Below are 72,089 nucleotides of genomic sequence, written 5' to 3'. Positions count from 1 at the left end.
TCTATAAACATGGAAATATCTACACCGCCATCTGTATAAACATGGAAATATCCACACCGCTATCTGAATAAACCTGGAAATATCTGCACCGCTATCTGTATAAACATGGTAATATCTACACCACCATCTAAATAAACATGGAAATATCCACACCGCCATCTGTATAAACATGGAAATATCTACAATGCCATCTGTAGAAAGATGGAAATATCTGCACCGCAATCTGCATAAACATGGAAATATCTACACCGCTATCTGTATAAAGATGGAAATATCTACACCGAGATCTGCATATGCATGGAAATATCTACACCGCGATCTGCATAAACATGGAAATATCTACACCGCTATCTGTAGAAACATGGAAATATCTACACAGCCATCTATATAAACATGGAAATATCTACACCGCCATCTGTATAAACATGGAAATACCTACAAGTCATCTGTATAAACATGGAAATATCTACACAGCCATCTGTATAAACATGGAAATATCTACACAGCCATCTGTATATACATGGAAATATCTACACCGCTATCTGTATAAACATGGAAATAACTACACCGCTATTTGTATAAACAAGGAAATATCTACACCGTGATCTGTATAAACATGGAAATATCTACACTGCTGTTTGTATAAACAAGGAAATATCTACACCGCTATCTGTATAAACATGGAAATAACTACACCGCTATTTGCATAAACAAGGAAATATCTACACCGTGATCTGTATAAACATGGAAATATCTACAACGCCATCTCTGTAAACATGGAAATATCTACACTCCTATGTGTACAAACATGGAAATATCCACACCGCTATCTCTATAAACATGGAAATAACTACACCGCGATCAGTAGAAACGTGGAAATATCTACACCGCTATCTGTATAAACATGGAAATATCTCCACTGCTATCTCTATAAACATCGAAATATCTACACAGCCATCTGTATAAACATGGAAATACTTACAAAGTTATCTGTAGAAACATGGAAATATCTACACAGCTATCTCTATAAACATGGAAATATCTACACCATCATCTGCATAAACATGGAAATACCTACAAGTCATCTGTATAAACATGGAAATATCTACACAGCCATCTGTATAAACATGGAAATATCTAAACAGCCATCTGTATATACATGGAAATATCTACACCGCTATCTGTATTAACATGGAAATAACTACACCGCTATTTTTATAAAAAAGGAATTATCTACACCGTGATCTGTATAAACATGGAAATATCTACACCGCTCTCTATAAACATGGAAATATCTCCACTGCTATGTCTATTAAACATCGAAATGTCTACACCACCATCTGTATAAACATGGAAATATCTACACCGCTATTTGTATAAACCTGGAAATATCTACATCGGTATCTGTATAAACATGGTAATATCTACACCACCATCTATATAAACATGGAAATATCTACACCGCCATCTGTATAAACATGCAAATATCTACAATGCCATCTGTAGAAAGATGGAAATATCTACACCGCAATCTGTGTAAACATGGAAATATCTACACCAATATCTGAAAAAACATGGAAATATCTACACCGCTATCTGTATAAACATGGAAATATCTACACCGCGATCTGCATAAACATGGAAATATCTACACCGTGATCTGTATAAACATGGAAATATCTACACCGCTATCTGTAGAAACATGGAAGTATCTACACCGCGATCTGCATAAACATGGAAATATCTACACCGCGATCAGTATAAACTTGGAAATATCTACACCGCTATCTGTAGAAACACGGAAATAACTACACCGCTATTTGCATAAACAAGGAAATATCTACACCGTGATCTGAATACACATGGAAATATCTACAACGCCATCTCTATAAACATGGAAATATCTACACCCCTATCTGTATAAACATGGAAATATCCACACTGCTATCTCTATAAACATGGAAATAACCACACCGCGATCAGTATAAACGTGGAAACATCTGCACCGCTATCTCTATAAACATGGAAATATCTCCACCGCTATCTCTATAAACATCGAAATATCTACACCGCCATCTGTATAAACATGAAAATTCTTACAAAGTTATCTGTATAAACATGGAAATATGTACACCGCCATCTGTATAAACATGGAAATATCTACACAGCTATCTCTATAAACATGGAAATATCTACACCGCCATCTGTATAAACATGGAAATACCTGCAAGTCATCTGTATAAACATGGAAATATCTACACAGCCATCTGTATAAACATGGAAATATCTACACAGCCATCTGTATATACATGGAAATATCTACACCGCTATCTGTATAAACATGGAAATAACTACACCGCTATTTGTATAAACAAGGAAATATCTACACCGTAATCTGTATAAACATGGAAATATCTACAATGCTATCTCTATAAACATGGAAATATCTACACCGCCATCTGTATAAACCTGGAAATATCTACACCGCTCTCTGTATAAACCTGGAAATATCTACACCGCCATCTGTATAAACACGGAAATATCTACAATGCCATCTGTAGAAAGATGGAAATATCTACACTGCAATCTGTGTAAACATGGAAATACCTACACCAATCTCTGTAAAAACATGGAAATATCTACACCGCTATCTGTATAAAGATGGAAATATCTACACCGCGATCTGCATAAGCATGGAAATATCTACACCGCGATCTGCATAAACATGGAAATATCTGCACCGCTATCTGTAGAAACATGGAAATATCTACACCGCGATCTGCATAAACATGGAAATATCTACACCGCGATCTGTATAAACATGGAAATAAATACACCGCTATCTGTAGAAACATGGAAATATCTACACAGCTATCTCTATAAACATGGAAATATCTACACCGCCATCTGTATAAACATGGAAATAACTACAAGTCATCTGTATAAACATGGAAATATCTACACCGCCATCTGTATAAACATGGAAATATCTACACAGCCATGTGTACATACATGGAAATATCTACACTGCTCTCTATATAAACATGGAAATAACTACACCGCTATCTGTATATACATGGAAATATCTACACCGCCAACTACATATCCATAGAAATATCTGCGCCGCCATCTGTATAAACATGGAAATATCTACACGGTCATCAGTGTATAGATGGAAGTATCAACACCGCCGTCTGTACAAACATGGAAATATCCGCACCGCTATCTGTATAAACATGGAAATATCTACACCGTGGTCTGTATAAACATGGAAATATCTACACCGCTATCTGTATAAACATGGAAATATATACACCGCTATCTCTATAAACATGGAAATATCTACACCGCGATCTGTATAAACATGGAAATATTTACACCGATATGTGTATAAACATGGAAATATCTACACCGCCATCTCTATAAACATGGAGATATCTACACCGCCATCTGTATAAACATGGAAATATCTATACTGCTATCTGTATAAACCTGGAAATATCTGCACCGCTATCTTTATAAACACGGTAATATCTACACCGCCATCTATAAAAACATGGAAATATCTACACCGCCATCTGTATAAGCATGGAAATATCTACAATGCCATCTGTAGAAAGATGGAAATATGTACACTGCAATCTGTGTAAACATGGAAATACCTACACGAATATCTGTAAAAACATGGAAATATCTACACCGCTATCTGTATAAAGATGGAAATATCTACACCGCGATCTGCATAAGCATGGAAATATCTACACTGCGATCTGCATAAACATGGAAATATCTACACCGCTATCTGTAGAAACATGGAAATAACTACACCGTGATCTGCATAAACATGGAAATATCTACACCGCGATCTGTATAAACATGGAAATATCTACACGGTCATCTGTGTATAGATGGAAATATCAACACCGCCATCTGTACAAACATGGAAATATCTGCACCTCTATCTGTATAAACATGGAAATATCTACACCGTGGTCTGTATAAACATAGAAATATTTACACCGCTATCTGTGTAAACATGGAAATATATACACCGCTATCTCTATAAACATGGAAATATCTACACCGTGATCTGTATAAACATGGAAATATTTACACCGATATCTGTATAAACATGGAAATATCTACACCGCCATCTCTATAAACATGGAAATAACTACACCGCCATCTGTATAAACATGGAAATATCTACACAGCCATCTGCATAAACATGGAAATATCTACACAGCCATCTGTATATACATGGAAATATCTACACCGCTATCTGTATAAACATGGAAGTAACTATACCGCTATTTGTATAAACAAGGAAATATCTACACCGTGATCTGTATCAACATGGAAATATCTACACTGCTATTTGTATAAACAAGGAAATATCTACACCGCTATCTGTATAAACATGGAAATAACTACACCGCTATTTGCATAAACAAGGAAATATCTACACCGTGATCTGTATAAACATGGAAATATCTACAACGCCACCTCTATAAACATGGAAATATCTACACCCCTATCTGTATAAACATGGAAATATCCACACCGCTATCTCTATAAACATGGAAATAACTACACCGCGATCAGTATAAACGTGGAAATATCTACACCGCTATCTCTATAAACATGGAAATATCTCCACTGCTATCTCTATAAACATCGAAATATCTACACCGCCATCTGTATAAACATGGAAATACTTACAAAGTTATCTGTATAAACATGGAAATATCTACACCGCCATCTGTATAAACATGGAAATATCTACACAGCCATGTGTACATATATGGAAATATCTACACTGCTCTCTATATAAACATGGAAAGAACTACACCGCTATCTGTATATACATGGAAAAATCTACACCGCCATCTACATATCCATGGAAATATCTGCGCCGCCATCTGTATAAACATGGAAATATCTACACGGTCATCTGTGTATAGATGGATATATCAACACCGCCATCTGTACAAACATGGAAATATCTGCACCGCTATCTGTATAAACATGGAAATACCTACACCGTGGTCTGTATAAACATGGAAATATCTACACCGCTATCTGTATAAACATGGAAAAATATACACCGCTATCTCTATAAACATGGAAATAACTACACCGTGATCTGTATAAACATGGAAATATTTACACCGATATCTGTATAAACATGGAAATATCTACACCGCCATCTCTATAAACATGGAAATATCTACAGCGCCATCTGTATAAACATGGAAATATCTACACCGCTATCTGTATAAACCTGGAAATATCTACACCGCTATCTGTATAAACATGGAAATATCTACACCACCATCTATATTAACATGGAAATATCTACACCGCTATCTGTATAAACATGGAAATATCTACAATGCCATCTGTAGAAAGATGGAAATATCTGCAGCGCAATCTGCGTAAACATGGAAATATCTACACCAATATCTGTAAAAACATGGAAATATCTACACCGCTATCTGTATAAACATGGAAATATCTACACCGCGATCTGCATAAACATGGAAATATCTACACCGCGATCTGTATAAACATGGAAATATGTACACCGCTATCTGTAGAAACATGGAAATATCTACACAGCTATCTCTATAAACATGGAAATATCTACACCGCCATCTGTATAAACATGGAAATACCTACAAGTCATCTGTATAAACATGGAAATATCTACACAGCCATCTGTATAAACATGGAAATATCTACACAGCCATCTGCATATACATGGAAATATCTACACCACTCTCTGTATAAACATGGAAATAACTACACCGCTATTTGTATAAACAAGGAAATATCTACACCATGATCTGTATAAACATGGAAATATCTACACTGCTATTTGTATAAACAAGGAAATATCTACACCGCTATCTGTATAAACATGGAAATAACTACACCGCTATTTGCATAAACAAGGAAATATCTACACCGTGATCTGCATAAACATGGAAATATCTACAACGCCATCTCTATAAACATGGAAATATCTACACCCCTATCTGTATAAACATGGAAATATCCAAACCGCTATCTCTATAAACATGGAAATAACTACACCGCGATCAGTATAAACGTGGAAATATCTACACCGCTATCTCTATAAACATGGAAATATCTCCACAGCTATCTCTATAAACATCGAAATATCTACACCGCCATCTGTATAAACATGGAAATATTTACAAAGATATCTGTATAAACATGGAAATATCTACACCGCCATCTGTATAAACATGGAAATATCTACACAGCCATGTGTACATATATGGAAATATCTACACCGCTCTCTATATAAACATGGAAATAACTACACCGCTATCTGTATATACATGGAAATACCTACACCGCCATGTGTACATATATGGAAATATCTACACAGCTCTCTATATAAACATGGAAATAACTACACCGCCATCTGTATAAACATGGAAATATCTACAGAGCCATGTGTACATATATGGAAATATCTACACAGATCTCTATATAAACATGGAAATAACTACACCGCTATCTGTATATACATGGAAATATCTAAACCGACATCTACATATCCATAGAAATATCTGCGCCGCCATCTGTATAAACATGGAAATATCTACACCGCTATCTGTATAAACCTGGAAATATCTACACCGCAATCTGTATAAACATGGTAATATCTACACCACCATCTAAATAAACATGGAAATATCTACACTGCCATCTGTATAAACATGGAAATATCTACAATGCCATCTGTAGAAAGATGGAAATATCAACACCGTAATCTGTGTAAACATGGAAATATCTACACCAATGTCTGTAAAAACATGGAAATATCTACACCGCTATCTGTATAAACAAGGAAATATCTACACCGCAATCTGCATAAACATGGAAATATCTACTCCGCGATCTGTATAAACATGGAAATATCTACACCGCTATCTGTAGAAACATGGAAATATCTACACCACGATCTGCATAAACATGGAAATATCTACACCGCCATCTGTATAAACATGGAAATACCTACAAGTCATCTGTATAAACATGGAAATATCTACACAGCCATCTGTATAAACATGGAAATATCTACACAGCCATCTGTATATACATATAAATATCTACACCGCTACCTTTATAAACATGGAAATAACTACACCGCTATTTGTATAACCAAGGAAATATCTACACCGTGATCTGTATAAACATGGAAATATCTACACTGCTATTTGTATAAACAAGGAAATATCTACACCGCTATCTGTATAAACATGGAAATAACTACACCGCTATTTTCATAAACAAGGAAATATCTACACCGTGATTTGTATAAACATGGAAATATCTACAACGCCATCTCTATAAACATGGAAATATCTACACCCCTATCTGTATAAACATGGAAATATCCGAACCGCTATCTCTATAAACATGGAAATAACTACACCGCGATCAGAATAAACGTGGAAATATCTACACCGCTATCTCTATAAATATGGAAATATCTCCACTGCTATCTCTATAAACAACGAAATATCTACACCGCCATCTGTATAAACCTGGAAATACTTACAAAGTTATCTGTATAAACATGGAAATATCTACACCGCCATCTGTATAAATATGGAAATATCTACACTGCAATGTGTACATACATGGAAATATCTACACCGCTCTCTATATAAACATGGAAATAACTACACCGCTATCTGTATATACATGGAAATATCTACACCGCCATCTACATATCCATAGAAATATCTGCGCCGCCATCTGTATAAACATGGAAATATCTACACGGTCATCTGTGTATAGATGGAAATATCAACACCGCCATCATAACAAACATGGAAATATCTGCACCGCTATCTGTATAAACATGGAAATATCTACACCGTGGTCTGTATAAACATGGAAATATCTACACCGCTATCTGTATAAACATGGAAATATATACACCGCTATCTCTATAAACATGGAAATATCTACACCGTGATCTGTATAAACATGGAAATATTTACACCGATATCTGTATAAACATGGAAATATCTACACCACCATCTCTATAAATATGGAAATATCTACACCGCCATCTGTATAAACATGGAAATATCTACACCGCTATCTGTATAAACCTGGAAATATCTACACCGCTATCTGTATAAACATGGTAACATCTACACCAACATCTAAATAAACATGGAAATATCTACACCGCCATCTGTATAAACATGGAAATACCTACAATGCCATCTGTAGAAACATGGAAATATCAACACCGCAATCTGTGTAAACATGGAAATATCTACACCAATGTCTGTAAAAACATGGAAATATCTACTCCGCGATCTGTATAAACATGGAAATATCTACATCGCTATCTGTAGAAACATGGAAATATCTACACCGCGATCTGCATAAACATGGAAATATCTACAACGCGATCTGTATAAACATGTAAATATCTACACCGCGATCTGTATAAACATTTAAATATCTACACCGCTATCTGTAGAAACATGGAAATATCTACACAGCTATCTCTATAAACATGGAAATATCTACACCGACATCTCTATAAACATGGAAATACCTACAAGTCATCTGTATAAACATGGAAATATCTACACAGCTATCTGTATAAACATGGAAATATCTACACAGTCATCTGTATATACATGGAAATATCTACACCGCTACCTGTATAAAGATGGAAATATCTACACCGCTATTTGTATAACCAAGGAAATGTCTACACCGTGATCTGTATAAACATGGAAATATCTACACTGCTATTTGTAGAAACAAGGAAATATCTACACCGCTATCTGTATAAACATGGAAATAACTACACCGCTATTTGCATAAACAAGGAAATATCTACACCGTGATCTGTATAAACATGGAAATATCCATAACGCCATCTCTATATACATGGAAATATCTACAACCCTATCTGTATAAACATGGAAATATCCACACCGCTATCTCTATAATCATGGAAATAACTACACCGAGATCAGTATAAACGTGGAAATATCTACACCGCTATCTCTATAAACATGGAAATATCTCCACTGCTATGTCTATAAACATCGAAATATCTACACCGCCATCTGTATAAACATGGAAATATCTACACCGCTATCTGTATAAACCTGGAAATATCTACATCGCTATCTGTATAAACATGGTAATATCTACACCACCATCTATATAAAGATGGAAATATCTACACCGCCATCTGTATAAACATGCAAATATCTACAATGCCATCTGTAGAAAGATGGAAATATCTACACCGCAATCTGTGTAAACATGGAAATATCTACACCAATATCTGTAAAAACATGGAAATATCTACACCGCTATCTGTATAAACATGGAAATATCTACACCGCGATCTGTATAAACATGGAAATATCTACACCGCTATCTGTAGAAACATGGAAATATCTACACCGCGATCTGCATAAACATGGAAATATCTACACCGCCATCTCTATAAACATGGAAATACCTACAAGTCATCTGTATAAACATGGAAATATCTACACAGCCATCTGTATAAACATGGAAATATCTACACAGCCATCTGTATATACATGGAAATATCTACACCGCTGTCTGTATAAACGTGGAAATAACTACACCGCTAGTTGTATAAACAAGGAAATATCTACACCGTGATTTGTATAAACATGGAAATATCTACACTGCTATTTGTATGAACAAGGAAATATCTACACCGCTATCCGTATAAACATGAAAATAACTACACCACTATTTGCATAAACAAGGAAATATCTACACCGTGATCTGTATAAACATGGAAATATCTACAACGCCATCTCTATAAACATGGAAATATCTACACCCCTATGTGTATAAAAATGGAAATATCCACACCGCTATCTCTATAAACATGGAAATAACCACACCGCGATCAGTATAAACGTGGAAATATCTACACCGCTATCTCTATAAACATGGAAATATCTCCACTGCTATCTGTACAAATATCGAAATATCTACACCCCCATCTGTATAAACATGGAAATACTTACAAAGTTATCTGTATAAACATGGAAATATCTACACCGCCATCTGTATAAACATTTAAATATCTACACAGCCATGTGTACATACTTGGAAATATCTACACCGCTCTCTATATAAACATGGAAATAACTACACCGCTATCTGTATATACATGGAAATATCTACACCGCCATCTACGTATCCATAGAAATATCTGCGCCGCCATCTGTATAAACATGGAAATATCTACACGGTCATCTGTGTATAGATGGAAATATCAACATCGCCATCTGTACAAACATGGAAATATCTGCACCGCTATCTGTATAAACATGGAAATATCTACACCGTGGTCTGTATAAACATGGAAATACCTACACCGCTATCTGTATAAACATGGAAATATATACACCGCTATCTCTATAAACATGGAAATATCTACACCGTGATCTGTGTAAACATGGAAATATTTACACCGATATCTGTATAAACATGGAAATATCTACACCGCCATCTCTATAAACATGGAAATATCTACACCGCTATCTATATAAACATGGAAATATCTACAAGGCTATCTGTATAAACCTGGAAATATCTACACTGCTATCTGTATAAACATGGTAATATCTACACCACCATCTATAGAAACGTGGAAATATCTACACCGCCATCTGTATAAACATGGAAATATCTACAATGCCATCTGTAGAAAGATGGAAATAGCTACACCGCGATCTGCAGAAACATGGAAATATCTACACCGCTATCTGTAGAAACATGGAAATATCTACACAGCTATCTCTATAAACATGGAAATATTTACACTGCCATCTGTATAAACATGGAAATACCTACAAGTCATCTGTATAAACATGGAAATATCTACACAGCCATCTGTATATACATGGAAATATCTACACCGCTATCTGTATAAACATGGAAATAACTACACGGCTATTTGTATAAAGAAGGAAATATCTACACTGATATCTGTATAAACATGGTAATATCTACACCACCATCTATATGAACATGGAAATATCTACAACGCCATCTGTATAAACATGGAAATATCTACAATGCCATCTGTAGAAAGATGGAAATATCTACACCGCGATCTGCATAAACATGGAAATATCTACACCGCTATCTGTATAAAGATGGAAATATCTACACCGAGATCTGCATATGCATGGAAATATCTACACCGCGATCTGCATAAACATGGAAATATCTACACCGCTATCTGTAGAAACATGGAAATATCTACACAGCCATCTCTATAAACATGGAAATATCTACACCGCCATCTGTATAAACATGGAAATACCTACAAGTCATCTGTATAAACATGGAAATATCTACACCGCCATCTGTATAAACATGGAAATAACTACAAGTCATCTGTATAAACATGGAAATATCTACACCGCCATCTGTATAAACATGGAAATATCTACACAGCTATGTGTACATACATGGAAATATCTACACTGCTCTCTATATAAACATGGAAATAACTACACCGCTATCTGTATATACATGGAAATATCTACACCGCCAACTACATATCCATAGAAATATCTGCGCCGCCATCTGTATAAACATGGAAATATCTACACGGTCATCAGTGTATAGATGGAAGTATCAACACCGCCGTCTGTACAAACATGGAAATATCCGCACCGCTATCTGTATAAACATGGAAATATCTACACCGTGGTCTGTATAAACATGGAAATATCTACACCGCTATCTGTATAAACATGGAAATATATACACCGCTATCTCTATAAACATGGAAATATCTACACCGCGATCTGTATAAACATGGAAATATTTACACCGATATGTGTATAAACATGGAAATATCTACACCGCCATCTCTATAAACATGGAGATATCTACACCGCCATCTGTATAAACATGGAAATATCTATACTGCTATCTGTATAAACCTGGAAATATCTGCACCGCTATCTTTATAAACACGGTAATATCTACACCGCCATCTATAAAAACATGGAAATATCTACACTGCCATCTGTATAAGCATGGAAATATCTAAAATGCCATCTGTAGAAAGATGGAAATATGTACACTGCAATCTGTGTAAACATGGAAATACCTACACGAATATCTGTAAAAACATGGAAATATCTACACCGCTATCTGTATAAAGATGGAAATATCTACACCGCGATCTGCATAAGCATGGAAATATCTACACTGCGATCTGCATAAACATGGAAATATCTACACCGCTATCTGTAGAAACATGGAAGTATCTACACCGTGATCTGCATAAACATGGAAATATCTACACCGCGATCTGTATAAACATGGAAATATCTACACGGTCATCTGTGTATAGATGGAAATATCAACACCGCCATCTGTACAAACATGGAAATATCTGCACCTCTATCTGTATAAACATGGAAATATCTACACCGTGGTCTATATAAACATAGAAATATTTACACCGCTATCTGTGTAAACATGGAAATATATACACCGCTATCTCTATAAACATGGAAATATCTACACCCTGATCTGTATAAACATGGAAATATTTACACCGATATCTGTATAAACATGGAAATATCTACACCGCCATCTCTATAAACATGGAAATAACTACACCGCCATCTGTATAAACATGGAAATATCTACACCGCTATCTGTATAAACCTGGAAATATGTACACCGCTATCTGTATAAACATGGTAATATCTACACCACCATCTAAATAAACATGGAAATATCTACACCGCCATCTGTATAAACATGGAAATACCTACAATGCCATCTGTAGAAACATGGAAATATCAACACCGCAATCTGTGTAAACATGGAAATATCTACACCAATGTCTGTAAAAACATGGAAATATCTATACCGCTATATGTATAAACATGTAAATATCTACACCGCAATCTGCATAAACATGGAAATATCTACTCCGAGATCTGTATAAACATTGAAATATCTACATCGCTATCTGTAGAAACATGGAAATATGTACACCGCGATCTGCATAAACATGGAAATATCTACACCGCGATCTGTATAAACATGTAAATATCTACACCGCGATCTGTATAAACATGTAAATATCTACACCGCTATCTGTAGAAACATGGAAATATCTACAAAGCTATCTCTATAAACATGGAAATATCTACACCGCCATCTCTATAAACATGGAAATACCTACAAGTCATCTGTATAAACATGGAAATATCTACACAGCCATCTGTATAAACATGGAAATATCTACACAGTCATCTGTATATACATGGAAATATCTACACCGCTACCTGTATAAACATGGAAATAACTACACCGCTATTTGTATAACCAAGGAAATATCTACACCGTGATCTGTATAAACATGGAAATATCTACACTGCTATTTGTATAAACAAGGAAATATCTACACCGCTATCTGTATAAACATGGAAATAACTACACCGCTATTTGCATAAACAAGGAAATATCTACACCGTGATCTGTATAAACATGGAAATATCTATAACGCCATCTCTATAAACATGGAAATATCTACAACCCTATCTGTATAAACATGGAAATATCCACACCGCTATCTCTATAAACATGGAAATAACTACACCGAGATCAGTATAAACGTGGAAATATCTACACCGCTATCTCTATAAACATGGAAATATCTCCACTGCTATCTCTATAAACATCGAAATATCTACACCGCCATCTGTATAAACATGGAAATACTTACAAAGTTATCAGTATAAACATGGAAATATCTACACCGCCATCTGTATAAACATGGAAATATCTAGACAGCCATTTGTACATACATGGAAATATCTACACCGCTCTCTATATAAACATGGAAATAACTACCCCGCTATCTGTATATACATGGAAATATCTACACCGCCATCTACATATCCATAGAAATATCTGCGCCGCCATCTGTATAAACATGGAAATACCTACACGGTCATCTCTGTATAGATGGAAATATCAACACCGCCATCTGTACAAACATGGAAATATCTGCACCGCTATCTGTATAAACATGGAAATATCTACACCGTGGTCTGTATAAACATGGAAATATCTACACCGCTATCTGTATAAACATGGAAATATATACACCGCTATCTCTATAAACATGGAAATATCTACACCGTGATCTGTATAAACATGGAAATATTTACACCGATATCTTTATAAACATGGAAATATCTACACCGCCATCTCTATAAACATGGAAATATCTACACCGCCATCTGTATAAACATGGAAATACCTACACCGCTATCTGTATAAACCTGGAAATATCTACACCGCTGTCTGTATAAACATGGTAATATCTACACCACCATCTAAATAAACATGGAAATATCTACACCGCCATCTGTATAAACATGAAAATATCAACAATGCCATCTGTAGAAAGATGGAAATATCTACACCGCAATCTGTGTAAACATGGAAATATCTACACCAATGTCTGTAAAAACATGGAAATATCTACACCGCTATCTGTATAAACATGGAAATATCTACACCGCAATCTGCATAAACATGGAAATATCTACTCCGCGATCTCTATAAACATGGAAATATCTACACCGCTCTCTGTAGAAACATGGAAATATCTACACCGTGATCTGCATAAACATGGAAATATCTACACCGCGATCTGTATAAACATGTAAATATCTACACCGCGATCTGTATAAACATGTAGATACCTACACCGCTATCTGTAGAAAGATGGAAATATCTACACAGCTATCTCTATAAACATGGAAATATCTGCACCGCCATCTCTATAAACATGGAAATACCTACAAGTCATCTGTATAAACATGGAAATATCTACACAGCCTTCTGCATAAACATGGAAATATCTACACAGCCATCTGTATATACATGGAAATATCTACACCGCTATCTGTATAAACATGGAAATAACTACACCGCTATTTGTATAAACAAGGAAATATCTACACCGTGATCTGTATCAACATGGAAATATCTACACTGCTATTTGTATAAACAAGGAAATATCTACACCGCTATCTGTATAAACATGGAAATAACTACACCGCTATTTGCATAAACAAGGAAATATCTACACCGTGATCTGTATAAACATGGAAATATCTACACCGCAATCTGCATAAACATGGAAATATCTACTCCGCGATCTGTATAAACATGGAAATATCTACACCGCTATCGGTAGAAACATGGAAATATCTACACCCCGATCTGCATAAACATGGAAATATCTACACCGCGATCTGTATAAACATGTAAATATCTACACCGCGATCTGTATAAACATGGAGATATCTACACCGCTATCTGTAGAAACATGGAAATATCTACACAGCTATCTCTATAAACATGGAAATATCTACACCGCCATCTCCTTAAACATGGAAATACCTACAAGTCATCTGTATAAACATGGAAATATCTACACAGCCATCTGTATAAACATGGAAATATCTACACAGCCATCTGTATATACATATAAATATCTACACCGCTACCTTTATAAACATGGAAATAACTACACCGCTATTTGTATAACCAAGGAAATATCTACACCGTGATCTGTATAAACATGGAAATATCTACACTGCTATTTGTATAAACAAGGAAATATCTACACCGCTATCTGTATAAACATGGAAATAACTACACCGCTATTTTCATAAACAAGGAAATATCTACACCGTGATTTGTATAAACATGGAAATATCTACACCGCCATCTGTATAAACATGGAAATATCTACACCGCTATCTGTATAAACCTGGAAATATCTACAATGCCATCTGTAGAAAGATGGAAATATCTACACCGCAATCTGTGTAAACATGGAAATACCTACACCAATATCTGTAAAAACATGGAAAAATCTACACTGTGGTCTGTATAAACATGGAGATACTGACACCGATATCTGTATAAACATGGAAATATCTACAACGCCATCTCTATAAACATGGAAATATCTACACCGCCATCTGTATAAACCTGGAAATATCAACACCGCTATCTGTATAAACCTGGAAATATCTACACCGCTATCTGTATAAACATGGTAATATCTACTCCACCATCTACATAAACATGGAAATATCTACACCGCCATCTGTATAAACATGGAAATATCTACAATGCCATCTGTAGAAAGATGGAAATATCTACACTGCAATCTGTGTAAACATGGAAATACCTACACCAATATCTGTAAAAACATGGAAATATCTACACCGCTATCTGTATAAAGATGGAAATATCTACACCGCGATCTGCATAAACATGGAAATATCTACACCGCGATCTGCATAAACTTGGAAATATCTACACCGCTATCTGTAGAAACATGGAAATATCTACACAGCTATCTCTGCAAACATGGAAATATCTACACCGCCATCTGTATAAACATGGAAATACCTGCAAGTCATCTGTATAAACATGGAAATATCTACACAGCCATCTGTATAAACATGGAAATATCTACACAGCCATCTGTATATACATGGGAATATCTACACCACTATCTGTATAAACATGGAAATAACTACACAGGTATTTGTATAAACAAGGAAATATCTACACCATGATCTGTATAAACATGGAAATATCTACACTGCTATTTGTATAAACAAGGAAATATCTACACCGCTATCAGTATAAACATGGAAATAACTACACCGCTATTTGCATAAACAAGGAAATATCTACACCGTGATCTGTATAAACATGGAAATATCTACAACGCCATCTATATAAACATGGAAATATCCACCCCTATCTGTGTAAACATGGAAATATCCACACCGCTATCTCTATAAACATGGAAATAACTACACCGCGATCAGTATAAACGTGGAAATATCTACACCGCTATCTCTATAAACATGGAAATATCTCCACTGCTATCTCTATAAACATCGAAATATCTACACCGCCATCTGTATAAACATGGAAATACTTACAAAGTTATCAGTATAAACATGGAAATGTCTACACCGCCATCTGTATAAACATGGAAATATCTACACAGTCATCTGTGTAGATGGAAATATCAACACCGCCATCTGTACAAATATGAAAATATCTGCACCGCTATCTGTATAAAGATGGAAATATCTACACCGTGGTCTGTATAAACATGGAAATATCTACACCGCTATCTGTATAAACATGGAAATATATACACCGCTATCTCTATAAACATGGGAATATCTACACCGTGATCTGTACAAACATGGAAATATTTACACCGATATCTGTATAAACATGGAAATATCTACACAGCCATTTGTATAAACATGGAAATATCTACACAGCCATCTGCATATACATGGAAATATCTACACCGCTATCTGTATAAACATGGAAATATCTACACCGCTATCTGTATAAACATGGTAATATCTACACCACCATCTAAATAAACATGGAAATATCTACACCGCCATCTGTATAAACATGGAAATATCTACAATGCCATCTGTAGAAAGATGGAAATATCTACACCGCAATCTGTGTAAACAGGGAAATATCTACACCAATGTCTGTAAAAACATGGAAATATCTTCACCGCCATCTGTATAAACATGGAGATATCTACACCGCCATCTGTATAAACATGGAAATATCTACACCGCTATCTGTATAAACCTGGAAATATCTGCACCGCTATCTGTATAAACACGGTAATATCTACACCACCATCTATATAAACATGGAAATATCTACACCGCCATCTGTATAAACATGGAAATATCTACAATGCCATCTGTAGAAAGATGGAAATATGTACACTGCAATCTGTGTATACATGGAAATACCTACACCAATATCTGTAAAAACATGGAAATATCTACACCGCTATCTGTATAAAGATGGAAATATCTACACCGCGATCTGCATAAGCATGGAAATATCTACACCGCGATCTGCATAAACATGGAAATATCTACACCGCTATCTGTAGAAACATGGAAATATCTACACCGTGATCTGCATAAACATGGAAATATCTACACCGCGATCTGCATAAACATGGGCATATCTACACCGCTATCTGTAGAAACATGGAAATATCTACACAGCTATCTCTATAAACATGGATATATCTACACCGCCATCTGTATAAACATGGAAATACTTACAAAGCTATCTGTATAAACATGGAAATATCTACACCGCCATCTGTATAAACATGGAAATATCTACACAGCCATGTGTACATACATGGAAATACCTACACTGCTCTCTATATAAACATGGAAATAACTACACCGCTATCTGTATATACATGGAACTATCTACACCGCCAACTACATATCCATAGAAATATCTGCGCCGCCATCTGTATAAACATGGAAATATCTACACGGTCATCTGTGTATAGATGGAAGTATCAACACCGCCATCTGTACAAACATGGAAATATCTACAATGCCATCCGTAGAAAGATGGAAATATCTACACTGCAATCTGTGTAAACATGGAAATACCTACACCAATGTCTGTAAAAACATGGAAATATCTACACCGCTATCTGTATAAACATGGAAATATATACACCGCTATCTCTATAAACATGGAAATATCTACACCGTGATCTGTATAAACATGGAAATACTTACACCGATATCTGTATAAACATGGAAATATCTACAACGCCATCTCTATAAACATGGAAATATCTACACCGCCATCTGTATAAACCTGGAAATATCGACACTGCTATCTGTATAAATCTGGAAATATCTACAACGCTATCTGTATAAACATGGTAATATCTACTCCACCATCTGTATAAACATGGAAATATCTACATCGCCATCTGTATAAACATGGAAATATCTACAACGCCATCTGTAGAAAGATGGAAATATCTACACTGCAATCTGTGTAAACATGGAAATACCTACACCAATGTCTGTAAAAACATGGAAATATCTACACCGCTATCTGTATAAAGATGGAAATATCTACACCGCGATCTGCATAAACTTGGAAATATCTACACCGCTATCTGTAGAAACATGGAAATATCTACACAGCTATCTCTGTAAACATGGAAATATCTACACCGCCATCTGTAGAAACATGGAAATACCAACAAGTCATCTGTACAGACATGGAAATATCTACACAGCCATCTGTATAAACATGGAAATATCTACACAGCCATCTGTATATACATGGAAATATCTACACCGCTGTCTGTATAAACATGGAAATAACTACACCGCTATTTGCATAAACAAGGAAATATCTACACCGTGATCTGTATAAACATGGAAATATCTACAACGCCATCTCTATAAACATGGAAATATCTACCCCCCTATCTGTATAAACATGGAAATATCCACACCGCTATCTCTATAAACATGGAAATAACTACACCGCGATCAGTATAAACGTGGAAATATCTACACCGCTATCTCTATAAACATGGAAATATCTCCACTGCTATCTCTATAAACATCGAAATATCTCCACCGCCATCTGTATAAACATGGAAATACTTACAAAGTTATCAGTATAAACATGTAAATATCTACACCGCCATCTGTATAAACATGTAAATATCTACACCGCTATCTGTAGAAACATGGAAATATCTACAAAGCTATCTCTATAAACATGGAAATATCTACACCGCCATCTCTATAAACATGGAAATACCTACAAGTCATCTGTATAAACATGGAAATATCTACACAGCCATCTGTATAAACATGGAAATATCTACACAGTCATCTGTATATACATGGAAATATCTACACCGCTACCTGTATAAACATGGAAATAACTACACCGCTATTTGTATAACCAAGGAAATATCTACACCGTGATCTGTATAAACATGGAAATATCTACACTGCTATTTGTATAAACAAGGAAATATCTACACCGCTATCTGTATAAACATGGAAATAACTACACCGCTATTTGCATAAACAAGGAAATATCTACACCGTGATCTGTATAAACATGGAAATATCTATAACGCCATCTCTATAAACATGGAAATATCTACAACCCTATCTGTATAAACATGGAAATATCCACACCGCTATCTCTATAAACATGGAAATAACTACACCGAGATCAGTATAAACGTGGAAATATCTACACCGCTATCTCTATAAACATGGAAATATCTCCACTGCTATCTCTATAAACATCGAAATATCTACACCGCCATCTGTATAAACATGGAAATACTTACAAAGTTATCAGTATAAACATGGAAATATCTACACCGCCATCTGTATAAACATGGAAATATCTAGACAGCCATTTGTACATACATGGAAATATCTACACCGCTCTCTATATAAACATGGAAATAACTACCCCGCTATCTGTATATACATGGAAATATCTACACCGCCATCTACATATCCATAGAAATATCTGCGCCGCCATCTGTATAAACATGGAAATACCTACACGGTCATCTCTGTATAGATGGAAATATCAACACCGCCATCTGTACAAACATGGAAATATCTGCACCGCTATCTGTATAAACATGGAAATATCTACACCGTGGTCTGTATAAACATGGAAATATCTACACCGCTATCTGTATAAACATGGAAATATATACACCGCTATCTCTATAAACATGGAAATATCTACACCGTGATCTGTATAAACATGGAAATATTTACACCGATATCTTTATAAACATGGAAATATCTACACCGCCATCTCTATAAACATGGAAATATCTACACCGCCATCTGTATAAACATGGAAATATCTACACCGCTATCTGTATAAACCTGGAAATATCTACACCGCTGTCTGTATAAACATGGTAATATCTACACCACCATCTAAATAAACATGGAAATATCTACACCGCCATCTGTATAAACATGAAAATATCAACAATGCCATCTGTAGAAAGATGGAAATATCTACACCGCAATCTGTGTAAACATGGAAATATCTACACCAATGTCTGTAAAAACATGGAAATATCTACACCGCTATCTGTATAAACATGGAAATATCTACACCGCAATCTGCATAAACATGGAAATATCTACTCCGCGATCTCTATAAACATGGAAATATCTACACCGCTCTCTGTAGAAACATGGAAATATCTACACCGTGATCTGCATAAACATGGAAATATCTACACCGCGATCTGTATAAACATGTAAATATCTACACCGCGATCTGTATAAACATGTAGATACCTACACCGCTATCTGTAGAAAGATGGAAATATCTACACAGCTATCTCTATAAACATGGAAATATCTGCACCGCCATCTCTATAAACATGGAAATACCTACAAGTCATCTGTATAAACATGGAAATATCTACACAGCCTTCTGCATAAACATGGAAATATCTACACAGCCATCTGTATATACATGGAAATATCTACACCGCTATCTGTATAAACATGGAAATAACTACACCGCTATTTGTATAAACAAGGAAATATCTACACCGTGATCTGTATCAACATGGAAATATCTACACTGCTATTTGTATAAACAAGGAAATATCTACACCGCTATCTGTATAAACATGGAAATAACTACACCGCTATTTGCATAAACAAGGAAATATCTACACCGTGATCTGTATAAACATGGAAATATCTACACCGCAATCTGCATAAACATGGAAATATCTACTCCGCGATCTGTATAAACATGGAAATATCTACACCGCTATCTGTAGAAACATGGAAATATCTACACCCCTATCTGCATAAACATGGAAATATCTACACCGCGATCTGTATAAACATGTAAATATCTACACCGCGATCTGTATAAACATGGAGATATCTACACCGCTATCTGTAGAAACATGGAAATATCTACACAGCTATCTCTATAAACATGGAAATATCTACACCGCCATCTCCTTAAACATGGAAATACCTACAAGTCATCTGTATAAACATGGAAATATCTACACAGCCATCTGTATAAACATGGAAATATCTACACAGCCATCTGTATATACATATAAATATCTACACCGCTACCTTTATAAACATGGAAATAACTACACCGCTATTTGTATAACCAAGGAAATATCTCCACCGTGATCTGTATAAACATGGAAATATCTACACTGCTATTTGTATAAACAAGGAAATATCTACACCGCTATCTGTATAAACATGGAAATAACTACACCGCTATTTTCATAAACAAGGAAATATCTACACCGTGATTTGTATAAACATGGAAATATCTACACCGCCATCTGTATAAACATGGAAATATCTACACCGCTATCTGTATAAACCTGGAAATATCTACAATGCCATCTGTAGAAAGATGGAAATATCTACACCGCAATCTGTGTAAACATGGAAATACCTACACCAATATCTGTAAAAACATGGAAAAATCTACACTGTGGTCTGTATAAACATGGAGATACTGACACCGATATCTGTATAAACATGGAAATATCTACAACGCCATCTCTATAAACATGGAAATATCTACACCGCCATCTGTATAAACCTGGAAATATCAACACCGCTATCTGTATAAACCTGGAAATATCTACACCGCTATCTGTATAAACATGGTAATATCTACTCCACCATCTACATAAACATGGAAATATCTACACCGCCATCTGTATAAACATGGAAATATCTACAATGCCATCTGTAGAAAGATGGAAATATCTACACTGCAATCTGTGTAAACATGGAAATACCTACACCAATATCTGTAAAAACATGGAAATATCTACACCGCTATCTGTATAAAGATGGAAATATCTACACCGCGATCTGCATAAACATGGAAATATCTACACCGCGATCTGCATAAACTTGGAAATATCTACACCGCTATCTGTAGAAACATGGAAATATCTACACAGCTATCTCTGCAAACATGGAAATATCTACACCGCCATCTGTATAAACATGGAAATACCTGCAAGTCATCTGTATAAACATGGAAATATCTACACAGCCATCTGTATAAACATGGAAATATCTACACAGCCATCTGTATATACATGGGAATATCTACACCACTATCTGTATAAACATGGAAATAACTACACAGGTATTTGTATAAACAAGGAAATATCTACACCATGATCTGTATAAACATGGAAATATCTACACTGCTATTTGTATAAACAAGGAAATATCTACACCGCTATCAGTATAAACATGGAAATAACTACACCGCTATTTGCATAAACAAGGAAATATCTACACCGTGATCTGTATAAACATGGAAATATCTACAACGCCATCTATATAAACATGGAAATATCCACCCCTATCTGTGTAAACATGGAAATATCCACACCGCTATCTCTATAAACATGGAAATAACTACACCGCGATCAGTATAAACGTGGAAATATCTACACCGCTATCTCTATAAACATGGAAATATCTCCACTGCTATCTCTATAAACTTCGAAATATCTACACCGCCATCTGTATAAACATGGAAATACTTACAAAGTTATCAGTATAAACATGGAAATGTCTACACCGCCATCTGTATAAACATGGAAATATCTACACAGTCATCTGTGTAGATGGAAATATCAACACCGCCATCTGTACAAATATGAAAATATCTGCACCGCTATCTGTATAAAGATGGAAATATCTACACCGTGGTCTGTATAAACATGGAAATATCTACACCGCTATCTGTATAAACATGGAAATATATACACCGCTATCTCTATAAACATGGGAATATCTACACCGTGATCTGTACAAACATGGAAATATTTACACCGATATCTGTATAAACAAGGAAATATCTACACAGCCATTTGTATAAACATGGAAATATCTACACAGCCATCTGCATATACATGGAAATATCTACACCGCTATCTGTATAAACATGGAAATATCTACACCGCTATCTGTATAAACATGGTAATATCTACACCACCATCTAAATAAACATGGAAATATCTACACCGCCATCTGTATAAACATGGAAATATCTACAATGCCATCTGTAGAAAGATGGAAATATCTACACCGCAATCTGTGTAAACATGGAAATATCTACACCAATGTCTGTAAAAACATGGAAATATCTTCACCGCCATCTGTATAAACATGGAGATATCTACACCGCCATCTGTATAAACATGGAAATATCTACACCGCTATCTGTATAAACCTGGAAATATCTGCACCGCTATCTGTATAAACACGGTAATATCTACACCACCATCTATATAAACATGGAAATATCTACACCGCCATCTGTATAAACATGGAAATATCTACAATGCCATCTGTAGAAAGATGGAAATATGTACACTGCAATCTGTGTATACATGGAAATACCTACACCAATATCTGTAAAAACATGGAAATATCTACACCGCTATCTGTATAAAGATGGAAATATCTACACCGCGATCTGCATAAGCATGGAAATATCTACACCGCGATCTGCATAAACATGGAAATATCTACACCGCTATCTGTAGAAACATGGAAATATCTACACCGTGATCTGCATAAACATGGAAATATCTACACCGCGATCTGCATAAACATGGGCATATCTACACCGCTATCTGTAGAAACATGGAAATATCTACACAGCTATCTCTATAAACATGGATATATCTACACCGCCATCTGTATAAACATGGAAATACTTACAAAGCTATCTGTATAAACATGGAAATATCTACACCGCCATCTGTATAAACATGGAAATATCTACACAGCCATGTGTACATACATGGAAATACCTACACTGCTCTCTATATAAACATGGAAATAACTACACCGCTATCTGTATATACATGGAACTATCTACACCGCCAACTACATATCCATAGAAATATCTGCGCCGCCATCTGTATAAACATGGAAATATCTACACGGTCATCTGTGTATAGATGGAAGTATCAACACCGCCATCTGTACAAACATGGAAATATCTACAATGCCATCCGTAGAAAGATGGAAATATCTACACTGCAATCTGTGTAAACATGGAAATACCTACACCAATGTCTGTAAAAACATGGAAATATCTACACCGCTATCTGTATAAACATGGAAATATATACACCGCTATCTCTATAAACATGGAAATATCTACACCGTGATCTGTATAAACATGGAAATACTTACACCGATATCTGTATAAACATGGAAATATCTACAACGCCATCTCTATAAACATGGAAATATCTACACCGCCATCTGTATAAACCTGGAAATATCGACACTGCTATCTGTATAAATCTGGAAATATCTACAACGCTATCTGTATAAACATGGTAATATCTACTCCACCATCTGTATAAACATGGAAATATCTACATCGCCATCTGTATAAACATGGAAATATCTACAACGCCATCTGTAGAAAGATGGAAATATCTACACTGCAATCTGTGTAAACATGGAAATACCTACACCAATGTCTGTAAAAACATGGAAATATCTACACCGCTATCTGTATAAAGATGGAAATATCTACACCGCGATCTGCATAAACTTGGAAATATCTACACCGCTATCTGTAGAAACATGGAAATATCTACACAGCTATCTCTGTAAACATGGAAATATCTACACCGCCATCTGTAGAAACATGGAAATACCAACAAGTCATCTGTACAGACATGGAAATATCTACACAGCCATCTGTATAAACATGGAAATATCTACACAGCCATCTGTATATACATGGAAATATCTACACCGCTGTCTGTATAAACATGGAAATAACTACACCGCTATTTGCATAAACAAGGAAATATCTACACCGTGATCTGTATAAACATGGAAATATCTACAACGCCATCTCTATAAACATGGAAATATCTACCCCCCTATCTGTATAAACATGGAAATATCCACACCGCTATCTCTATAAACATGGAAATAACTACACCGCGATCAGTATAAACGTGGAAATATCTACACCGCTATCTCTATAAACATGGAAATATCTCCACTGCTATCTCTATAAACATCGAAATATCTCCACCGCCATCTGTATAAACATGGAAATACTTACAAAGTTATCAGTATAAACATGGAAATATCTACACCGCCATCTGTATAAAAATGGAAATATCTAGACAGCCATGTGTACATACATGGAAATATCTACACCGCTCTCTATATAAACATGGAAATAACTACACCGCTATCTGTATATACATGGAAATATCTACACCGCCATCTACATATCCATAGAAATATCTGCGCCGCCATCTATATAAACATGGAAATATCTACACCGCCATCTGTATAAACATCGAAATATCTTCAATGCCATTTGTTGAAAGATGGAAATATCTTCACCACAATCTGTGTAAACATGGAAATATGTCCACCAATGTCTGTAAAAACATGGAAATATCTACACCGCTATCTGTATAAACATGGAAATATCTACACCGCAATCTGCATAAACATGGAAATATCTACTCCGCGATCTGTATAAACATGTAAATATCTACACCGCTATCTGTAGATACATGGAAATATCTACACCGCGATCTGCATAAACATGGAAATATCTACACCGCGATCTGTATAAACATGTAAATATCTACACCGCGATCTGTATAAACATGTAAATATCTACACGGCTATCTGTAGGAACATGGAAATATCTACACAGCTATCTCTATAAACATGGAAATATCTACACCGCCATCTCTGTAAACATGGAAATACCTACAAGTCATCTGTATAAACATGGAAATATCTACACAACCATCTGTATAAACATGGAAATATCTACACAGCCATCTGTATGTACATGGAAATATCTACACCGCTACCTGTATAAACATGGAAATAACTACACCGCTATTTGTATAACCAAGGAAATACCTACACCGTGATCTGTATAAACATGGAAATATCTACACTGCTATTTGTATAAACAAGGAAATATCTACACCGCTATCTGTATAAACATGGAAATAACTACACCACTATTTGCATAAATAAGGAAATATCTACACCGTGATCTGCATAAACATGGAAATATCTACAACGCCATCTCTATAAACATGGAAATATCTACACCCCTATCTGTATAAACATGGAAATATCCACACCGCTATCTCTATAAACATGGAAATAACTACACCGCGATCAGTATAAACGTGGAAATATCTACACCGCTATCTCTATAAACATGGAAATATCTCCACTGCTATCTCTATAAACATCGAAATATCTACACCGCCACCTGTATAAACATGGAAATACTTACAAAGTTATCAGTATAAACATGGAAATATCTACACCGCCATCTGTATAAACATGTAAATATCTAGACAGCCATGTGTACATACATGGAAATATCTACACCGCTCTCTATATAAACATGGAAATAACTACACCGCTATCTGTATATACATGGAAATATCTACACCGCCATCTACATATCCATAGAAATATCTGTGCCGCCATCTGTATAAACATGGAAATATCTACACTGTCATCTGTGGATAAATGGAAATATCAACACCGCCATCTGTACAAACATGGAAATATCTGCACAGCTATCTGTATAAACATGGAAATATCTACACCGTGGTCTGTATAAACATGGAAATATCTTCACCGCTATCTGTATAAACATGGAAATATATACACCGCTATCTCTATAAACATGGAAATATCTACACCGTGATCTGTATAAACATGGAAATATGTACACCGATATCTGTATAAACATGGAAATATCTACACCGCCATCTCTATAAACATGGAAATATCTACACCGCCATCTGTATTAACACGGAAATATCTACACCGCTATCTGTTTAAACCTGGAAATATCTACACCGCTATCTCTATAAACATGGTAATATCTACACCACCATCTATATAAACATGGAAATATCTACACCGCCATCTGTATAAACATGGAAATATCTACAATGCCATCTGTAGAAAGATGGAAATATCTACACCGCAATCTGTGTAAACGTGGAAATATCTACACCAATATCTGTAAAAACATGGAAATATCTACACCGCTATCTCTATAAAGATGGAAATATCTACACCGCGATCTGCATAAGCATGGAAATATCTACACTGCGATCTGCATAAACTTGGAAATATCTACACCGCTATCTGTAGAAACATGGAAATATCTACACAGCTAACTCTGTAAACATGGAAATATCTACACCGCCATCTGTATAAGCATGGAAATACCTACAAGTCATCTGTATAAACATGGAAATATCTACACAGCCATCTGTATAAACATGGAAATATCTACACAGCCATCTGTATATACATGAAAATATCTACACTGCTATCTGTATAAACATGGAAATAACTACACCGCTATTTTTATAAACAAGGAATTATCTACACCGTGATCTGTATAAACATGGAAATATCTACACTGCTATTTGTATAAACCAGGAAATATCTACACCGCTATCTGTATAAACATGGAAATAACTACACCGCTATTTGCATAAACAAGGAAATATCTACACCGTGGTCTGTATAAACATGGAAATATCTACAACGCCATCTCTACAAACATGGAAATATCTGCACCCCTATCTGTATAAACATGGAAATATCCACACCTCTATCTCTATAAACATGGAAATAACTACACCGTGATCAGTATAAACGTGGAAATATCTACACCGCTATCTCTATAAACATGGAAATATCTCCACTGCTATGTCTATAAACATCGAAATATCTACACCGCCATCTGTATAAACATGGAAATATCTATACCGCTATCTGTATAAACCTGGAAATATCTACATCGCTATCTGTATAAACATGGTAATATCTACACCACCATCTATATAAACATGGAAATATCTACACCGCCATCTGTATAAACATGCAAATATCTACAATGCCATCTGTAGAAAGATGGAAATATCTACACCGCAATCTGTGTAAACATGGAAATATCTACACCAATATCTGTAAAAACATGGAAATATCTACACCGCTATCTGCATAAACATGGAAATATATACACCGCGATCTGCATAAACATGGAAATATCTACACCGCGATCTGTATAAACTTGGAAATATCTACACCGCTATCTGTAGAACATGGAAATATCTACACCGCGATCTGCATAAACATGGAAATATCTACACCGCGATCTGTATAAACTTGGAAATATCTAGACCGCTATCTGTAGAAACATGGAAATATCTACACAGCTATCTCTATAAACATGGAAATGTCTACACCGCCATCTCTATAAACATGGAAATACCTACAAGTCATCTGTATAAACATGGAAATATCTACACAGCCATCTGTATAAACATGGAAATATCTACACAGCCATCTGTATATACATGGAAATATCTACACCGCTATCTGTATAAACATGGAAATAACTACACCGCTATTTGTATAAACAAGGAAATATCTACACCGTGATTTGTAAAAACATGGAAATATCTACACTGCTATTTGTATAAACAAGGAAATATCTACACCGCTATCTGTATAAACATGGAAATAACTACACCGGTATTTGCATAAACAAGGAAATATCTACACCGTTATCTGAATAAACATGGAAATATCTACAACGCCATCTCTATAAACATGGAAATATCTACACCCCTATCTGTATAAACATGGAAATATCCACACTGCTATCTCTATAAACATGGAAATAACCACACCGCGATCAGTATAAACGTGGAAACATCTACACCGCTATCTCTATAAACATGGAAATATCTCCACTGCTATCTGTACAAACATCGAAATATCTACACCCCCATCTGTATATACATGGAAATACTTACAAAGTTATCTGTATAAACATGGAAATATCTACACCGCCATCTGTATAAACATTTAAATATCTACACAGCCATGTGTACATACTTGGAAATATCTACACCGCTCTCTATATAAACATGGAAATAACTACACCGCTACCTGTATATACATGGAAATATGTACACCGCCATCTACATATCCATAGAAATATCTGCGCCGCCATCTGTATAAACATGGAAATATCTACACGGTCATCTGTGTATAGATGGAAATACCAACACCGCCATCTGTACAAACATGGAAATATCTACACCGCTATCTGTATAAACATGGAAATATCTGCACCGTGGTCTGTATAAACATGGAAATATCTACACCGCTATCTGTATATACATGGAAATATATACACCGCTATCTCTATAAACATGGAATTATCTACACCGTGATCTGTATAAACATGGAAATATTTTCACCGATATCTGTATAAACATGGAAATATCTACACCGCCATCTCTATAAACATGGAAATATCTACACCGCCATCTGTATAAAAATGGAAATATCTACACCGCTATCTGTATAAACCTGGAAATATCTACACCGCTATCTGTATAAACATGGCAATATCTACACCACCATCTATATAAACATGGAAATATGTACACCACCATCTGTATAAACATGGAAATATCTACAATGCCATCTGTAGAAAGATGGAAATATCTACACTTCAATGTGTGTAAACAAGGAAATACCTACACCAATATCTGTAAAAACATGGAAATATCTACACCGCTATCTGTATAAAGATGGAAATATCTACACCAAGATCTGCATAAGCATGGAAATATCTACACCGCGATCTGCATAAACATGGAAATATCTACACTGCTATCTGTAGAAACATGGAAATATCTACACAGCTATCTCTATAAACATGGAAATATCTACACCGCCATCTGTATAAACATGGAAATACCTACAAGTCATCTGTATAAACATGGAAATATCTACACAGCCATCTGTATAAACATGGAAATATCTACACAGCCATCTGTATATACATGGAAATATCTACAACGCTATCTGTATAAACATGGAAATAACTACACCGCTATTTGTATAAACAAGGAAATATCTACACCTTGATCTGTATAAACATGGAAATATCTACACTGCTATTTGTATAAACAAGGAAATATCTACACCGCTATCTGTATAAACATGGAAGTAACTACAACGCTATTTGCATAAACAAGGAAATATCTACACCGTGATCTGTATAAACATGGAAATATCTACAAAGCCATCTCTGTAAACATGGAAATACCTACACTCCTATGTGTACAAACATGGAAATATTCACACCGCTATCTCTATAAACATGGAAATAACTACACCGCGATCAGTAGAAACGTGGAAATATCTACACCGCTATCTCTATAAACATGGAAATATCTCCACTGCTATCTCTATAAACATCGAAATATCTACACAGCCATCTGTATAAACATGGAAATAATTACAAAGTTATGTGTAGAAACATGGAAATATCTACACAGCTATCTCTATAAACATGGAAATATCTACACCGCGATCTGCATAAGCATGGAAATATCTACACCGCGATCTGCATAAACATGGAAATATCTACACCGCTATCTGTAGAAACATGGAAATATCTACACAGCTATCTCTATAAACATGGAAATATCTACACCGCCATCTGTATAAACATGGAAATACCTTCAAGTCATCTGTATAAAGATGGAAATATCTACACAGCCATCTGTATAAACATGGAAATATCTACACAGCCATCTGTGTAAACATGGAAATACCTGCAAGTCATCTGTATATACATGGAAATATCTACACAGCCATCTGTATAAACATGGAAATATCTACACAGCCATCTGTATATACATGGAAATATCTACACCGCTATCTGTATAAACATGGAAATAACTACACTGCTATTTGTATAAAGAAGGAAATATCTACACCGTGATTTGTATAAACATGGAAATATCTACACTGCTATTTGTATAAACAAGGAAATATCTACACTGCCATCTGTATAAACATTTAAATATCTACACAGCCATGTGTACATACTTGGAAATATCTACACCGCTCTCTATATAAACATGGAAATAACTACACCGCTATCTGTATATACATGGAAATATCTACACCGCCATCTACATATCCATAGAAATATCTGCACCGCCATCTGTATAAACATGGAAATATCTACACGGTCATCTGTGTATAGATGGAAATATCAACACCGCCATCTGTACAAACATGGAAATATCTGCACCGCTATCTGTATAAACATGGAAATATCTACACCGTGGTCTGTATAAACATGGAAATATCTACACCGCTATCTGTATAAACATGGAAATATATACACCGCTATCTCTATAAACATGGAAATATCTACACCGTGATCTGTATAAACATGGAAATATTTACACCGATATCTGTATAAACATGGAAATATCTACACCGCCATCTCTATAAACATGGAAACATCTACACCGCCATCTGTATAAACATGGAAATATCTACACTGCTATCTGTATAAACCTGGAAATATCTACACCGCTATCTGTATAAACATGGTAATATCTACACCACCATCTATATAAACATGGAAATATGTACACCGCCATCTGTATAAACATGGAAATATCTACAATGCCATCTGTAGAAAGATTGAAATATCTACACTTCAATCTGTGTAAACAAGGAAATACCTACACCAATATCTGTAAAAACATGGAAATATCTACACCGCTATCTGTATAAAGATGGAAATATCTACACCGAGATCTGCATAAGCATGGAAATATCTACACCGCGATCTGCATAAACATGGAAATATCTACACTGCTATCTGTAGAAACATGGAAATATCTACACAGCTATCTCTATAAACATGGAAATATCTACACCGCCATCTGTATAAACATGGAAATACCTTCAAGTCATCTGTATAAACATGGAAATATCTACACAGCCATCTGTATAAACATGGAAATATCTACACAGCCATCTGTATATACATGGAAATATCTACAACGCTATCTGTATAAACATGGAAATAACTACACCGCTATTTGTATAAACAAGGAAATATCTACACCGTGATCTGTATAAACATGGAAATATCCACACTGCTATTTGTATAAACAAGGAAATATCTACACCGCTATCTGTATAAACATGGAAATAACTACACCGCTATTTGCATAAACAAGGAAATATCTACACCGTGATCTGTATAAACATGGAAATATCTACAAAGCCATCTCTGTAAACATGGAAATATCTACACTCCTATGTGTACAAACATGGAAATATTCACACCGCTATCTCTATAAACATGGAAATAACTACACCGCGATCAGTAGAAACGTGGAAATATCTACACCGCTATCTCTATAAACATGGAAATATCTCCACTGCTATCTCTATAAACATCGAAATATCTACACAGCCATCTGTATAAACATGGAAATACTTACAAAGTTATTTGTAGAAACATGGAAATATCTACACCGCTATCTGTATAAAGATGGAAATATCTACACCGCGATCTGCATAAGCATGGAAATATCTACACCGCGATCTGCATAAACATGGAAATATCTACACCGCTATCTGTAGAAACATGGAAATATCTACACAGCTATCTCTATAAACATGGAAATATCTAAACCGCCATCTGTATAAACATGGAAATACCTTCAAGTCATCTGTATAAAGATGGAAATATCTACACAGCCATCTGTATAAACATGGAAATATCTACACAGCCATCTGTGTAAACATGGAAATACCTGCAAGTCATCTGTATAAACATGGAAATAACTACACTGCTATTTGTATAAAGAAGGAAATATCTACACCGTGATTTGTATAAACATGGAAATATCTACACTGCTATTTGTATAAACAAGGAAATATCTACACCGCCATCTGTATAAACATGGAATTACTTACAAAGTTATCAGTATAAACATGGAAATATCTACACCGCCATCTGTATAAACATGGAAATATCTAGATAGCCATGTGTACATACATGGAAATATCTACACCGCTCTCTATATAATCATGGAAATAACTACACCGCTATCTGTATATACATGGAAATATCTACACCGCCGTCTACATATCCATAGAAATATCTGCGCCGCCGTCTGTATAAACATGGAAATATCTACACGGTCATCTGTGTATAGATGGAAATATCAACACCGCCTTCTGTACAAATATGGAAATATCTGCACCGCTATCTGTATAAAGATGGAAATATCTACACCGTGGTCTGTATAAACATGGAAATATCTACACCGTTATCTGTATAAACATGTAAATATATACATCGCTATCTCTATAAACATGGAAATATCTACACCGTGATCTGTACAAACATGGAAATATTTACACCGATATCTGTATAAACATGGAAATAACTACACCGCCATCTCTAAAAACATGGAAATATCTACACCGCCATCTGTATAAACATGGAAATATCTACACAGCTATCTGTATAAACCTGGAAATATCTTCACCGCTATCTGTATAAACATGGTAATATCTAGACCACCATCTAAATAAACATGGAAATATCTACACCGCCATCTGTATAAACATGGAAATATCTACAATGCCATCTGTAGAAAGATGGAAATATCTACACCGCAATCTGTGTAAACATGGAAATACCTAAACCAATATCTGTAAAAACATGGAAATATCTACACCGCTATCTGTATAAAGATGGAAATATCTACACCGCGATCTGCATAAGCATGGAAATATCTACACCGCGATCTGCATAAACATGGAAATATCTACACCGCGATCTGTATAAACATGGAAATAACTACACCGCTATTTGCATAAACAAGGAAATATCTACAGCGTGATCTGTATAAACATGGAAATATCTACAACGCCATCTCTATAAACATGGAAATATCTACACCACTATCTGTATAAACATGGAAATATCCACACCGCTATCTCTATAAACATGGAAATAACTACACTGCGATCAGTATAAACGTGGAAATATCTACACCACTATCTCTATAAACATGGAAATATCTCCACTGCTATCTCTATAAACATCGAAATATCTACACCGCCACCTGTATAAACATGGAAATACTTACAAAGTTATCTGTATAAACATGGAAATATCTACACCGCCATCTGTATAAACATGGAAATATCTACACAGCCATGTGTACATACATGGAAATATCTACACCGCTCTCTATATAAACATGGAAATAACTACACCGCTATCCGTATATACATGGAAATATCTACACCGCCGTCTACATATCCATAGAAATATCTGCGCCGCCATCTGTATAAACATGGAAATATCTACACGGTCATCTGTGTATAGATGGAAATATCAACACCGCCATCTGTACAAATATGGAAATATCTGCACCGCTATCTGTATAAAGATGGAAATATCTACACGGTGGTCTGTATAAACATGGAAATATATACACCGCTATCTCTATAAACATGGAAATATCTACACCGTGATCTGTACAAACATGGAAATATTTACACCGATATCTGTATAAACATGGAAATAACTACACCGCCATCTCTAAAAACATGGAAATATCTACACCGCCATCTGTATAAACATGGAAATATCTACACCGCTATCTGTATAAACCTGGAAATATCTACAATGCCATCTGTAGAAAGATGGAAATATCTACACCGCAATCTGTGTAAACATGGAAATACCTACACCAATATCTGTAAAAACATGGAAAAATCTACACTGTGGTCTGTATAAACATGGAGATACTGACACCGATATCTGTATAAACATGGAAATATCTACAACGCCATCTCTATAAACATGGAAATATCTACACCGCCATCTGTATAAACCTGGAAATATCAACACCGCTATCTGTATAAACCTGGAAATGTCTACACCGCTATCTGTATAAACATGGTAATATCTACTCCACCATCTACATAAACATGGAAATATCTACACCGCCATCTGTATAAACATGGAAATATCTACAATGCCATCTGTAGAAAGATGGAAATATCTACACTGCAATCTGTGTAAACATGGAAATACCTACACCAATATCTGTAAAAACATGGAAATATCTACACCGCTATCTGTATAAAGATGGAAATATCTACACCGCGATCTGCATAAACATGGAAATATCTACACCGCGATCTGCATAAACTTGGAAATATCTACACCGCTATCTGTAGAAACATGGAAATATCTACACAGCTATCTCTGCAAACATGGAAATATCTACACCGCCATCTGTATAAACATGGAAATACCTGCAAGTCATCTGTATAAACATGGAAATATCTACACAGCCATCTGTATAAACATGGAAATATCTACACAGCCATCTGTATATACATGGGAATATCTACACCACTATCTGTATAAACATGGAAATAACTACACAGGTATTTGTATAAACAAGGAAATATCTACACCATGATCTGTATAAACATGGAAATATCTACACTGCTATTTGTATAAACAAGGAAATATCTACACCGCTATCAGTATAAACATGGAAATAACTACACCGCTATTTGCATAAACAAGGAAATATCTACACCGTGATCTGTATAAACATGGAAATATCTACAACGCCATCTATATAAACATGGAAATATCCACCCCTATCTGTGTAAACATGGAAATATCCACACCGCTATCTCTATAAACATGGAAATAACTACACCGCGATCAGTATAAACGTGGAAATATCTACACCGCTATCTCTATAAACATGGAAATATCTCCACTGCTATCTCTATAAACATCGAAATATCTACACCGCCATCTGTATAAACATGGAAATACTTACAAAGTTATCAGTATAAACATGGAAATATCTACACCGCCATCTGTATAAACATGGAAATATCTACACAGTCATCTGTGTAGATGGAAATATCAACACCGCCATCTGTACAAATATGAAAATATCTGCACCGCTATCTGTATAAAGATGGAAATATCTACACCGTGGTCTGTATAAACATGGAAATATCTACACCGCTATCTGTATAAACATGGAAATATATACACCGCTATCTCTATAAACATGGGAATATCTACACCGTGATCTGTACAAACATGGAAATATTTACACCGATATCTGTATAAACATGGAAATATCTACACAGCCATTTGTATAAACATGGAAATATCTACACAGCCATCTGCATATACATGGAAATATCTACACCGCTATCTGTATAAACATGGAAATATCTACACCGCTATCTGTATAAACATGGTAATATCTACACCACCATCTAAATAAACATGGAAATATCTACACCGCCATCTGTATAAACATGGAAATATCTACAATGCCATCTGTAGAAAGATGGAAATATCTACACCGCAATCTGTGTAAACATGGAAATATCTACACCAATGTCTGTAAAAACATGGAAATATCTTCACCGCCATCTGTATAAACATGGAGATATCTACACCGCCATCTGTATAAACATGGAAATATCTACACCGCTATCTGTATAAACCTGGAAATATCTGCACCGCTATCTGTATAAACACGGTAATATCTACACCACCATCTATATAAACATGGAAATATCTACACCGCCATCTGTATAAACATGGAAATATCTACAATGCCATCTGTAGAAAGATGGAAATATGTACACTGCAATCTGTGTATACATGGAAATACCTACACCAATATCTGTAAAAACATGGAAATATCTACACCGCTATCTGTATAAAGATGGAAATATCTACACCGCGATCTGCATAAGCATGGAAATATCTACACCGCGATCTGCATAAACATGGAAATATCTACACCGCTATCTGTAGAAACATGGAAATATCTACACCGTGATCTGCATAAACATGGAAATATCTACACCGCGATCTGCATAAACATGGGCATATCTACACCGCTATCTGTAGAAACATGGAAATATCTACACAGCTATCTCTATAAACATGGATATATCTACACCGCCATCTGTATAAACATGGAAATACTTACAAAGTTATCTGTATAAACATGGAAATATCTACACCGCCATCTGTATAAACATGGAAATATCTACACAGCCATGTGTACATACATGGAAATACCTACACTGCTCTCTATATAAACATGGAAATAACTACACCGCTATCTGTATATACATGGAACTATCTACACCGCCAACTACATATCCATAGAAATATCTGCGCCGCCATCTGTATAAACATGGAAATATCTACACGGTCATCTGTGTATAGATGGAAGTATCAACACCGCCATCTGTACAAACATGGAAATATCTACAATGCCATCCGTAGAAAGATGGAAATATCTACACTGCAATCTGTGTAAACATGCAAATACCTACACCAATGTCTGTAAAAACATGGAAATATCTACACCGCTATCTGTATAAACATGGAAATATATACACCGCTATCTCTATAAACATGGAAATATCTACACCGTGATCTGTAGAAACATGGAAATACTTACACCGATATCTGTATAAACATGGAAATATCTACAACGCCATCTCTATAAACATGGAAATATCTACACCGCCATCTGTATAAACCTGGAAATATCGACACTGCTATCTGTATAAATCTGGAAATATCTACAACGCTATCTGTATAAACATGGTAATATCTACTCCACCATCTGTATAAACATGGAAATATCTACATCGCCATCTGTATAAACATGGAAATATCTACAACGCCCTCTGTAGAAAGATGGAAATATCTACACTGCAATCTGTGTAAACATGGAAATACCTACACCAATGTCTGTAAAAACATGGAAATATCTACACCGCTATCTGTATAAAGATGGAAATATCTACACCGCGATCTGCATAAACTTGGAAATATCTACACCGCTATCTGTAGAAACATGGAAATATCTACACAGCTATCTCTGTAAACATGGAAATATCTACACCGCCATCTGTAGAAACATGGAAATACCAACAAGTCATCTGTACAGACATGGAAATATCTACACAGCCATCTGTATAAACATGGAAATATCTACACAGCCATCTGTATATACATGGAAATATCTACACCGCTGTCTGTATAAACATGGAAATAACTACACCGCTATTTGCATAAACAAGGAAATATCTACACCGTGATCTGTATAAACATGGAAATATCTACAACGTCATCTCTATAAACATGGAAATATCTACCCCCCTATCTGTATAAACATGGAAATATCCACACCGCTATCTCTATAAACATGGAAATAACTACACCGCGATCAGTATAAACGTGGAAATATCTACACCGCTATCTCTATAAACATGGAAATATCTCCACTGCTATCTCTATAAACATCGAAATATCTCCACCGCCATCTGTATAAACATGGAAATACTTACAAAGTTATCAGTATAAACATGGAAATATCTACACCGCCATCTGTATAAACATGGAAATATCTAGACAGCCATGTGTACATACATGGAAATATCTACACCGCTCTCTATATAAACATGGAAATAACTACACCGCTATCTGTATATACATGGAAATATCTACACCGCCATCTACATATCCATAGAAATATCTGCGCCGCCATCTATATAAACATGGAAATATCTACACCGCCATCTGTATAAACATCGAAATATCTTCAATGCCATCTGTTGAAAGATGGAAATATCTACACCACAATCTGTGTAAACATGGAAATATGTCCACCAATGTCTGTAAAAACATGGAAATATCTACACCGCTATCTGTATAAACATGGAAATATCTACACCGCAATCTGCATAAACATGGAAATATCTACTCCGCGATCTGTATAAACATGTAAATATCTACACCGCTATCTGTAGATACATGGAAATATCTACACCGCGATCTGCATAAACATGGAAATATCTACACCGCGATCTGTATAAACATGTAAATATCTACACCGCGATCTGTATAAACATGTAAATATCTACACGGCTATCTGTAGGAACATGGAAATATCTACACAGCTATCTCTATAAACATGGAAATATCTACACCGCCATCTCTGTAAACATGGAAATACCTACAAGTCATCTGTATAAACATGGAAATATCTACACAACCATCTGTATAAACATGGAAATATCTACACAGCCATCTGTATATACATGGAAATATCTACACCGCTACCTGTATAAACATGGAAATAACTACACCGCTATTTGTATAACCAAGGAAATACCTACACCGTGATCTGTATAAACATGGAAATATCTACACTGCTATTTGTATAAACAAGGAAATATCTACACCGCTATCTGTATAAACATGGAAATAACTACACCACTATTTGCATAAATAAGGAAATATCTACACCGTGATCTGCATAAACATGGAAATATCTACAACGCCATCTCTATAAACATGGAAATATCTACACCCCTATCTGTATAAACATGGAAATATCCACACCGCTATCTCTATAAACATGGAAATAACTACACCGCGATCAGTATAAACGTGGAAATATCTACACCGCTATCTCTATAAACATGGAAATATCTCCACTGCTATCTCTATAAACATCGAAATATCTACACCGCCATCTGTATAAACATGGAAATACTTACAAAGTTATCTGTATAAACATGGAAATATCTACACCGCCATCTGTATAAACATGGAAATATCTACACAGTCATGTGTACATATATGGAAATATCTACACCGCTCTCTATATAAACATGGAAATAACTACACCGCTATCTGTATATACATGGAAATATCTACACCGCCATCTACATATCCAGGGAAATATCTGCGCCGCAATCTGTATAAACATGGAAATATCTACATGGTCATCTGTGTATAGATGGAAATATCAACACCGCCATCTGTACAAACATGGAAATATCTGCACCGCTATCTGTATAAACATGGAAATACCTACACCGTGGTCTGTATAAACATGGAAATATCTACACCGCTATCTGTATAAACATGGAAATATTTACACCGATATCTCTATAAACATGGAAATATCTACACCGCCATCTCTATAAACATGGAAATATCTACACCGCCATCTGTATAATCATGGAAATATCTACACCGCTATCTGTATAAACCTGGAAATATCTACACCGCTATCTGTATAAACATGGTAATATCTACACCACCATCTATATAAACCTGGAAATATCTACACCGCTATCTGTATAAACATGGAAATATCTACAATGCCATCTGTAGAAAGATGGAAATATCTACAGCGCAATCTGCGTAAACATGGAAATATCTACACCAATATCTGTAAAAACATGGAAATATCTACACCGCTATCTGTATAAACATGGAAATATCTACACCGCGATCTGCATAAACATGGAAATATCTACACCGCGATCTGTATAAACATGGAAATATCTACACAGCCATGTGTACATATATGGAAATAACTACACCGCTCTCTATATAAACATGGAAATAACTACACCGCTATCTGTATATACATGGAAATATCTACACCGCCATCTACATATCCATGGAAATATCTGCGCCGCCATCTGTATAAACATGGAAATATCTACACGGTCATCTGTGTATAGATGGAAATATCAACACCGCCATCTGTACAAACATGGAAATATCTACACCGCTATCTGTATAAACATGGAAATACCTACACCGTGGTCTGTATAAACACGAAAATATCTACACCGTGATCTGTATAAACATGGAAATATCTACACTGCTATTTGTATAAACAAGGAAATATCTACACCGCTATCTGTATAAACATGGAAATAACTACACCGCTATTTGCATAAACAAGGAAATATCTACACCGTGATCTCTATAAACATGGAAATATCTACAATGCCATCTCTATAAACACGGAAATATCTAAACCCCATCTGTATAAACATGGAAATATCCACACCGCTCTCTATAAACATGGAAATAACTACACCGCGATCAGCATAAACGTGGAAATATCTACACCGCTATCTCTATAAACATGGAAATATCTCCACTGCTATCTCTATAAACATCGACATATCTACACCGCCATCTGTATAAACATGGAAATACTGACAAAGTTATCTGTATAAACATGGAAATATCTACACCGCTATCTGTATAAACCTGGAAATATCTACACCGCTATCTGTCTCAACATGGTAATGTCTACACCACCATCTATATAAACATGGAAATATCTACACCGCCGTCTGTATAAACATGGAAATATCTACAATGCCATCTGTAGAAAGATGGAAATATCTACACCGCAATCTGTGTAAACATGGAAATATCTACACGAATATCTGTAAAAACATGGAAATATCTACACCTCTATCAGTATAAACATGGAAATATCTAAAACGCGATCTGCATAAACATGGAATTATCTAAACCACGATCTGTATAAACATGGAAATATCTACACCGCTATCTGTAGAAACATGGAAATAACTACACCGCGATCTGAATAAACATGGAAATATCTACACCGCGATCTGTATAAACATGGAAATATCTACACCGCTATCTATAGAAACATGGAAATATCTACACAGCTATCTCTATAAACATGGACATATCTACACCGCCATCTGTGTAAACATGGAAATACCTACAAGTCATCTGTATAAACTTGGAAATAAATACACAGCCATCTGTATAAACATGGAAATATCTACACAGCCATCTGTATATACATGGAAATATCTACACCGCTATCTGTATAAACATGGAAATAACTACACCGCTATCTGTATAAACCTGGAAATATCTACACTGCTATCTGTATAAACATGGTAATATCTACACCACCATCTAAATAAACATGGAAATATCTACACCGCCATCTGTATAAACATGGAAATACCTACAATGCCACCTGTAGAAAGATGGAAATATCAACACCGCAATCTGTGTAAACATGGAAATATCTACACCAATGTCTGTAAAAACATGGAAATATCTACACCGCTATCTTTGTAAACATGGAAATATCTTCACCAATGTCTGTAAAAACATGGAAATATCTACACCGCTATCTTTGTAAACATGGAAATATCTACACCGCAATCTGCATAAACATGGAAATGTCTACTCCACGATCTGCATAAACATGGAAATATCTACACCGATATCTGTAGAAACATGGAAATATCTACACCGCTATCTGCATAAACATGGAAATATCTACACCGCGATCTGTATAAACATGTAAATATCTACACCTCGATCTGTATAAACATGTAAATATATACACCGCTATCTGTAGAAACATGGAAATATCTACACAGCTATCTCTATAAACATGGAAATATCTAAACCGCCATCTCTATAAACATGGAAATACCTACAAGTCTTCTGTATAAACATGGAAATATCTACACAGCCATCTGTATAAACATGGAAATATCTACACAGCCATCTGTATATACATGGAAATATCTACACCGCTACCTGTATAAACATGGAAATAACTACACCGCTATTTGTATAACCAAGGAAATATCTACACCGTGATCTGTATAAACATGGAAATATCTACACCGCTATTTGTATAAACAAGTAAATATCTACACCGCTATCTGTATAAACATGGAAATAACTACACCACTATTTGCATAAACAAGGAAATATCTACACCGTGATCTGTATAAACATGGAAATATCTATAACGCCATCTCTATAAACATGGAAATATCTACACCCCTATCTGTATAAACATGGAAATATCCACACCGCTATCTCTATAAACATGGAAGTAACTACACCGAGATGAGTATAAACGTGGAAATATCTACACCGCTATCTCTATAAACATGGAAATATCTCCACTGCTATCTCTATAAACATCGAAATATCTAAACCGCCATCTGTATAAACATGGAAATATTTACAAAGTTATCAGTATAAACATGGAAATATATACACCGCCATCTGTATAAACATGGAAATATCTACAAAGCCATGTGTACATATATGGAAATATCTACACAGCTCTCTATATAAACATGGAAATAACTACACCGCTATCTGTATATACATGGAAATATCTACAACGCCATCTACATATCCATAGAAATATCTGCGCCGCCATCTGTATAAACATGGAAATATCTACATGGTCATCAGTGTATAGATGGAAATATCAACACCGCCATCTGTACAAACATGGAAATATCTGCATGGCTATCTGTATAATCCTGGAAATATCTACACCGTGGTCTGTATAAACATTTAAATACCTACACCGCTATCTGTATAAACATGGAAATATATACACCGCTATCTCTATAAACATGGAAATAACTACACCGTGATCTGTATAAACATGGAAATATTTACACCGATATCTGTATAAACATGGAAATATCTACACCGCCATCTCTATAAATATGGAAATATCTACACCGCCATCAGCTTAAACATGGAAATATCTACACCGCTATCTGTATAAACCTGGAAATATCTACACCGCAATCTGTCTAAACATGGTAATATCTACACCACCATCTATATAAACATGGAAATATCTATACCGCCATCTGTATAAACATGGAAATATCTACAATGCCATCTGTAGAAAGATGGAAATATCTACACCGCAATCTGTGTAAACATGGAAATAACTACACCAATATCTGTAAAAACTTGGAAATATCTACACCTCTATCATTATAAACATGGAAATATCTAAAACGCGATCTGCATAAACATGGAATTATCTAAACCACGATCTGTGTAAACATGGAAATATCTACACCGCTATCTGTAGAAACATGGGAATATCTGCACGGCGATCTGCATAAACATGGAAATATCTTCACCGCTATCTGTAGAAACATGGGAATATCTACACGGCGATCTGCATAAACATGGAAATATCTACACCGCGATCTGTATAAACATGGAAATATCTACACCGCTATCTATAGAAACATGGAAATATCTACACAGCTATCTCTATAAACATGGAAATATCTACACCGCCATCTGTATAAACATGGAAATACCTACAAGTCATCTGTATAAACATGGAAATATCTACACAGCCATCTGTATAAACATGGAAATATCTACACAGCCATCTGTATATACATGGAAATATCTACACCGCTATCTGTATAAACATGGAAATAACTACACCGCTATTTGTATAAACAAGGAAATATCTACACCGTGATCTGTATAAACATGGAAATATCTACACTGCTATTTGTATAAACCAGGAAATATCTACACCGCTATCTGTATAAACATGGAAATAACTACACCACTATTTGCATAAACAAGGAAATATCTACACCGTGATCTGCATAAACATGGAAATATCTACAACGCCATCTCTGTAAACATGGAAATATCTACACCCCTATCTGTATAAACATGGAAATATCCACACCGCTATCTCTATAAACATGGAAATAAGTACACCGCGATCAGCATAAACGTAGAAATATCTACACCGCTATCTCTATAAACATGGAAATATCTCCACTGCTATCTCTATAAACATCGAAATATCTACACCGCCATCTGTATAAACATGGAAATACTTACAAAGTTATCTGTAAAACCATGGAAATATCTACACCGCCATCTGTATAAACATGGAAATATCTACACAGCCATGTGTACATATATGGAAATATCTACACCGCTCTCTATATAAACATGGAAATAACTACACCGCTATCTGTATATACATGGAAATATCTACACCGCTATCTGTATAAACATGGAAATACCTACACCGTGGTCTGTATAAACATGGAAATATCTACACCGCTATCTGTATAAACATGGAAATATATACACCGCTATCTCTATAAACATGGAAATATCTACACCGTGATCTGTATAAACATGGAAATATTTACACCGATATCTGTATAAACATGGAAATATCTACACCGCCATCTTTATAAACATGGAAATTTCTACACCGCCATCTGTATAAACATGGAAATACCTACACCGCTATCTGTATAAACCTGGAAATACCTACACCGCTATGTGTATAAACATGGTAACATCTACACCACCATCTATATAAACATGGAAATATCTACACCGCTATCTGCATAAACATGGAAATACCTACAATGCCATCTGTAGAAAGATGCAAATATCTACAGCGCAATCTGCGTAAACATGGAAATATCTACACCAATATCTGTAAAAACGTGGAAATATCTACACCGCTATCTGTATAAACATGGAAATATCTACACCGCGATCTGCATAAACATGGAAATATCTACACCGCGATCTGTATAAACATGGAAATATCTACACCGGTATCTGTAGAAACATAGAAATATCTACACCGCGATCTGCATAAACATGGAAATATCTACACCGCGATCTGTATAAACATGGAAATATCTACACCGCTATCTGTAGAAACATGGAAATATCTACACAGCTATCTCTATAAACATGGAAATATCTACACCGCCATCTGTACAAACATGGAAATATCTGCATGGCTATCTGTATAAACATGGAAATATCTACACCGTGGTCTGTATAAACATTTAAATATCTACACCGCTATCTGTATAAACATGGAAATATATACACCGCTATCTCTATAAACATGGAAATATCTACACCGTGATCTGTATAAACATGGAAATATTTACACCGATATCTGTATAAACATGGAAATATCTACACCGCAATCTCTATAAATATGGAAATATATACACCGCCATCAGCATAAACATGGAAATAGCTACACCGCTATCTGTATAAACATGGAAATATCTACACCGCGATCTGTATAAACATGGAAATATCTACACCGCTATCTTTAGAAACATGGGAATATCTACACAGCTATCTCTATAAACATCGAAATATCTACACCGCCATCTGTATAAACATGGTAATACCTACAAGTCATCTGTATAAACATGGAAATATCTACACAGCCATTTGTAAAGATGGAAATATCTACACAGCCATCTGCATATACATGGAAATATCTACACCGCTATCTGTATAAACATGGAAATAACTACACCGCTATTTGTATAAACAAGGAAATATCTACACCGTGATCTGTATAAACATGGAAATATCTACACCGCTATTTGCATAAACAAGGAAATATCTACACCGCCGTCTGTATAAACATGGAAATAACTACACCGCTATTAGCATAAACAAGGAAATATCTACACCGTGATCTGCATAAACATGGAAATATCTACAACGCCATCTCTATAAACATGGAAATATCTACACGGTCATCTGTGTATAGATGGAAATATCAACACCGCCATCTGTACAAACATGGATATATCTGCACCGCGATCTGTATAAACATGGAATTATCTACACCGTGGTCTGTAAAAACATGGAAATATCTACACCGCTATCTGTATAAATATGGAAATATATACATCGCTATCTGTATAAACATGGAAATACCTACACCGTGATCTGTAGAAACATGGAAATATTTACAACCACATCTGTATAAACATGGAAATATCTACGCCGCCATCTCTATAAACATGGAAATATCTACACCGCCATCTGTATAAACATGGAAATATCTACACCGCTATCTGTATAAACCTGGAAATATCTACACCGCTATCTGTATAAACATGGTAATATCTATACCACCATCTATATAAACATGGAAATATCTACACCGCCATCTGTATAAACATGGAAATATCTACAATGCCATCTGTAGAAAGATGGAAATATCTACACCGCAATCTGTGTAAACATGGAAATATCTACACCAATATCTGTAAAAACATGGAAATATCTACACCGCTATCTGTAGAAAGATGGAAATATCTACACCGTGATCTGTATAAACATGGAAATATCTACACCGCGATCTGTATAAACATGGAATTATCTACACCGCTATCTGTAGAAACATGGAAATATCTACACAGCTGTCTCTATAAACATGGAAATATCTACACCGCCATCTGTATAAACATGGAAATACCTACAAGTCATCTGTATAAACATGGAAATATCTACACACCCATCTGTATAAACATGGAAATATCTACACAGCCATCTGTATATACATGGAAATATCTAGACCGCTATCTGTATAAACATGGAAATAAGTACACCGCTATTTGCATAAACAAGGAAATATCTACACCGTGATCTGTATAAACATGGAAATATCTACAACGCCATCTCTATAAACATGGAAATATCTACACCCCTATCTGTATAAACATGGAAATATCCACACTGCTATCTCTAAAAACATGGAAATAACTACACCGTGATCAGTATAAACGTGGAAAAATCTACACCGCTATCTCAATAAACATGGAAATATCTCCACTGCTATCTCTATAAACATCGAAATATCTACACCGCCATCTGTATAAACATGGAAATACTTACAAAGTTATCTGTATAAACATGGAAATATCTACACTGCCATCTGTATAAACATGGAAATATCTACACAGCCATGTGTACATATATGGAAATATCTACACCGCTCTCTATATAAACATGGAAATAACTACACCGCTATCTGTATATACATGGAAATATCCACACCGCCATCTACATATCAATAGAAATATCTGCACCGCCATCTGTATAAACATGGAAATATCTACACGGTCATCTGTGTATAGATGGAAATATCAACACCGCCATCTGTACAAACATGGAAATATCTGCACCGCTATCTCTATAAACATGGAAATATCTACACCGTGGTCTGTAAAAACATGGAAATATCTACACCGCTATCTGTATAAATATGGAAATATATACACCGCTATCTGTATAAACATGGAAATACCTACACCGTGATCTGTATAAACATGCAAATATTTACAACGCTATCCGTATAAACATGGAAATATCTACACCGCCAACTCTATAAACATGGAAATATCTACAACACCATCTGTATAAACATGTAAATATCTACACCGCCATCTGTATAAACCTGGAAATATCTACACCGCTATCTGTATAAACATGGTAATATCTATACCACCATCTATATAAACATGGAAATATCTACACCGCCATCTGTATAAACATGGAAATATCTACAATGCCATCTGTAGAAAGACGGAAATATCTACACCGCAATCTGTGTAAACATGGAAATATCTACACCAATATCTGTAAAAACATGGAAATATCTACACCGCTATCTGTATAAACATGGAAATATCTACACCGCGATCTGCATAAACATGGAAATATCTACACCGCGATCTGTATAAACATGGAAATATCTACACCGCTATCTGTAGAAACATGGAAATATCTACACCGCGATCTGTATAAACATGGAAATATCTACACAGTGATCTGTAAAAACATGGAAATATCTACACCGCTATCTGTAGAAACATGGAAATATCTACACAGCTATCTCTATAAACATGGAAATATCTACACCGCCATCTGTATAAACATGGAAATACCTACAAGTCATCTGTATAAACATGGAAATATCTACACAGCCATCTGTATAAACATGGAAATATCTACACAGCCATCTGTATATACATGGAAATATCTAGACCGCTATCTGTATAAACATGGAAATAAGTACACCGCTATTTGCATAAACAAGGAAATATCTACACCGTGATCTGTATAAACATGGAAATATCTACAACGTCATCTCTATAAACATGGAAATATCTATACCACTATCTGTATAAACATGGAAATATCCACACCGCTATCTGTATAAACATGGAAATATCTACACCGTGGTCTGTATAAACATGGAAATATCTACACCGCTATCTGTATAAACATGGAAATATATACACCACTATCTCTATAAACATGGAAATATCTACACCGTGATCTGTATAAACATGGAAATATTTACACCGATATGTGTATAAACATGGAAATATCTACACCGCCATCTCTATAAACATGGAGATATCTACACCGCCATCTGTATAAACATGGAAATATCTACACTGCCATCTGTATAAACATGGAAATATCTACAATGCCATCTGTAGAAAGATGGAAATATGTACACTGCAATCTGTGTAAACCTGGAAATACCTACACCAATATCTGTAAAAACATGGAAATATCTACACCGCTATCTGTATAAAGATGGAAATATCTACACCGCGATCTGCATAAGCATGGAAATATCTACACCGTGATCTCCATAAACATGGAAATATCTACACCGCTATCTGTAGAAACATGGAAATATCTACACTGCGATCTGCATAAACATGGAGATATCTACACCGCGATCTGTATAAACATGGAAATAACTACACCGCTATCTGTAGAAACATGGAAATATCTACACAGCTATCTCTATAAACATGGAAATATCTACACCGCCATCTGTATAAACATGGAAATACCTACAAGTCATCTGTATAAACATGGAAATATCTACACAGCCATCTGTATAAACATGGAAATGTCTACACAGCCATCTGTATATACATGGAAATATCTACACCGCTATCTGTATAAAAATGGAAAGAACTACACCGGTATTTGTATAAACAACGAAATATCTACACTGTGATCTGTATAAACATGGAAATATCTACACTGCTATTTCTATAAACAAGGAAATATCTACACCGCTATCTGTATAAACATGGAAATAACTACACCGCTATTTGCATAAACAAGGAAATATCTACACCGTGCTCTGTATAAACATGGAAATATCTACAACGCCATCTCTATAAACATGGAAATACCTAAACCACTATCTGTATAAACATGGAAATATCCACACCGCTATCTCTATAAACATGGAAATAACTACACCGCGATCAGTATAAACGTGGAAATATCTACACCGCTATCTCTATAAACATGGAAATATCTCCACTGCTATCTCTATAAACATCGAAATATCTACACCGCCATCTGTATAAACGTGGAAATACTTACAAAGTTATCTGTATAAACATGGAAATATCTACACCGCCATCTGTATAAACATGGAAATATCTACACAGCCATGTGTACATACATGGAAATATCTACACCGCTCTCTATATAAATATAGAAATAACTACACCGCCATCTGTATAAACATGGAAATATCTACACGGTCATCTGTGTATAGATGGAAGTATCAACACCGCCATCTGTACAAACATGGAAATATCTGCACCGCTATGTGTATAAACATGGAAATATCTACACCATGGTCTGTATAAACATGGAAATATCTACACCGCCATCTGTATAAACCAGGAAATATCTACACCGCTATCTGTATAAACCTGGAAATATCTACACAGCTATCTGTATAAACATGGTAATATCTACTCCACCATCTATATAAACATGGAAATATCTACACCGCCATCTGTATAAACATGGAAATATCTACAATGCCATCTGTAGAAAGATGGAAATATCTACACTGCAATCTGTGTAAACATGGAAATACCTACACCTATATCTGTAAAAACATGGAAATACCTACACCGCTATCTGTATAAAGATGGAAATATCTACACCGCGATCTGCATAAGCATTGAAATATCTACACCGCGATATGCATAAACTTGGAAATATCTACACCGCTATCTGTAGAAACATGGAAATAACTACACCGCTATTTGCATAAACAAGGAAATATCTACACCGTGATCTGCATAAACATGGAAATATCTACAACGCCATCTCTATAAACATGGAAATATCTACACCCCATCTGTATAAACATGGAAATATCCACACCGCTATCTCTATAAACATGGAAATATCTCCACTGCTATCTCTATATACATCAAAATATCTACACCGCCATCTGTATAAACATGGAAATACTTACAAATTTATCTGTACAAACATGGAAATATTTACACCGCCATCTGTATAAACATGGAAATATCTACACAGCCATGTGTACATACATGGAAATATCTACACTGCTCTCTATATAAACATGGAAATAATTACACCACTATCTGTATATACATGGAAATATCTTCACCGCCAACTACATATCCATAGAAATATCTGCGCCGCCATCTTTATAAACATGGAAATATCTACACGGTCATCTGTGTATAGATGGAAGTATCAACACCGTCATCTGTACAAACATGGAAATATCTACACCGCGATCTGTATAAACATGGAAATATTTACACCGATATGTGTATAAACATGGAAATATCTACACCGCCATTTCTATAAACATGGAGATATCTACACCACCATCTGCATAAACATGGAAATATCTACACCGCCATCTTTATAAACATGGAAATATCTACACCGCCATCTGTATAAACATGGAAATACCTAGAAGTCATCTGTATAAACATGGAAATATCTACACAGCCATCTGTATAAACATGGAAATATCTACACAGCCATCTGTATATACATGGAAATATCTACACCGCTATCTGTATAAACATGGAAATAACTACACCGCTATTTGTATAAACAAGGAAATATCTACACCGTGATGTGTATAAACATGGAAATATCTACACTGCTATTTGTATAAACAAGGAAATATCTACAACGCTATCTGTATAAATATGGAAATAACTACACCGCTATTTGCATAAACAAGGAAATATCTACACCGTGATCTGTATAAACATGGAAATATCTACAACGCCATCTCTATAAACATGGAAATATGTACACCCCTATCTGTATAAACATGGAAATATCCACACCGCTATCTCTATAAACATGGAAATATCTCCACTGCTATCTCTATAAACATCGAAATATCTACACCGCCATCTCTATAAACATGGAAATACTTACAAATTTATCTGTTTAAACATGGAAATATCCACACCGCCATCTGTATAAACATGGAAATATCTACACAGCCATGTGTACATATATGGAAATATCTACACCGCTCTCTATATAAACATGGAAACAACTACACCGCTATCTGTATATACATGGAAATACCTACACTGCCATCTACATATCCATAGAAATACCTGCGCCGCCATCTGTATAAACAAGGAAATATCTACACGATCATCTGTGTATACATGGAAATATCAACACCCCCATCTGTATAAACATGGAAATATCTGCACCGCTATCTCTATAAACATGGAAATAACTACACCGCGATCAGAATAAACGTGGAAATATCTACACCGCTATCTCTATAAACATGGAAATATCTCCACTACTATCTCTATAAACATCGAAATATCTACACCGCCATCTGTATAAACATGGAAATACTGACAAAGTTATCTGTATAAACATGGAAATATCTACACCGCCATCTGTATAAACACGGAAATATCTACACAGCCATGTGTACATATATGGAAATATCTACACCGCTCTCTATATAAACATGGAAATAACTACACCGCTATCTGTATATACATGGAAATATCTACACCGCCATCTACATATCCGTAGAAATATCTGCACCGCCATCTGTATAAACATGGAAATATCTACACCGTGGTCTGCATAAACATGGAAATATCTACACCGCTATCTGTAGAAACATGGAAATATCTACACTGCGATCTGCATAAACATGGAAATATCTACACCGCAATTTGTATAAACATGGAAATATCTACACTGCTATCTGTAGAAACATGGAAATATCTACATAGCTATGTATATAAACATGGAAATATCAACACCGCCATCTGTACAAACATGGAAATATCTGCACCGCTATCTGTATAAACATGGAAATATCTACACCGCTATCTGTATAAACATGGTAATATCTACACCACCATCTATATAAACATGGAAATATCTACATCGCCATCTGTATAAACATGGAAATATCTACAATGCCATCTGAAGAAAGATGGAAATATCTACACCGCAATCTGTGTAAACATGGAAATATCTACAACAATATCAGTAAAAACATGGAAATATCTACACCGCTATCTGTATAAACATGGAAATATCTACACCGCTATCTGTATAAACATGGAAATATCTACACCGCGATCTGTATAAACATGGAAATATCTACACCGCGATCTGCATAAACATGGAAATATCTACACCGTGATCTGTATAAACATGGAAATATCTACACCGCTATCTGTAGAAACATGGAAATATCTACACCGCGATCTGCATAAACATGGAAATATCTACACCGTGATCTGTATAAACCTGGAAATAACTACACCGCTATCTGTAGAAACATGGAAATATCTACACAGCTATCTCTATAAACATGGAAATATCTACACCGACATCTTTATAAACATGGAAATACCTACAAGTCATCTGTATAAACATGGAAATATCTACACAGCCATCTGTATAAACATGGAAATATCTACACAGCCATCTGTATATACATGGAAATATCTACACCGCTATCTGTATAAACATGGAAATAACTACACCGCTATTTGTATAAACAAGGAAATATCTACACCGTGATCTGTATAAACATGGAAATATCTACACTGCTATTTGTATAAACAAGGAAATATCTAAACCGCTATCTGTATAAACATGGAAATATCCACACCGCTCTCTATAAACAAGGAAATAACTACACTGCGATCAGCATAAACGTGGAAATATCTACACCGCTATCTCTATAAACATGGAAATATCTCCACTGCTATCTCTATAAACATCGAAATAACTACACGGCCATCTGTATAAACATGGAAATACTGACAAAGTTATCTGTATAAACATGGAAATATCTACACCGCCATCTGTATAAACATGGAAATATCTACACAGCCATGTGTACATATATGGAAGTATCTACACAGCTCTCTATATAAACATGGAAATAACTACACCGCTATCTGTATATACATGGAAATATCTACACCGCCATCTACATATCCATAGAAATATCTGCGCCGCCATCTGTATAAACATGGAAATATCTACACGGTCATCTGTGTATAGATGGAAATATCAACACCGCCATCTGTACAAACATGGAAATATCTGCACCGCTATCTGTATAAACATGGAAATATCTATACCGTGGTCTGTATAAACATGGAAATATCTATACCGCTATCTGTATAAACATGGAAATATATACACCGCTATCTCTATAAACATGGAATTATCTACACCGTGATCTGTATAAACATGGAAATATTTACACCGATATCTGTATAAACATGGAAATATCTACACCGCCATCTCTATAAACATGAAATATCTACACCGCCATCTGTATAAACATGGAAATATCTACACCGCTATCTGTATAAACTTGGAAATATCTACACCGCTATCTGTATAAACATGGTAATATCTACACCACCATCTATATAAACATGGAAATATCTACACCGTCATCTGTATAAACATGGAAATATCTACAATGCCATCTGTAGAAACATGGAAATATCTACACCGCAATCTGTGTAAACATGGAAATATCTACACCAATATCTGTAAAAACATGGAAATATCTACACCGCTATCTGTATAAACATGGAAATATCTTCACCGCGATCTGCATAAACATGGAAATATCTACACCGCGATCTATATACATGGAAATATCTACACCGCTATCTGTAGAAACATGGAAATATCTACACCGCGATCTGCATAAACATGGAAATATCTACACCGCGATCTGTATAAACATGGAAATAACTACACGGCTATCTGTAGAAACATGGAAATATCTACACAGCTATCTCTATAAACATGGAAATATCTACACCGCCATCTCAATAAACATGGAAATACCTACAAGTCATCTGTATAAACATGGAAATATCTACAAAGCCATCACTATAAACATGGAAATACCTACACAGCCATCTGTATATACATGGAAATATTTACGCCGCCATCTGTATAAACATAGAAATAACTACACCGCCATTTGTATAAACAAGGAAATGTCTACACTGTGATCTGTATAAACATGGAAATACCTACACTGCTATTTGTGTAAACAAGGAAATATCTACACCGCTACCTGTATAAACATGGAAATAACTACACCGCTATTTGCATAAACAAGGAAATATCTACACCGTGATCTTTATAAACATGGAAATATTTACAACGCCATCTCTATAAATATGGAAATATCTAAACCCCTATCTGTATAAACATGGAAATATCCACACCGCTATATCTATAAACATGGAAATAACTACACCGCGATCAGTATAAATGAGGAAATATCTACACCGCTATCTCTATAAACATGGAAATATCTCCACTACTATCTCTATAAACATCGAAATATCTACACCGCCATCTGTATAAACATGGAAATACTGACAAAGTTATCTGTATAAACTTGGAAATATCTACACAGCCATCTATATAAACATGGAAATATCTACACAGCCATGTGTACATATATGGAAATATCTACACCGCTCTCTATATAAACATGGAAATAACTACACCGGTATCTGTATATACATGGAAATATCTACACCGCCGTCTACATATCCATAGAAATATCTGCGCCACCATCTGTATAAACATGGAAATATCTACACGGTCATCTGTGTATACATGGAAATATCAACACCGCCATCTGTACAAACATGGAAATATCTGCACCGCTATCTGTATAAACATGGAAATATCTACACCGTAGTCTGTATAAATATGGAAATATCTACACCGCTAACTGTATAAACATGGAAATATATACACCGCTATCTCTATAAACATGGAAATATCTACACAGTGATCTGTATAAACATGCAAATATTTACACCGATATCTGTATAAACATGGAAATATCTACACCGCCACCTCTATAAACATGGATATATCTACACCGCCATCTGTATAAACATGGAAATATCTACACCGCTATCTGTATAAACATGGATAGTATCTATACCACCATCTATATAAACATGGAAATATCTACACCGCCATCTGTATAAACATGGAAATATCTACAATGCCATCTGTAGAAAGATGGAAATATCTACACCGCAATCTGTGTAAACATGGAAATATCTACACCAATATCTGTAAAAACATGGAAATATCTACACCGCTATCTGTATAAACATGGAAATATCTACAACGCGATCTGCATAAACATGGAAATATCTACACCGCGATCTGTATAAACATGGAAATATCTACACCGCTATCTGCAGAAACATGGAAATATCTACACCGCGATCTGTATAAACATGGAAATATCTACACCGCGATCTGTGTAAACATGGAAATATCTACACCGCTATCTGTAGAAACATGGAAATATCTACAGAGCTATCTCTATAAACATGGAAATATCTACACCGCCATCTGTATAAACATGGAGATACCTACAAGTCATCTGTATAAACATGGAAATATCTACACAGCCATCTGTATATACATGGAAATATCTAGACCGCTATCTGTATAAACATGGAAATAAGTACACCGCTATTTGCATAAACAAGGAAATATCTACACCGTGATCTGTATAAACATGGAAATATCTACAACGCCATCTCTATAAACATGGAAATATCTACCCCCCTATGTGTATAAACATGGAAATATCCACACCGCTATCTCCAAAAACATGGAAATAACTACACCGTGATCAGTATAAACGTGGAAATATCTACACAGCTATCTCAATAAACATGGAAATATCTCCACTGCTATCTCTATAAACATCGAAATATCTACACCGCCATCTGTATAAACATGGAAATACTTACAAAGTTATATGTATAAACATGGAAATATCTACACCGCCATCTGTATAAACATGGAAATATCTACACAGCCATGTGTACATATATGGAAATATCTACACCGCTCTCTATATAAACATGGAAATAACGACACCGCTATCTGTATATACATGGAAATATCTACACCGCCATCTACATATCCATAGAAATATCTGCGCCGCCATCTGTATAAACATGGAAATATCTACACGGTCATCTGTGTATAGATGGAAATATCAACACCGCCATCTGTACAAACATGGAAATATCTGCACCGCTATCTGTATAAACATGGAAATATCTACACCGTGGTCTGTAAAAACATGGAAATATCTACACCGCTATCTGTATAAATATGGAAATATATACATCGCTATCTGTATAAACATGGAAATACCTACACCGTGATCTGTATAAACATGGAAATATTTACAACGATATCTGTATAAACATGGAAATATCTACACCGCCATCTCTATAAACATGGAAATATCTACACCGCCATCTGTATAAACATGGAAATATCTACACCGCTATCTGTATAAACCTGGAAATATCTACACCGCTATCTGTATAAACATGGTAATATCTATACCACCATCTATATAAACATGGAAATATCTACACCGCCATCTGTATAAACATGGAAATATCTACAATGCCATCTGTAGAAAGATGGAAATATCTACACCGCAATCTGTGTAAACATGGAAATATCTACACCAATATCTGTAAAAACATGGAAATATCTACACCGCTATCTGTATAAACATGGAAATATCTACACCGCGATCTGCATAAACGTGGAAATATCTACACCGCGATCTGTATAAACATGGAAATAACTACAACGCTATTTGTATAAACAAGGAAATATCTACACCGTGATCTGTATAAACATGGAAATATCTACAATGCTATTTGTATAAAGAAGGAAATATCTACACCGCTATCTGTATAAACATGGAAATATCTACACCGCTATTTGCATAAAAAAGGAAATGTCTACACCGTGATCTGTATAAACATGGAAATATCTACAACGCCATCTCTATAAACATGGAAATATCTACACACCTATCTGTATAAACATGGAAATATCCACACCGCTATCTCTAAAAACATGGAAATAACTGCACCGTGATCAGTAGAAACGTGGAAATATCTACACCTCTATCTCTATAAACATGGAAAAATCTCCACTGCTATCTCTATAAACATCGAAATATCTACACCGCCATCTGTATAAACATGGAAATACTTACAAAGTTATCTGTATAAACATGGAAATATCTACACCGACATCTGTATAAACATGGAAATATCTACACAGCCATGTGTACATATATGGAAATATCTACACCGCTCTCTATATAAACATGGAAATAACTACACCGCTATCTGTATATACATGGAAATATCTACACAGCCATCTACATATCAATAGAAATATCTGCGCCGCCATCTGTATAAACATGGAAATATCTACACGGTCATCTGTGTATAGATGGAAATATCAACACTGCCATCTGTACAAACATGGAAATATCTGCACCGCTATCTGTATAAACATGGAAATATCTACACCGTGGTCTGTAAAAACATGGAAATATCTACACCGCTATCTGTATAAACATGGAAATATATACATCGCTATCTGTATAAACATGGAAATACCTACACCATGATCTGTATAAACATGGAAATATTTACAATGATATCTGTATAAACATGGAAATATCTACACCGCCATCTCTATAAACATGGAAATATCTACACTGCCATCTGTATAAACATGGAAATATCTACACCGCTATCTGTATAAACCTGAAAATATCTACACCGCTATCTGTATAAACATGGCAATATCTACATCACCATCTATATAAACATGGAAATATCTACACCGCCATCTGTACAAACATGGAAATACCTACACCGCTATCTGTATAAACCTGGAAATACTGACAAAGTTATCTGTATAAACATGGAAATATCTACACGGCCATCTGTATAAACATGGAAATATCTACACAGCCATGTGTACATATATGGAAGTATCTACACAGCTCTCTATATAAACATGGAAATAACTACACCGCTATCTGTATATACATGGAAATATCTACACCGCCATCTACATATCCATAGAAATATCTGCGCCGCCATCTGTATAAACATGGAAATATCTACACGGTCATCTGTGTATAGATGGAAATATCAACACCGCCATCTGTACAAACATGGAAATATCTGCACCGCTATCTGTATAAACATGGAAATATCTATACCGTGGTCTCTATAAACATGGAAATATCTACACCGCTATCTGTATAAACATGGAAATATATACACCGCTATCTCTATAAACATGGAATTATCTACACCGTGGTCTGTATAAACATGGAAATATTTACACCGATATCTGTATAAACATGGAAATATCTACACCGCCATCTCTATAAACATGAAATATCTACACCGCCATCTGTATAAACATGGAAATATCTACACCGCTATCTGTATAAACTTGGAAATATTTACAACGCCATCTCTATAAACATGGAAATATCTAAACCCCTATCTGTATAAACATGGAAATATCCACACCGCTAGCTCTATAAACATGGGAATAACTACACCGCGATCAGTATAAACGTGGAAATATCTACACCGCTATCTCTATAAACATGGAAATATCTCCACTGCTATCTCTATAAACATCGAAATATCTACACCGCCATCTGTATAAACATGGAAATATCTACACAGCCATGTGTACATACATGGAAATATCTACACCGCTCTCTATATAAACATAGAAATAACTACAACACTATCAGTATATACATGGAAATATCTACACCGCCATCTACATATCCATAGAAATGTCTGCGCCATCTGTATAAACATGGAAATATCTACACGGTCATCTGTGTATAGATGGAAATATCAAAACCGCCATATGTACAAACATGGAAATATCTGCACCGCTATCTGTATAAACATGGAAATATCTACACCGTGGTCTGTATAAACATGGAAATATCTACACCGCTATCTGTATAAACATGGAAATATATACACCGCTATCTCTATAAACATGGAAATATCTACACCCCTGTCTGTATAAACATGGAAATATCCACACCGCTATCTCTATAAACATGGAAATAACTACACCGCGATCAGTATAAACGTGGAAATATCTACACCGCTATCTCTGTAAACATGGAAATATCTCCACTGCTATCTCTATAAACATAGAAATATCTACACCGCCATCTGTATAAACATGGAAATAGTTACAAATTTATCTGTACAAACATGGAAATATCTACACCGCTATCTGTATAAACATGGAAATATCTACACTTCTATCTCTATAAACATGGAAATATCTACACCGCGATCTGTATAAACATGGAAATATTTACACCGATATGTGTATAAACATGGAAATATCTACACCGCCATCTCTATAAACATGGAGATATCTACACCGCCATCTGTATAAACATGGAAATATCTACACCGCTATCTGTATAAACCTGGAAGTATCTACACCTCTATCTGTATAAACACGGTAATGTCTTCACCACCATCTATTTAAACATGGAAATATCTACACCGCCATCTGTATAAAAATGGAAATATCTACAATGCCATCTGTAGAAAGATGGAAATATGTACACTGCAATCTGTGTAAACATGGAAATACCTACACCAATATCTGTAAAAACATGGAAATATCTACACCGCTATCTGTATAAAGATGGAAATATCTACACCGCGATCTGCATAAGCATGGAAATATCTACACCGCTATCTGTAGAAACATGGAAATATCTACACCGCGATCTGCATAAACATGGAAATATCTACACCGCGATCTGTATAAACCTGGAAATAACTACACCGCTATCTGTAGAAACATGGAAATATCTACACAGCTATCTCTATAAACATGGAAATATCTACACCGCCATCTTTATAAACATGGAAATACCTACAAGTCATCTGTATAAACATGGAAATATCTACACAGCCATCTGTATAAACATGGAAATATCTACACAGCCATCTGTATATACATGGAAATATCTACACCGCTATCTGTATAAACATGGAAATAACTACACCGCTATTTGTATAAACAAGGAAATATCGAAACCGCTATCTGCATAAACATGGAAATAACTACACCGCTATTTGCATAAACAAGGAAATATCTACACCGTGATCTGTATATACATGGAAATATCGACAACACCATCTCTATAAACATGGAAATATCTACACCCCTATCTGTATAAACATGGAAATATACACACCGCTATCTCTATAAACATGGAAATAACTACACCACGATCAGTATAAACGTGGAAATATCTACACCGCTATCTCTATAAACATGGAAATATCTCCAATGCTATCTCTATAAACATCGAAATATCTACACCACCATCTGTATAAACATGGAAATACTTACAAAGTTATCTGTATAAACATGGAAATATCTACACCGCCATCTGTATAAACATGGAAATATCTACACTGCTATCTGTATAAACATGGTAATATCTACACCACCATCTATATAAACATGGAAATATCTACACCGCCATCTGTATAAACATGGAAATATCTACAATGCCATCTGTAGAAAGATGGAAATATCTACAGCGCGATCTGCATAAACATGGAAATATCTACACCACTATCTGTATAAAGATGGAAATATCTACACCGCGATCTGCATAAGCATGGAAATATCTACACCACGATCTGCATAAACATGGAGTTATCTACACCGCTATCTGTAGAAACAAGGAAATATCTACACAGCTATCTCTGTAAACATGGAAAAATCTACACCGCCAACTGTATAAACATGGAAATACCTACAAGTCATCTGTATAAACATGGAAATATCTACACAGCCATCTGTATAAACATTTAAATATCTACACAGCCATCTGTATACACCTGGAAATATCTACACCGCTATCTGTATAAACATGGAAATAACTACACCGCTATTTGTATAAACGAGGAAATACCTACACAGTGATCTGTAGAAACATGGAAATATCTACACTGCTATTTGTTTAAACAAGGAAATATCTACACCGCTATCAGTATAAACATGGAAATAACTACACCGCTATTTGCATAAACAAGGAAATATCTACACCGTGATCTGTATAAACATGGAAATATCTTCCAAGCCATCTCTATAAACCTGGAAATATCTACACCCCTATCTGTATAAACATGGAAATATCCACACCGCTATCTCTATAAACATGGAAATAACTACACCGCGATCAGTATAAACGTGGAAATATCTACACCGCTATCTCTATAAACATGGAAATATCTCCACTGCTATATCTATAAACATCGAAATATCTACACCGCCATCTGTAAAAACATGGAAATACTTACAAAGTTATCTGTATAAACATGGAAATATCTTCACGGCCATCTGTATAAACATGGAAATATCTACACAGCCATGTGTACATACATGGAAATATCTACACTGCTCCCTATATAAACATGGAAATAACTACACCGCTATCTGTATATACATGGAAATATCTACACCGCCATCTACATATCCATAGAAATATCTGCGCCGCCATCTGTATAAACATGGAAATTTCTACACAGTCATCTGTGTATAGATGGAAATATCAACACCGCCATCTGTACAAAGATGGAAATATCTGCACCGCTATCTGTATAAACATGGAAATATCTACACCGTGGTCTGTATAAACATGGAAATATCTACACCGCTATCTGTATGAACCTGGAAATATATACACCGCTATCTCTATAAACATGGAAATATCTACACCGTGATCTGTATAAACATGGAAATATTTACACCGATATCTGTATAAACATGGAAATATCTACACTGCCATCTCTATAAACATGGAAATATCTACACCGCCATATGTATAAACATGGAAATATCTACACCGATATCTGTATAAACCTGGAAATTTCTACACCGCTATCTGTATAAACATGGTAATATCTACACCACCATCTATATAAACATGGAAATATCTACACCGCCATCTGTATAAACACGGAAATATCTACGATGCCACCTGTAGAAAGATGGAAATATCTACACTGCAATCTGTGTAAACATGGAAATACCTTCACCAATATCTGTAAAAACATGGAAATATCTACACCGCTATCTGTATAAAGATGAAAATATCTACACCGCGATCTGCATAAGCATGGAAATATCTACACCGCGATCTGCATAAACATGGAAATATCTACACCGCTATCTGTAGAAACATGGAAATATCTGCACCACGATCTGCATAAACATGGAATTATCTACACCGCGATCTGTATAAACATGGAAATAACTACACCGCTATCTGTAGAAACATGGAAATATCTACAAAGCTATCTCTATAAACATGGAAATATCTACACCGCCATCTGTATAAACATGGAAATACCTACAAGTCATCTGTATAAACATGGAAATATCTACACAGCCATCTGTATAAACATGGAAATATCTACACAGCCATCTGTATATACAAGCAAATATCTACACCTCTATCTGTATAAACATGGAAATAACTACACCGCTATTTGTATAAACAAGGAAATACCTACACCGTGATCTGTATAAACATGGAAATATCTACACTGCTATTTGTATAAACAAGGAAATATCTACACCGCTATCTGTATAAACATGGAAATACCTACACCGCTATTTGCATAAACAAGGAAATATCTACACCGTGATCTGCATAAACATGGAAATAACTACACCGCTATTTGCATAAACAAGGAAATATCTACACCGTGATCTGCATAAACATGGAAATATCTACAACGCCATCCCTATAAACATGGAAATATCTACACCCCTATCTGTATAAACATGGAAATATCCACACTGCTGTCTCTATAAACATGGAAATAACTACACCGCAATCAGTATAAACGTGGAAATATCTACACCGCTATCTCTATAAACATGGAAATATCTCCACTGCTATCTCTATAAACATCGAAATATCTACACCGCCATCTGTATAAACATGGAAATACTTACAAAGTTATCTGTATAAACATGGAAATATCTACACCGCCATCTGTATAAACATGGAAATATCTACACAGCCATGTGTACATACATAGAAATATCTACACTGCTCTCTATATAAACATGGAAATAATTACACCGCTATCTGTATATACATGGAAATATCTACACCGCCAACTACATATCCATAGAAATATCTGCGCCGCCATCTTTATAAACATGGAAATATCTACACGGTCATCTGTGTATAGATGGAAGTATCAACACCGCCATCTGTACAAACATGGAAATATCTGCACCGCTATCTGTATAAACATGGAAATATCTACACCGTGGTCTGTATAAACATGGAAATATCTACACCGCTATCTGTAGAAACATGGAAATATCTACACCGCTATCTCTATAAACATGGAAATATCTACACCGCGATCTGTATAAACATGGAAATATTTACCTCGATATGTGTATAAACATGGAAATATCTACACCGCCATCTCTATAAACATGGAGATATCTACACCGCCATCTGTATAAACATGGAAATATCTACACCGCTGTCCGCATAAACCTGGAAATATTTACACCGCTATCTGTATAAACACGGTAATATCTACACCACCATCTATATAAACATGGAAATATCTACACTGCTATTTGTATAAACAAGGAAATATCTACACCGCTATCTGTATAAACATGGAAATACCTACACCGCTATTTGCATAAACAAGGAAATATCTACACCGTGATCTGCATAAACATGGAAATAACTACACAGCTATTTGCATAAACAAGGAAATATCTACACCGTGATCTGCATAAACATGGAAATATCTACAACGCCATCCCTATAAACATGGAAATATCTACACCCCTATCGGTATAAACATGGAAATATCCACACTGCTATCTCTATAAACATGGAAATAACTACACCGCAATCAGTATAAACGTGGAAATATCTACACCGCTATCTCTATAAACATGGAAATATCTCCACTGCTATCTCTAAAAACATCGAAATATCTACACCGCCATCTGTATAAACATGGAAATACTTACAAAGTTATCTGTATAAACATGGAAATATCTACACCGCCATCTGTATAAACATGGAAATATCTACACAGCCATGTGTACATACATAGAAATATGTACACTGCTCTCTATATAAACATGGAAATAATTACACCGCTATCTGTATATACATGGAAATATCTACACCACCAATTACATATCCATAGAAATATCTGCGCTGCCATCTTTATAAACATGGAAATATCTACACGGTCATCTGTGTATAGATGGAAGTATCAACACCGCCATCTGTACAAACATGGAAATATCTGCACCGCTATCTGTATAAACATGGAAATATCTACACCGTGGTCTGTATAAACATGGAAATATCTACACCGCTATCTGTATAAACATGGAAATATATACACCGCTATCTCTATAAACATGGAAATATCTACACCGCGATCTGTATAAACATGGAAATATTTACCTCGATATGTGTATATACATGGAAATATCTACACCGCCATCTCTATAAACATGGAGATATCTACACCGCCATCTGTATAAACATGGAAATATCTACACCGCTGTCTGCATAAACCTGGAAATATTTACACCGCTATCTGTATAAACACGGTAATATCTACACCACCATCTATATAAACATGGAAATATCTACACCGCCATCTGTATAAACATGGAAATATCTACAATGCCATCTGTAGAAAGATGGAAATATCTACAGCGCGATCTGCATAAACATGGAAATATCTACACCACTATCTGTATAAAGATGGAAATATCTACACCGCGATCTGCAGAAGCATGGAAATATCTACACCAGGATCTGCATAAACATGGAATTATCTACACCGCTATCTGTAGAAACACGGAAATATCTACACAGCTATCTCTGTAAACATGGAAAAATCTACACCGCCAACTGTATAAACATGGAAATACCTACAAGTCATCTGTATAAACATGGAAATATCTACACAGCCATCTGTATAAACATGGAAATATCTACACAGCCATCTGTATACACATGGAAATATCTACACCGCTATCTGTATAAACATGGAAATAACTACACCGCTATTTGTATAAACGAGGAAATACCTACACAGTGATCTGTAGAAACATGGAAATATCTACACTGCTATTTGTTTAAACAAGGAAATATCTACACCGCTATCAGTATAAACATGGAAATAACTACACCGCTGTTTGCATAAACAAGGAAATATCTACACCGTGATCTGTATAAACATGGAAATATCTTCCACGCCATCTCTATCAACCTGGAAATATCTACACCCCTATCTGTATAAACATGGAAATATCCACACCGCTATCTCTATAAACATGGAAATAACTACACCGCGATCAGTATAAACGTGCAAATATCTACACCGCTATCTCTATAAACATGGAAATATCTCCACTGCTATATCTATAAACATCGAAATATCTACACCGCCATCTGTAAAAACATGGAAATACTTACAAAGTTATCTGTATAAACATGGAAATATCTTCACGGCCATCTGTATAAACATGGAAATATCTACACAGCCATGTGTACATACATGGAAATATCTACACTGCTCCCTATATAAACATGGAAATAACTACACCGCTATCTGTATATACATGGAAATATCTACACCGCCATCTACATATCCATAGAAATATCTGCGCCGCCATCTGTATAAACATGGAAATTTCTACACAGTCATCTGTGTATAGATGGAAATATCAACACCGCCATCTGTACAAAGATGGAAATATCTGCACCGCTATCTGTATAAACATGGAAATATCTACACCGTGGTCTGTATAAACATGGAAATATCTACACCGCTATCTGTATGAACCTGGAAATATATACACCGCTATCTCTATAAACATGGAAATATCTACACCGTGATCTGTATAAACATGGAAATATTTACACCGATATCTGTATAAACATGGAAATATCTACACTGCCATCTCTATAAACATGGAAATATCTACACCGCCATATGTATAAACATGGAAATATCTACACCGATATCTGTATAAACCTGGAAATTTCTACACCGCTATCTGTATAAGCATGGTAATATCTACACCACCATCTATATAAACATGGAAATATCTACACCGCCATCTGTATAAACACGGAAATATCTACGATGCCACCTGTAGAAAGATGGAAATATCTACACTGCAATCTGTGTAAACATGGAAATACCTTCACCAATATCTGTAAAAACATGGAAATATCTACACCACTATCTGTATAAAGATGAAAATATCTACACCGCGATCTGCATAAGCATGGAAATATCTACACCGCGATCTGCATAAACATGGAAATATCTACACCGCTATCTGTAGAAACATCGAAATATCTGCACCACGATCTGCATAAACATGGAATTATCTACACCGCGATCTGTATAAACATGGAAATAACTACACCGCTATCTGTAGAAACATGGAAATATCTACAAAGCTATCTCTATAAACATGGAAATATCTACACCGCCATCTGTATAAACATGGAAATACCTACAAGTCATCTGTATAAACATGGAAATATCTACACAGCCATCTGTATAAACATGGAAATATCTACACAGCCATCTGTATATACAAGCAAATATCTACACCTCTATCTGTATAAACATGGAAATAACTACACCGCTATTTGTATAAACAAGGAAATACCTACACCGTGATCTGTATAAACATGGAAATATCTACACTGCTATTTGTATAAACAAGGAAATATCTACACCGCTATCTGTATAAACATGGAAATACCTACACCGCTATTTGCATAAACAAGGAAATATCTACACTGTGATCTGCATAAACATGGAAATAACTACACCGCTATTTGCATAAACAAGGAAATATCTACACCGTGATCTGCATAAACATGGAAATATCTACAACGCCATCCCTATAAACATGGAAATATCTACACCCCTATCTGTATAAACATGGAAATATCCACACTGCTATCTCTATAAACATGGAAATAACTACACCGCAATCAGTATAAACGTGGAAATATCTACACCGCTATCTCTATAAACATGGAAATATCTCCACTGCTATCTCTATAAACATCGAAATATCTACACCGCCATCTGTATAAACATGGAAATACTTACAAAGTTATCTGTATAAACATGGAAATATCTACACCGCCATCTGTATAAACATGGAAATATCTACACAGCCATGTGTACATACATAGAAATATCTACACTGCTCTCTATATAAACATGGAAATAATTACACCGCTATCTGTATATACATGGAAATATCTACACCGCCAACTACATATCCATAGAAATATCTGCGCCGCCATCTTTATAAACATGGAAATATCTACACGGTCATCTGTGTATAGATGGAAGTATCAACACCGCCATCTGTACAAACATGGAAATATCTGCACCGCTATCTGTATAAACATGGAAATATCTACACCGTGGTCTGTATAAACATGGAAATATCTACACCGCTATCTGTAGAAACATGGAAATATCTACACCGCTATCTCTATAAACATGGAAATATCTACACCGCGATCTGTATAAACATGGAAATATTTACCTCGATATGTGTATAAACATGGAAATATCTACACCGCCATCTCTATAAACATGGAGATATCTACACCGCCATCTGTATAAACATGGAAATATCTACACCGCTGTCCACATAAACCTGGAAATATTTACACCGCTATCTGTATAAACACGGTAATATCTACACCACCATCTATATAAACATGGAAATATCTACACTGCTATTTGTATAAACAAGGAAATATCTACACCGCTATCTGTATAAACATGGAAATACCTACACCGCTATTTGCATAAACAAGGAAATATCTACACCGTGATCTGCATAAACATGGAAATAACTACACAGCTATTTGCATAAACAAGGAAATATCTACACCGTGATCTGCATAAACATGGAAATATCTACAACGCCATCCCTATAAACATGGAAATATCTACACCCCTATCTGTATAAACATGGAAATATCCACACTGCTATCTCTATAAACATGGAAATAACTACACCGCAATCAGTATAAACGTGGAAATATCTACACCGCTATCTCTATAAACATGGAAATATCTCCACTGCTATCTCTATAAACATCGAAATATCTACACCGCCATCTGTATAAACATGGAGACAACTACACCGGCATCTGCATGTCCATGGAAATGTCTACACCGCCATCTGTATAAACATGGAAATATCTACAACGCCATCTCTATAAACATGAAAATATCTACCCTTCCATCTCCACAAACATGGAACTAACTACTCCGCCATCTGTATAAACATGGAAACATCTACACCGCCATCTGTGTGAATAAGGAAATATCTACAATGCCATCTGTATACAGATATAAATATCTGCACCGCGAACTGTATAAACACGGAAATATCTACATCACTATCTGTCTAAACGTGGAAATACCAACACTGCTATCGGTATAAACATGGAAATATCTACAATGCAGTCTATATAAACATGGAAATATCTACACCGCTATGTTTATAAACATGGAAATACCTATACGGCTATCTCTATAAACATGGAAATATCCACACCACCATCTGCATATCCATGGAAATATCTACAACGCCATCTGTATAAAGATGGAAATATCTACACGGCAATCTCTGTACACATGGAAATATCAACACCGCCATCTGTACAAACATGGAAATATCTACACCGCTATCTGTATAAACATAGAAATACCTACACTGCAGTCTGTATAAACATTGAAATATCTACACTGCCATGTACATATCCATAGAAATATCTACACCGCCATCTGTATAAACATGGGAATATCTACACGGTCATCTGTGTATAGATGGAAATATCAACACCGCCGTCTGTACAAACATGGAAATAACTGCACCGCTATCTGTATAAACATGGAAATATCTAAACCGCCGTCTGTATAAACATGGAAATATCTACACAGTCATGTGTAGGAACATAGAATTATCTGCACTGCCATCTGTATAAACATAGAAATATCTACACAGCCCTCTGTATAAATATGGAAATATCTGCATAGGCATCAGTATAAACATGGAAATATCTCCACTGCTGTCTGTATAAACATGGAAATATCTCTACCGTTATCTGTATAAACATGGTAATATCTACAGCGCAATCTCTATAAACATTGAAATATCTACACTGCCATCTGTAAAAACATGGAAATATCTACATTGTCATCTGAATAAACATGGAAATATCTACACCACCATCTGTATAAACATGGAAATACCTACAATACCATGTGTATACACATGGAAATGTCTGCACAGACATCTGTATAAACATGGAAATATCTACAACGCCATCACTATAAACATAAAAATATCTAACCTTCCATCTCCACAAACATGGAACTAACTACTCCGCCATCTGTATAAACATGGAAACATCTACACCGCCATCTGTGTGAATAAGGAAATATCTACAATGCCATCTGTATACAGATATAAATATCTGCACCGCGAACTGTATAAACATGGAAATATCTACATCGCTATCTGTATAAACGTGGAAATACCAACACTGCTATCGGTATAAACATGGAAATATCTACAACGCAATCTATATAAACATGGAAATATCTACACCGCTATGTCTATAAACATGGAAATACCTACACGGCTATCTCTATAAACATGGAAATATCCACACCACCATCTGCATATCCATGGAAATATCTACAACGCCATCTGTATAAAGATGGAAATATCTACACGGCAATCTCTGTACACATGGAAATATCAACACCGCCCTCTGTACAAACATGGAAATATCTACACCGCTATCTGTATAAACATAGAAATACCTACACTGCAGTCTGTATAAACATGGAAATATCTACACCGGTATCTGTATAAACATGGAAATATCTACACCACGATCGGTATAAACATGGAAATATTTACACCGCTATCTGTATAAACCTGGAAATATCTACACTGCTATCTCTATAAATATGGAAATATCAACACCGCCATCTGTATAAACATGGAAATAACTACACAGTCATGTGTAGGAACATGGAAATATCTACACCACCGTTTGTATAAAGATGGAAATATCAACAACGTTATCTGTATAAACATGGAAATATCTTCACCACCGTTTCTATAAAGATGGAAATATCTACACCGTTATCTGTATA

The sequence above is a fragment of the Pan troglodytes genome, chromosome 18 (assembly GCF_028858775.2).
Source record: "Pan troglodytes isolate AG18354 chromosome 18, NHGRI_mPanTro3-v2.0_pri, whole genome shotgun sequence".
NCBI lineage: Eukaryota > Metazoa > Chordata > Mammalia > Primates > Hominidae > Pan > Pan troglodytes.
This window is presented reverse-complemented; position numbering follows the sequence as displayed.